The sequence below is a fragment of the Oryzias latipes genome, chromosome 1 (assembly GCF_053564925.1).
Source record: "Oryzias latipes strain Hd-rR chromosome 1, Olatipes_Hd-rR_3.1".
In the NCBI taxonomy this organism is placed as follows: domain Eukaryota; kingdom Metazoa; phylum Chordata; class Actinopteri; order Beloniformes; family Adrianichthyidae; genus Oryzias; species Oryzias latipes.
The window spans coordinates 5556537-5628625 of NC_136237.1; the positions used below are offsets into that span (position 1 = coordinate 5556537).

Genomic DNA, 72089 nt, shown 5'->3' on the forward strand with positions numbered 1-72089 from the left:
GTACATCCTCTGCTGGACCTTCTTAGTGATGGAGCTGATGTTCTGCTCCCACTTGAGGTCCTGGCTGATGATGGTTCCCAGGAAGCAGAAGGACTCCACAGAGGTCACCGGGGAGTCACAGAGGATGACAGGGGGGAGGGGGGCTGGGGCCTTCCTGAAGTCCACTGTCATCTCCACTGTCTTCAGAGCATTAAGCTCCAGGTTGTTAGCGCTGCACTATGACACCAGCCTGGCTATTTCACTCCTGTAGGCCGACTCATCTCCGTCAGAGATGAGGCCGATGAGTGTGGTGTCGTCAGCAAACTTCAGGAGTTTGACAGACAGGTGACCAGCTGTGCAGCTGTTTGTGTACAGGGAGAGTAACAGGGGTGAAAGGACACAGCCCTGGGGGGATCCGGTGCTTGTGGTCCGAGTATCTGAGACGAGCTTCCCCAGCCTCACATACTGCTGTCTGTCCGTCAGGAAGTCTGTGATCCACCTGCAGGTAGATTTAGGCACATTCATCTTGGAGAGTTTTTAATACTAAGTCTAGACAGATTTAACACAGGTTTTTGGATGAAAAAGGATTTTTTATAAATCATCTGTTACACTTTTAAGTCTGAAAAAAATATGGAAGGCAGCAAACACAGATCCCTACCGTTTTTAATTTTTTTGTGCTGATATTTGAAAGATAAGTTATGCAAAAAAATAGGTGTTTGCAGTTTTGCCTAAAAAGACGTTTTCGGACCTTTTTGGATCAAATGTTGTCTAAAAGTTCACCTGTAACTTCAATCATTCTGAATTTTTTTAGGAAAACTAAACCACTTCAACTGTGATCTGCAAGGCAATGGTAAAACTATATTTTTTATGGAACAGCCTGCAGTGTTTCTTGTGGGGATCTTTTCTGCCAGGGCTTGCCGGCTTGGTCGGTGGTTGTTGCTGTTACCAATCCAGTTGATATGGTTCTCCATCTGTGTCTAAGTGATATAATCAGAATCAGAATCGTTTATTGTCATTGTACATGGGGATACAATGAAATTGCAGCAGCCTTGGAGTGAAGGAGTTACATAAAATAAAAATAAAAATAGAATAGAAAAAGAAATACTGTATTTACAACTCTTAACAAAAAATGAACAATATGGACAGAAACTGTTAAATATTAAATATTTGTGAATAAAATAGAATGGAATTACATGAGTTGCTGTGAGCACAGCTTAATAAATATCAAGTTATTGCACAGTGACCCGGTTAGACAGTCAGGATATTGCACGCATTGTAGTAAAATTAGAGTGAGGTGTGGTTGGTGGACGTATGTGCATTCCGTATGATAATTGCCTATGGCTCAGCGCAGTGTGGAGGGTGATGGAAATGGCATCATCCGTTGATCTGTTTGCTTTGTAAGCAAACTGGTGGGGGACGAAGATTGGAGGGAGGGAGTCTTTGATGTGTCCCAGGAGCAGCCGCTCCAGACACTTTGTGATGACAGCAGTGAGTGCAACTGGGCGGAAGTCCGTGAGGAAGGCTGTGGATGAGGACTTTTTGGGTATCGGGATGATAGTGGATGACTTCAGGCAAGCAGGGATGAAAGCCTGAGCTAGCGACAGGTTGAAGATTTTTGTGAAGACCTGGGAGAGTTGATCGGCGCAGGCCCGCAGAACCTTTCCGGGAACTCCATCAGGTCCCGCCGCTTTCCTGGGGTTTACCCTGCTGAACATCCGTGCCATCCGTGCCACGTCCATAAAGGCATTGTTTTTATATTTAGAGCTCTAAGCAACCAAACAGTTGTCTATATAAAAGAGCTTTTACAATTGTGCACTTTTAGCAGGCTGAAAAAATTATCTTTTTAAAATTGCCATTTCAAATTTGGGTTTTAAATTTTGTGTTCCATTTTTCTGTGCTTGTATTGGAAGGATTTGTTATTATTTTGTTTAAAAGTGCTACATATTGTATATACACATAATTTATTTAGAGAAATTTGCTATACGTTGTGTTTTTTGGTTTTGTAGTTTAATTTCATTGGATTTATATTAAGGAAAAGAAGTTGCAGCATTGATTAAAAAAGGATAAAAGAGACATTTACTGTCTAAGTCTTATGTTACATCTGTAGAACTGTACTGAGAGTTGGGTTTTGTTTTGGAGCACATTCATATGTTTTGTTTGTAAAAAAAAAAGATAAAATATTAGGTTAATTGCATTTTACATGACTAGAAAAGCAATGATTATTCATAAAAATCTATGAAAGACATACAAAACAAATGAAAAAGCAGTCTGCCCTCCCTCTTGTGTCTAAACTCTTGTCACCTCACTGCTGGGTTAGTTAGCATATGAACTGGCAGCTGGTGTGTGTGTGTGTGGGGGGGGGGGGGGGGGGTGAAATTTGACTCCAGCAACAGGGATGATTGAGGAGCAGGCTGCAGCATGAGGAAAAGACTTAAGCATGTAAGAGGAAATGACATCCTACAGTTGACCAGTTCATTTTATATCTGTAAAGAATATTCAAGAAGCATTTAGACATGTTCAGCTATATGCGTGTGAAACTTGGTGTGGATATTTGAAGCATAAGTAATTTTAAAACACACTTGTTTGGAGTCCAGACGGAAAAAGCACAGGTTTTGGGATGAATCAGGATTTTTTTAAAATCATCTGTTTCACCTGGACTTCTGAAAAAAATATGGAAGGCAGCAAACACAGATCCCTACATTTAAAAAAATAAATGGTGTTGATATATGATGATTAAGTTATGAAAAAAAATAGGTGTTTGTAGTTTTGCCTAAAAAGACGTTTTCGGACCTTTTTGGATGTAATGCTCTCTAAGATGTCACCTGTAACTTCAATCATTCTGAATTTTTTTAGGAAGCAGTAGCACATAAATGCCTATTCTAGTGTAGTCTTTGGTGCTGATAACCTAAACAGAATTTATGCTAAAAATCTTTGTTCAGTCCAAAATTGCATAGGAAAAAAAGAGGTATGAAGTTTCTCATAGACCCTATTGTGTTACATATCAAAGCTGGAGGTTATTAAAGGCATCTAATTCTGAAATCTCAGCTTCCTGAGACAAACGGCTGATTTATAATAAATTTCTATTATTTGGGTGCACATAATCGACCACTTCCTGTTACGCAGGCACCGTCAGGTGTACACCCATGAAACTTCAGATTATGAGAGAGGACCCTTCTGAGTATCTCCAGTTTTAATTTCATGCACATCGGACAAAGCAAAGAGAAAATACAGGGCAGAATGTGCCCAATGCAATAACTAGGTGGCGCTATAGAGCTCGTCCAAGATTGTCATATCCATGGGTTCAGAATAGAAGCCTCATCATATCCATTGAATTTCAGTGAGATTGGACAAGGAATGGGCACGTGAGAGCAACTTTTGTGTGCATGGCGAGACGCCCAACTTTGCCGCTCTGTCACGACCACACCCCCGCATTGAAAGTTATGGTTTTTTGTCAGGGTAAACTTCAATGGCTTTTCAACAGGTGGACGTCATTTTCAGGTGTGTCGGCTCATCCTACTCGGAGCAGTGATGCTCCAAGTAAAACATGTCATTTCATCTTGCCAGCAGGTGGCGCTACACCTTTTCCAGATTTTTTCACTGCTGATGTGTTCAGAGTCAGACTACAATCATGCATATCAACTTTGGATCAGATTGGATTTTGCATGGCTGAGTAATGGCCATTTTTCTTTTCATGGCGTGTTTTCAAAATGACCTCCAAGTTCGACGCGCCGCCACGGTCACAAACATCCGTAATACCTTTAAAGCTTCGCAATTTAACATCGGACATGTGTCTAGTTTACAAAATTAAAGTTTGGAGTCATTATTCATAAATCTCTAGGAGGAGTTCGTTCTAGAAGGAGGCCTACAAATGTCCAAAATAGAGCAAAAATGACATATTGACACCAATATAGCAGACTTCCTGTGCGACTGACAGCTTGGTACCAAGAGACTTTTTTGTAGGTTTCTATCTGATGAACATGTCCTGAAAAGATCAAGCTTGTATGTCAAAGCATATGCGGGGGCTCGGGACAAATGTCACTTAAGGTGGCGCTGTCGAGCCGTTTTTTTGCGCCCATGCCAATCTCCTGTAAAATACGAAATTTTTCGCGACTCCTGATGTGTGTGCAAAATTTGGTGAGTTTTGGGGTATGTTAAAGGCCTCAAAAAGGCGACTCTTCCGTCGGAAGAAAAAGAATAATAATAATAACTCTTACAGATACAATAGGGTCCTTGCACTCCGTGCTCGGGCCCTAATAAACCTAACAGATACAATAGGGTCCTTGCACTCCGTGCTCGGGCCCTAATAATAAACCTAACAGATACAATAGGGTCCTTGCACTCCGTGCTCGGGCCCTAATAATAATAATTAAAGCTACAAGTAGCATTTAGCGGGCCCGAGCACGTGCGACCGCATGGCACGAGCGACCGCCCCGTGAGCAACACCCTGCTCGAGCCATTCTCGTCGTTTTTTCTTGTCCATTCTGGAGCTCCAAGCTATTTTTAATACGACAGCAGCCTGGGGGGGGGGGGGGGGGGGGGGGGGCTGTAATCTGTTGCCTTAAGGGACAAAGACTTTTGCATATAGCATGAAAAAAATTCAAGCAATGATGATAATTGCTATCACTGTCCCTAAGGATGAGAACAATAGAACTCATTCAATTTCCACTACAATGTCTAGATGAGTGTCAGCTATGTCTGATAACTTGGCCAATTAGCTGGACCGGGATCTTGCAAAGTGCAGGTGGTTAACGTCCAGTGTGATGAGTCTGTGGACGGCAACAGTACAGCATAGCTTTTGGTTTCCACAAGAGAAGAACTCCTGACACATCTGCCCTAACAGACAATTACAAGAGGAGTTGAAATGTATAACACGGTGAAGGAGTTTTTGTGCAGAAAAAGGTACAATTAGAAAAGCTGGTAGCAGTGACTGCAGATGGGACTCCTGCTATGATCAATAGACAAACAGGTTTCATCACTCACTGTAAAGCTGACCCAGACTTTCCAAAATGTCTGCATTACTGCTGCGTCATTCACCAGCAGGCCTTATGTGCAGAAGTGATTGGCTCTGGACATATAATGACTCTTATTCTGAAAATCGTAAACAACCTCAGCTGCAAAGCTAAACAGCACAGGATTTTTAAGGTGCTATTGGAGGAGATGTCTGTTGAATATGGTGAATATGAACATTGTGAATCTGAACTTGCATTCTTGACTGACATTACTGGAAAACTAAACCACTTGATCTGCGAGCTGCAAGACAATGGCAAAACTATTTTTTTTTGACCAGCCTGCCTGAGCCAGTGTTTTTCTTGTGGGGATCTTTTCTGCCAGGGCTTGTCAGCTTGGTCAGTGGATGTTGCTGCAGTTGTCTACCTTGCTGGGACAGCTGGAGTTAAACACAGCAGCTCACGGCTCTGAAGTGGACCCCGTTGCTGTCCCAGTCTGGATGGGCACTGTGGCGATGTTCCAATGGCCAGGCTGGCTCCTGGTATAAAGAGATTCCCAAATACCATTTCCTAACCGCAGAGCCAAGGATGTGTTTACATGTTTAGGTCAAAAATGTGATGGACAGCTTCATGTTGTCTAAACATGCCACCCTGTTATTAATCCAGTTGATATGGTTCTCCATCTGTGTCTAGGTGATAGAAAAGCATTTTTTTTTATATTTAGAGCTCTAAGCAAACAAACAGTTGTCTATATAAAAGAGCTTTTACAATTGTGCACTTTTAGCAGGTCTCTGAGTTCATGTGACCAATGTATGGTGGATTTTCACAGACCTTGTTTAAAACTGAAGGTGAGAGAGACTTAGAGAAATGGCTTCATTGTTCTGGAGTTCTTTGTTTCATCCACAGAAGAGTAGAATTGGTGATTGATTTTGAAAAGCTGCTGAAAAAAGTATCTTTTTCAAATTGCAATTTCTAACTTGGGTTTTACATTTTGTGTTCCATTTTTTGTGCTTTAATTGGGAAGCATTTGTTATTTGTTTTGTGTTTTTAAGGTTCTGCAAATATACACATCATTTTTTAGAGACATTTGTTATCAGTTGTGTTTGTTGATTTGTAGTTTAATTTCATTGGATGTATAGATGTCGTGTGGGGGGGAGGCTCGAGAGCAGGTAGGACCCAGGCGCAGAGACGGGAGGCAAACGGGTTCAGGGCAAGTGGGTTTATTTAACTAACAAAAAGCGCTGCAGAGCAGGATGACAAAACTAAAAACAAAAACTTACTGTGGCATGGCAAGGGACATGGACGCCAGACAAGAAGACGTGATCAACATGAGCAGAAGTTAATGGACCAGCACAGGAGGAAGGGAGAGACAAGACTTATATACAGACAGGGCAGACAAGACACAGGTGAACACGATTAGGGCAGATGGGGACCAAAGGAAGTAAAACTCAAGAAACATGACAAGACAGGAAACCTTTCAAAATAAAACAGGAAACAGAACCAAACAAGACAGAACAAGAACTAAAGCGAAAAAAAAGACAACAAACTGAAACCATGACAATAGAAAGGAAAAGAAGTTCAAACATTGATTATAAAAAAGGATATAAGAGATAAAAAAAAAAGAAAAAGGAAAAGAAAAAAGATAAAATATTGATTTAATTGCATTTTGAATGAATAAAAAACAATGATTAATAGAATCAGAATCAGAATCAGAAATCAGAAAAAGTTTTATTGCCAGGTTCAGTAGAGCGCACTTTACAAAACGAGGAATTTGACTTGGTGTATAGTGCAATTAAGAATAAGTTAAAAATTAAGTTAACAACAACAACACACTATATACAGTAGAGTAAGGTGAATTAAAGTGGGAGCACAGATGGGCTGGGATGGTGGGGCCTGTAAGTGGCACCGACAGTCCTTTGGTGGGCGGGGGGGGGAGGGGGGGTCACCTGGGGGAGTTGGGGTACTGTTCAGCAGGCTGACTGCAGTGGGGAAGAAGCTGTTCTTGTGGCGCGAGGTCCTGATGGACCGGAGCCTCTTGCCAGAAGGGAGGGGCCGAAAGAGATTATGTCCTGGATGAGAGGGGTTGGCTACAATCCTGGCTGCCCGCCTCCAGGTCCTGGAGATGTGCAGCTCCTGGAGAGACGGGAGGTGGCAGCCGATCACCTTCTCTGCTGAGTGGATGACGCGTTGCAGCTTGGGCTTGTCTCTGGCCGTGGCCGCAGCGAACCAGACTGTGATGGAGGACGTGAGGGTGGATTCGATGATGGCGGTGTAAAAGTCTACCAGCATCTTTTCAGGGAGGTGAAACTTCTTCAGCTGCCTCAGGAAGTACATCCTCTGCTGGACCTTCTTAGTGATGGAGCTGATGTTCTGCTCCCACTTGAGGTCCTGGCTGATGATGGTTCCCAGGAAGCAGAAGGACTCCACAGAGGTCACCGGGGAGTCACAGAGGATGACAGGGGGGAGGGGGGCTGGGGCCTTCCTGAAGTCCACTGTCATCTCCACTGTCTTCAGAGCATTAAGCTCCAGGTTGTTAGCGCTGCACTATGACACCAGCCTGGCTATTTCACTCCTGTAGGCCGACTCATCTCCGTCAGAGATGAGGCCGATGAGTGTGGTGTCGTCAGCAAACTTCAGGAGTTTGACAGACAGGTGACCAGCTGTGCAGCTGTTTGTGTACAGGGAGAGTAACAGGGGTGAAAGGACACAGCCCTGGGGGGATCCGGTGCTTGTGGTCCGAGTATCTGAGACGAGCTTCCCCAGCCTCACATACTGCTGTCTGTCCGTCAGGAAGTCTGTGATCCACCTGCAGGTGGAGTCAGGCACATTCATCTTGGAGAGTTTTTAATACTAAAGATGTATGAAAGACATACCGAAAAAATATGTCTTTCAGTGTTTAACTGGCTGTCTTTGGATTATGCATGCCTGAGTAATGACCATTCTTACTCCTCATCTCTCTGTTCACTGCTTGCTAATTTACATAGCAGGGGTCCCAGCAGGAGGGGGCGGGGTTGTAACACGACTCCTTCAGCAGAGCCAGGCTGAGAGAGGCTTTGACATGTAAGATGTTAGATGTTAGAATGCCAGATGTTAGAATGACCAGTTCATTTTATATCTATATAAATATTCAGGTAGCTATGGGACATGTTCAGCTTTAGGTCTGTGAAAATTGGTGTCGATTGTTGAAACATAAGTTACCATAAAAAAATGTTTGTTTGGAGTCTAGACAGATTTAACACAGGTTTTTGGATGAAAAGGATTTTTTATAAATCATCTGTTACACTTTTAAGTCTGAAAAAAATATGGAAGGCAGCAAACACAGATCCCTACCGTTTTTAATTTTTTTGTGCTGATATTTGAAAGATAAGTTATGCAAAAAAATAGGTGTTTGCAGTTTTGCCTAAAAAGACGTTTTCGGACCTTTTTGGATGTAATGCTCTCTAAGATGTCACCTGTAACTTCAATCATTCTGAATTTTTTTAGGAAGCAGTAGCACATAAATGCCTATGAAAGTTGAATTCTTGGTGCTGATAACCTAAACAGAATTTATGCTAAAAATCTTTGTTCAGTCCAAAATTTCATTAAAAAAATCAAGTGATGAAGTTTCTCGTAGACCCTATAGTGTTACATATCAAAGCTGGAGGTTATTAAAGGCATCTAATTCTGAAATCTCAGCTTCCTGAGACAAACGGCTGATTTATAATAAATTTCTATTATTTGGGTGCACATAATCGACCACTTCCTGTTACGCAGGCACCGTCAGGTGTACACCCATGAAACTTTACATGATGAGAGAGGACCCTTCTGAGTATCTCCAGTTTTAATTTCATGCACATCGGACAAAGCAAAGAGAAAATACAGGGCAGAATGTGCCCAATGCAATAACTAGGTGGCGCTATAGAGCTCGTCCAAGATTGTCATATCCATGGGTTCAGAATAGAAGCTTCATCATATCCATTGAATTTCAGTGAGATTGGACAAGGAATGTGCACGTGAGAGCAACTTTTGTGTGCATAGCGAGATGCCCAACTTTGCCGCTCTGTCACGACCACACCCCCGCATTGAAAGTTATGGTTTTTTGTCAGAGTAAACTTCAATGGCTTTTCAACAGGTGGACGTCATTTTCAGGTGTGTCGGCTCATCCTACTCGGAGCAGTGATGCTCCAAGTCAAACATGTCATTTCCTCTTGCCAGCAGGTGGCGCTACACTTTTTCCAGATTCTTTCACTGCAGATGTGTTCAGAGTCAGACTACAATCATGCATATCAATTTTTGATCAGATTGGATTATGCATGGCTGAGTAATGGCCATTTTTCTTTTCATGGCGTGTTTTCGAAACAACGTCGAATTTCTACGCGCCGCCACGGTCACAAACTTCTGTAAAAACTTAAAAGCTTTGCAATTTAACATCGGACATGTGTCTAGTTTACAAAACCAAAGTTTGGAGTCATTATTCACAAATCTCTAGGAGGAGTTCGTTCTAGAAGGAGGCCTGCAAATGTCCAAAATAGAGCAAAAATGACATATTGACATCAATATAGCAGACTTCCTGTGCGACTGACAGCTTGGTACCTACAGACTTTTTTGTAGGTTTCCATCTGATGAACATGCCCTGAAAAAATCAAGCTTGTACGTTAAAGCGTATGCGGGGCGTCGGGACAAAAGTCAGTGTAGGTGGCGCTGTCGAGCCATTTTTGCGCACCCATGCCAATTTCTCATAAAATACGAAATTTTTCGCGACCCCTGATGTGTGTGCCAAATTTGGTGAGTTTTGGGGTATGTTAAAGGCCTCAAAAATGCGATTCTTCCGGCAGAAGAAAAATAATAATAATAATTAAAGCTACAAGTAGCATTTAGCGGGCCCGAGCACGTACGACCGCCTGGCACGAGCGACCGCCCCGTGAGCAACGCCCTGCTCGAGCCATTCTCGTCGTTTTTTGTTGTCCATTCTGGAGCTCCAAGCTAATGTTAATACGACAGCAGCCTTGGGGGGGGGGGGGGGGGGGGGGGGGGCTGTAATCTGTTGCCTTAAGGGACAAAGACTTTTGCAAATAGCATGAAAAAAAATTCAAGCAATGATGATAATTGCTATCACTGTCCCTAAGGATGAGAACAATAGAAATCATTCAATTTCCACTACAATGTCTAGATGAGTGTCAGCTATGTCTGATAACTTGGCCAATTAGCTGGACCGGGATCTTGCAAAGTGCAGGTGGTTAACGTCCAGTGTGATGAGTCTGTGGACGGCAACAGTACAGCATAGCTTTTGGTTTCCACAAGAGAAGAACTCCTGACACATCTGCCCTAACAGACAACTACAAGAGGAGTTGAAATGTATAACACGGTGAAGGAGTTTTTGTGCAGAAAAAGGTACAATTAGAAAAGCTGGTAGCAGTGACTGCAGATGGGACTCCTGCTATGATCAATAGACAAACAGGTTTCATCACTCACTGTAAAGCTGACCCAGACTTCCCAAAATGTCTTCATTACTGCTGCGTCATTCACCAGTAGGCCCTATGTGCAGAAGTGATTGGCTCTGGACACATGACTCCTATTGTGAAATCAACTTCTGCTGCAAAGCAAAACGGCACAGGATTTTCAAGGTGCTATTGGAGGAGCAGTCTGCTGAATATGGTTAATATGAATATGGTAAATCTGAACTCGCAGATTTACTATATTTTTCATGGAACAGCCTGCAGTGTTACTTGTGGGGATCTTTTCTGTCAGGGCTTGGTCGGTGGTTGTTGCTGCAGTTGTCATACTTGCTGGGGCAGCTGGAGTTTAACTTTGCAGCCTCACGGCTGTGAAGTGGACCACGTTGATGTTCCAGTCAGGGTGGGCACTGTGGGGATGTTCCTATGACGAGATTTATAGAAATTTCTCTATGATTAAAAATAGACGAGAGTTATTTCATGAAGACACATATGCACTAACATTAAAAAATGTTTATGTGACCTCAGAACATGGACATTGTAGGGAATCGAACCCCATCCCAGTAACTGGGAGTACCATTACCAATGTCTTTTGCTTTTTTTGAGGTCACATGGCAAGGAAAGCAAAACCTGCATCATGAATAACTAGGCCATAGGAATGCAATAGATACATAAATTTCAATTACTTTCTAAAGTACTTTTTAAGTACTTCGAATATGTTTGTACATCAGATGGTTTGAAATTTAGAAATATTAAAAAAAAAGCATTTTGATTCTTTACTCAATTGCTAACTACAGAAAAAAATGTAAATTTGTAATGCCTAATATGTATTCAAGATGCAGGAAAAGAAACCACATTTCCATAAAGTCAGAGGATTGTGACTTAACAGAGATAAAAATGTCGCAGATGCGTCATTTCTCCCCGCCTCCTTCGCCACAATAACTGACACCAGCATGTATTTAGTTCAACATTTGACGATTTACATTAAGTCAGATTTTTGTGACTTAACAGAGATAAAAATGTCGCAGATGCGTCATTTCTCCCCGCCTCCTTCGCCACAATAACTGACACCAGCATGTATTTAGTTCAACATTTGACGTTTTACATTAAGTCAGATTTTTGTGACTTAACAGAGATAAAAATGTCACAGATGCGTCACTTCTCCCCGCCTCCTTCGCCACAATAACTGACACCAGCATGTATTTAGTTCAACATTTGACGTTTTACATTAAGTCAGATTTTTGTGACTTAACAGAGATAAAAATGTCACAGATGCGTCATTTCTCCCCGCCTCCTTCGCCACAATAACCGACACCAGCATGTATTTAGTTCAACATTTGACGTTTTACATTAAGTCAGATGTTTGTGACTTAACAGAGATAAAAATGTCGCAGATGCGTCATTTCTCCCCGCCTCCTTCGCCACAATAACTGACACCAGCATGTATTTAGTTCAACATTTGACGTTTTATATTAAGTCAGATGTTTGTGACTTAACAGAGATAAAAATGTCGCAGATGCGTCATTTCTCCCCGCCTCCTTCGCCACAATAACTGACACCAGCATGTATTTAGTTCAACATTTGACGTTTTATATTAAGTCAGACGTTTGTGACTTAAAAGAGATGAAGATGTCCCTTTCTCCTTCGCCACAATCATCAACAGTCACTTACATGTTTAAAACGACAAAGAATCCCATCATGATCACTAAAGTATGTTTGTACAACTGTACATTCGACTTTATATTTTGTTGTTTTTAAGTACACATGATCGATTATCGTATTTTTTAACGTTGTGTTTTCAGAAACCAGTTGAATAAAACCTTTATGTGCCATGAAATCAGTTATTGTCTTCGAGTTTACTAGATTGTCATTAAAATCACCCATTATAGCAATGGTATCACCCAGGGGCTCCAACAGATCGACTAATTTCTTAAGGTTCTCTCTAAATAATGAAATGGCATATGATGGTGGACGATACAGAACTGCCACGACTATGTTCGATTTAATAAATCTGTGCACTAAACATTCAATATCTACACTTTGTACCTCTACATGTTCAAACAGGATATTTTCAACGGTGTACATTCCAACACCACCATGTTTTAAGCCTTTAATGACATTCAGTCTAGGATCTACTCCACTATAAGACAGTGAGCGTGGCATACTATAAAAATTGTAGCCACTGATGTTCAATGCATCAGTTAAAGGGGCATTTGGAAGCCATGTTTCAGTTACAGCTATGCAGTTAGCATGTAACTGTTTTGTGCACAAAGCTAAGTCCTTTACATGCCACTCTAAATTTTGCACATTCATAAGGAAAATGCTAAAGTCACATGAACTAGAAGTGAGATTTTCTTTATTTATCAGATATTGAGGCATGTTTGCCACATATTCAGAAACTGTTTTGTTACAATAAATGGCCTGTTCCTTAAAATCTTGAATAATTAAACCAGACAAACTTGTTACGCGGCTTAATGCAACATAAGCCTGCCCAGGAGCAAAGGTTTTTTTCAAAGACACAACAACATTATCAATGGTAAGACCCTGAACTTTATGAACAGTACAAGCCCAAGCAAGTTTTAGAGGAAACTGACGTCTCAGACCACCTCTTCCTGTGACTCGTTCCTCTTCTGGAACAATGGCTACAGAACCTGAGACAAGCCCTGGATGATTTTCATACTGTTTCTTCCGTTGTCTTCCAATGTCTTTATTATCAAAATTCACAAAAACAATTTGTGGAAAGTCAGAGTTTCTATAGACAATATCAGTCACAATTCCACATGCACCATTGACAAGACCATCTGCCACATCAACATTTTTACAAAGCATGACACGTGCATTCTTCCCCAAAAGAAGTCTTTCTGCTAAACAAGTATTGTTAGCGTTTGAATGATTACCACTTAGTAACACTTGTCTACCTGTTTCCTTACAATTTACATAATCTTGAGCTTTAATAGTTACATACTCTGGACAGGATGAATGTAGATGGGTTAAATTATGTTGATTTACTTGACCATTAGTTGGGAAAATATGTAAAGCAGCGCTGCCTTCTCCCGTTTCACGTGACTTCAATTGTTGGATATCACTTTTTAACATTTCAGTACCTTTGCATCGTGTCCTAACTCTGCCGAGTAATTTGGCAAATTCCTGATCTTTTTGGCGTACAATGGTTTCCAGGCAAACAATTTTAAACACACCACACCAAAGATCCATACCCACATTTTCTACATACAATGGTTTTCCTCTCACTGGAGGTAATTGAAAGAAATCCCCAACTGCAATAATACAAACATTTCCAAACAATGCAGAGTTACCAGTTTGCTTTATTTGCCTCAGACGCCCATGAATATATGCTAATAAATTATGATCTACCATGGATATTTCATCAATTATCAAAATCTGTAAACTGCTGTAAATGGCACGTAAAGAATTTAATTTTTCCTCACCCAGTGGTGTGTAAGGTAAGCGGACATCTTTACCAATACAGAAAGTGTTGTGTATAGTACTTGCTTGTACATTAAACGCAGCAATTCCTGTGGGAGCTGTCAACAAAACACAGATGTCATCTACATGACGACAAAGAGGAGACAATAGTCTATTTGATTCATATTGTATTGCTTTAATTAGGTGAGTTTTACCAGTCCCTGCACCTCCTGTTATGAACAGGTGGAATGGTTCTGGCTTTTTTCCCAAAACCTTTTCCACACACCATTTTCTCACTTGGTAAAAAATATCCATCTGAATTTCATTTAAAGAGCGAATTAAAGCCAAGCCACCACTACGAGGCATTTTTGTTTTATTCAGTTGAAAGAAATGGCTATGTTGAGCTGAAACTCTTAAATCAGGAATATCAAATTCCTGTTCATCATCTACACTTTTTTGGTTCTGCAACAACTCTTGACACTCAAGTCTTTCCAATTCTTGCTCAGGGCATAATTCACACCAGCCATTTTCAACTACACCAGCATTATCTATCCTTTGCTGAGCATTAACCAATTTATCACCATCAATTTCAAATTTACTTCTGTTTAATGTTACCACGGACTTTACCAACTGCAAACCTGAATTACCAAGTCTTATCGTGCCCTTATGAAAAAAGTCTTGATACGTTTCAAAACCTTGAGGTTTCAGCTGGCTATCGCTGTAGTATGGCAAAAACAACTGCAGATTGCTTTGATAAAACAGTTCAGGCTGTTTTGTTTCAGAGAACTTAACGTAACGTACAACAGCAGGTTGTGTGCGGGTTCTTTTCACAACATATCCAGTGTTGTTGTTCAACTTTATTCGCTTAGCAGCACTTTCATTTTTTGACAACACACGAAATTCGGAAGCAAATACTGCTAAACACATTGAAGGAAAATCATCACTCTTAGGTCTGTTCTTATATCTATCCACAATGCTTGTCATCCACATATCATCTGTACTAACAGAATGCTTTGATGCTTTTTTTTTTAGTACTTTTAACGGTAAACTCATTTTAACAGTATTTTCACCAACAGGAAGAAACACAACTTTCCGAGAGCACTCTTTCAAATGTGCATTTGTCAGTCTATAAACACTTTCTTGAGCAGATACATCTCTGTTGTGCAAATATGTACTGCCTAATGTTTTTAGACTCTCTTTGGCAGAAGCATTTCCATCCCTGCTTGCTTCCTTTTGTGCACACTGCAATAATAAACCCATTTCCTTCTCTGATTTAGAGATGTAAGAAATGATGTACACAACACATGCGTATGCGTCGACAACAAACTGTATATCCATATTAGCATTCCAGCATTTTAACAGTGGCTTGCTATATTGATTAATCCAAACTTCTTTAAGTTGACGTTTAAGCACAACATGGGTTTTCCGAGCACAACAGTTATATGCAGTTTCAAATGTGCTTTGGTTTAACCCAACAGATTCAAACAAATCCTCAACATTGTCACAAGTTGGCCCATCAGTTGAGAGAGCAGCTTTAATGTGTGCAATCAATGCAGAAGCCTCTTTTTTCTTCAATTGCTGTGTCTGTGCATTTTCTTTACAGTTGCAAGACTCTTTCTGTGATAACACACATTGACAAGACTGTGTCTCTTCAGCACTTGTGCTACGTGATATGAATGTACGCGCAGAAGGTGGTCTAGGAAAATTAAAACGACACACAGTTCCTTTTTTTTTACATGTTTTCGCATGTGTTTCAGAGTGTTTTTGCACAGATGTTACAATTTCCAGTAAGTCAATATTTGATGGTAACTCACAAGTCACATAACGATCAATAAATGCAATCACTTCAGCATCTGTATTTCTGTCAATTACAGGTGCATCCTCTATCCAAAACAGGCAATGAAGATGTGGTGAGCCTCGTTGCTGAAACTCCACCCTATAAAAATAATCCTTAATTTTTCCTATAGGACATGCAGGCGACATAAGAACCTCTTTCAGAAAACAATGCCAACGAAAATCAAACATCCGAGCAGCAGTGACAGGATTCCGACGCAAAAGCTCACATCTGTCTGCCCATTCCAACTGCTCCACAGTTTCAGTTCTACCTTCGTGCTTCAGAATGCAGGAAAGTAAATTCTTCCACCGCATATCAGCTGAAGAAAATGAACAGAACCATGTGGGGATTCCAAGCTGCCTCACACAAGCCATGAGGTCTTTCTGGGCCGCCTGCCAAAAAGCTGGCGTACCTCTAATTGGTTTTAAAAATCGGTACCCATCATCAAATTCCAACATCCTTTTAATGGAATCGTCACTATTCAACAACTCTCCAGTAACTACTCGTTTATTTTTAAAATTATACTTACCTTTTCTTACTGCAATCGAAACATTTGAAACGACCTTTTCTAATTCTGTCATATATTGGGCAAAAAAAATATATTCCACATTTTGTGCAAAACGACAATCAGCATTAAGAATCCTGTTGTTAAAATATCGTGATAGAGTTAAAGGATGTTGTCTTCCATCATGATATGTTGGTCCACCCTTGGGAAACAACACAGGAAAACACTTAGCCTCATTTGTAATATCGGACAACAACTTCACCGGACTATTGCCTTCAGCGGGAGCTACATTCAAAATGTGATCAAAATATTGATCCAAAGCCTCTTGACCAATGTCTACTGGCATTAGACAAGTGTCCTGGAACATGCAATGCTGCTGTCTATCATGCAGAAGTTCATCTCCTAAAACATTTGAAACGTCAACATCTGCAGTGCATTCAACATTTTTTTCTACCACATCAGATTTTTCTTTACAAAAACCATTAATCCAATCATTATTAAATTTCACGTTGTTATAATAAGAATTATGGCTTTGTAAAAACTGTAAAGCCTGCTTAACACGTGCCGTATCAACATACTGATATTCATAATGTCCTTTATAAGTAAGCTTCCGTTTTAATTTCACAGGCACAAGAGAACCCTCAATAGACATGCGTGGTAACAAAAAACTGGTTTGTTCAGTATTTGCAGGAACACATGTAATAGGTCCATGCACACCATTCTGCCCACCTTTGGGCAATGCTAACAGTTTCATAAATGGAATATGTAACGCTATTAGATGTTGTTCTAATTGATTTAAACATGCCAATTCTGCTGGTATAGGTTCAAGTTCTAAGTTATTTTTAACACTTTCAGCTGGTACTTGACCTTTTTTTATTTTAGCATGACACGTGTAACAAATCCACAACTTGCTTCTTGGTGTTTTCATCCATTCACAATTTTTTGAGCAGTTAGCATTACAGGTATGCAAATAATCAGAAGTGATACATTGATCAGCAATAAGTTCAAGTCCTGCATTACTGTAGGACTCTTTTCTACAATGTAATACTTGATGTTCAAATAACAACCTATGACATACACAACAAACAAACCCAGGTCCATCCTTAACTTTATCCAAAAATTGTTTCATCACAACATCAAACTCTTCTAACCGTTCTTTATTCAATTGTCGCTTCAATTTATTCCCATCCAACACACTTTTCCTAAAGTGAGGATCTTGATGATATTTTCTAGAACTCAGTGCTTTAACATTTTCTCTATGAGTAACATTACTGTGATATTTTCTAGAACTCAGTGCTTTAACATTTTCTCTATGAGTAACATTACTGTGATATTTTCTAGAACTCAGTGCTTTAACATTTTCTCTATGAGTAACATTACTCTGATATTTTCTGGAACTCAGGGCTTTAACATTTTCTCTGTGAGTAACATTACTCTGATATTTTCTTTTACTCATTTCCTTAACATTACATTTGTGTAACAAATCCAATTTATACTTGTTTTTACTTCCATTTTTTTTTTTATCTCTGTGTAAAGGATCAGTTCTGTATTTTGCAGCACTACGTTCTTTAACACACGTTCTATAGATAGCATTTTTCTTATACTTATTTTTACTCAATTCCAATGCTCTGGATCTATGCAAAGAATCAGATTCATATTTCCTTTTACTCATATCTTTTTTCTTTTGTTTATGCTGTTCAATTATTTGATAATGCATTTTGTGGTAAAAGGATCTCTTTTTTTTTAGATACTTAGAAAAATAAGATTCACCAACTGAATCACAACTAACATTATGTGGTTGAAAAGAACGGCATCTTAGCAGTGGTGTGTCAGAACAAATACTATTGCTTTTACACCAATTGGCACATCCAGCTTCACCACTACAATGAACACAGACAACAACCTCATAATATTTCTTATCACATTCTCGCAAATAAATTCCTTGATTTCCAAATATTCTAATCTTTACAGGCTTATACTTTCTCCATATGCTACCATTGTGTACAAAAATTTCTACTCCCAAAACATTTGAAGTAGCTTGAATGTCAATCTCAGATACAAAACTGCCAACATATTTCATACGTGACTTCTGAATGTACTCAGACACTGTTCCATAACCTTTCTCCAGCAACTTCATATGAATGTCACTGTTCTTTAGCATAAACTTAACAACAGCCAGTCGAACTCTTCTATGACAATTTTCAGATCCACTAATGACTCGAGAAATAGCACGAAAAAAACTATTGCCATCATTTAATGTGACCTCTGTCTTACAAATAGAACCAAGCGTTACATTATTAGTTGGAATGTCTTCATACTGCTTCACAAAATCTAAATCAATATGTTTTGACAACAAAACTGCACTCTCAAACGACAATGGATAAAAACTGAAAGCATTTTCAACTAAATTGTTACTTTGATAGATTTCACTGTTTTGGTGATCATTGTTAACCAATGCACTAAACAAAACTTCATTACAATCACCAACTTCAGACCTGCCATGTTTAACACTCTTGCAATCTCCTTCTGACAGCATTTCTGAGTCTCTTTTGCGTTGCCTCATATTATGACCCAAATTTTTTTCCATAGATTTACACAACCCAAAACAACGCTGCTGCTGAAAAATTTCAACGCAAGTTACAACTTCATAATGACACTCATTTATATTTTGCAAATATATGCCTTGTTTAGATATGGCCTTACGTTGACAGGCATATTTCAACCAACGTTCATTGTGAAATGTATACACACTCACACCCAAGTAGTCAGCTGTAGCTTGAATTTCAACCTCTGTAGCCCAACTACCAGAAAATCTCATTCTAGAAACATTGAGATATTCATCCACAGACATATTTTCAGATCTCAAAAGAGAACTATAATTTCCAACATTCTTTTGTAAATGTGTGACAACTGCACGTCTTAACTTTATGTGATTTTTCTCTGTACCACTAATAACTTTGGACACAGCCCTAAAAAAACAATTGCCATCGGCTACTATATGATCAGTTTGACATGGAATTCCCAACATATCAACCTCTAGAGGGTTAGAACAAGCAGTGTTTTCACAATGCACATTCAGTTGTTTACACAATGCTTGTGTAACATCAAAATCAACAGGGTAAAACTCAAGTTTCTTTGATGAAACATCAAGAAACTCAACATCCAAACTAGCTTCATTAGCATCATACCATTTTGTCTTCTTTGATTCACGTTGCACAGTAGAAAGCTTACGCTTTCTGTTACTTTCATGCAACGGTAAGGGACCAGTTTGAACATCTAAACTGCACCCGAAACCAAACTGTGACCCAGTATTTAATCCAGTTTTACAATCCTTCTCAAGCACACTTTGTTTATTTTTCTCACTATGATCATTGTCAGTAACAGCAACGGATGCAATTTCAAAAGCCATTTCTTTCCCTGCAAGTGAAATACTCAAGCAACAAATATAATTGTATAAATCATTAAGACTAGGAAGGTACATGATAATACTTCTTCCATTTACATCTGCCATTCCAGTACCACTGCGTGCATGTGAATCCACCACAGCATAATGGCCGTTTTCTGAAATAACAGCACAAGTACTACTGCCTATGGTCAAAAAACATGTTTTATACTTTACAAGCATGTGCTCCAGTCCCTTTTTAAGAGTTATCACTTCACCACTGTCAACAAATTTACCATTACTCACATTAACAATCCCAGAAACGTATTCACCATACTCAAACTTAAATAATTTACCATCAATTTCAGAATCCATGGGCAAATCAGGTACTGACAAAAACTTCAAATTTCCAGGGATGATTTTGTTTTCACACACCGAGGAGTAAAGCTGATCACCAAGAAACACAACATGGTCCAAGTCTGTTGCCTCCCACTCAAAAACACTACGATCCGTGTGTTTAGCCATACTCACCAGGGCTATTGCCATGCACTGCACACCTCTGTTTTGAAGCTGCCGATCTCCTTGATGAAAAGATCCCCTTACACAACGTTCTGTGTCAAATCTGTTACAATTGTTTTCATTTAAAATCACTGAAGATGATTTTTTTTTTAAATTAATGCATTTTTTTCCAATTTTCAATGAATTTTTGCGTTCCATTAACACTTTACATTGTTCGCCAACCACAACTTTGTCATTTAACTCCTGAACATGTTCTTTTATAAAACCAGTCTGTCTTTTGCCCAAAACTGACTGATTCACACGTGCATCCTCTGCTCCCAAACCAAATGTATTATTACACCCATCCCAAGAAGCTTCTTTCACAAACATTGAACTGATGCCAAACCATTCTGCATTCAAAGACTTTTTCAAGTTCCAAATGTGCAACATCAAGTCATTAAAGCAACTGTTGAAAACAGCCACAGATGTTCCAATATTAGAAAACATTCCAGATGAATCTCGTGCACCACAATCGACCACAACAAAATACTCTTTGTGATGAATGACAGCACAAACGAAACCCTGCAAATCCAACAAACACAGATCTTCCTCCATCAGTCGCTCCTGCATCATTTCATACAACAGTGAAAAATCTTCACTCTTTGAATCACCAGAATACACAGGCTCATTGATAGCAACATCCCAAATTCTTCCAAACACACTGAGCTTTTCAGAAACCTTGAATAACTTTTCGGAATTGTTCACACATCCATCACTTCCATTAAATGAACAAACCAACTGCACACCTTCATTTCTAATATTGTCAACATCAGTGTCCCTCCATGTACACACTGGAGCAACAACATGGTTGATTGCAGCCACAACACAACATGTAAGAGATGTTGTACTATCACTTGAATGTGTTAATCTTACTTTCATTCCAGAAATCAAAGGCTTCTGTATTTGCTCCTGACACACACAACCAGAAGTTTTACCTTCTTCTTGAACCTTACACACTTTGGTGCGACGCATATTAAATCCCTTCTTTCGTGGCATCTATAAAAAAAAATATATAAAAATGAAACCACCAGTAAAATAAGATTATCATTTCTATTATGTATACCTAAAGCAATACATTTATACCACACAGACCAATAATCAAAAACAAACAATATTTTCAGACTATTGGAAAATAGTTCTACACAAATAAATGTAAAAATAATAATAAATGTGTCCTAAAATACAGTGTTCCCCAACCCCCGGGCCGCGGACCGGTACCGGTCTGTGGGTCATTTGGTACCGGGCCGCACAGAAATAATAACTTACTTCCGGTTTTTTTATATCTGAATCTGAAAGATGTTTTATTTAGAAAAGTTGCCCGATTCTGTGTGACTGTCACACCCGTCTGTCAACAGTAACGCAGACCAAGGTGCTCCTCTCGGCCACGTGATAAGTTACTGCTAAAATAAAACCCAGAAGCTAGCAAAATGAGCCTAGGGGAAAAGGCCCAGCCAGGAGACAGGAGGAGCCTTCCACTTCCAGAAAAGAAAGCTACACTTAACAGACAGTACTTTTTTTGCACCATGAGTATGAGAAGGGGGGAGGATGATGAGACCCATGCAATGTTCCATTCATGGGTGTCAAAATTAAAGCTCGGGATGTGTGTTGTCACGTATCTGTTACTCCTTCTGCGTGGCGTTGCTACAGTAATCCTCCACCAACATCTCAAAGACCGATCCATTAACTTAAAAAATGTGCAATAAAGTTTATTGAAAAAAGAAACCTTATCCGTGAAAACCTTGAATTACGTCATACCGGGCCGTGGCGCTAACTAGGTTGGGGAGCACTGCTATAGATTATTAAACACTGCAAATTTAACTTACCTTTACCAAACTCTTAACTGGCTTACAAAACAAAAGGCTCTCTGGAAAAACCAGCAAACAGCTCCTCTCTGTTGTCCAGAAATGGTCAGCCACTGGTGTGGAAGATCCCTCAGAGCAAAACTCTGGAGTTACAAATAAAATGTAAAAGGAATAAAAAAAATTAACATTTATTTAAAACAAATACATAAACTTTAATAGACAAAATGGTAAATGCTCTCTGGGAGGCTAATCCATAGAGGAGGTCCATTAAAACTGAATGAGGCCTTTCAGTGTGTTTTAACTTTTGGGATAACCAAAAGGCCTGTATCAGAGGACCTCAGGGTCCAGAGGGGATCATACTTTAAAATATCAGATAAATATGAAGGCCCAAGACCATACAAACATTTATAAACTAATAAAAACTTTAACATCAATCCTAAAGCGAACAGGAGGCCAAGCAGCCATTTTAAAATCTGTGTTCCTGCAAATATATTCATACTGGCTGCCACACACTTATAGATTATTTGAAGAAATTTATACACAAATTTAACATGTGTCCTATATTAGATTATTAAACACTGAAAATTGAACATAAAACCTAAAAAGTACTAAATACGTTGGAACTGATCTTCAGTGGAAATACCCACGGGTCGGCAGGCGTTTATAAACCGCGGTCAGGTGAGCCGACATCTGTGGAAGTGCGGTCTCGCTAGCCGTCACTGACTTTTTGCATGCGGGTTTACATCATAGTTTACATCATAGTTTACGGTGCACACCGCCAGCGAGCTGAAAAGACGGTATAAAGCGCTAATATCACCCATGTCAGTTACTCATCAAATAACATGTACTGTGCTCAGAAATCAATGAGAGATATTGCAGCTCTAGATTGTCTTTTGATGTACAGATTTATTCCTTTATTGCATGTCTGACCATTCTATAATCAACTACCAAGAAGAATGTGTTTGTTTGAAATATATGCAATCAGACAGATTCTAAAGGTGAGTTTGAACACTAACAAGTGTTTTGTGTGTTGTTGAGCACGGCATGGAATGAAACAGAAATAAAGATTCTCCACGTAAAATGACACATCTGATCCAGTCATGTCAATTCATTCTAAAGTGGCTTCTGTCCAAGATTACACAAAACTTTCAGTGGATTATTGTTGTTAATGATGTTCACTAATATAACAGCAAGTTTGAAGAAGATTTACTGTATAAAATTAGAGATATTGCCATTATAGTCTCACTGAGGCTGTCTCATTCAGTCAGCATATAACATGGAAACCACCCAAAATACCAATTTATTAAAAGATTACACAAACATTTCAATGGATTATTGTTAGTTATGCCTTTTCATTCATAGTATTACGTATAACCATCCAAAATAAAATTTGGTACAAAGGTGACGCCAAACATTTAACATATTATTGTTGGAAGTGTTGTTCACTAACTACACGGCAAGTTTAAACAAATTTGACTGAAGTATATAAGAAAGTCAAGTTATAGACCACTTCACAGTCATAGTGTAATATTTAAACCTTACAAAATACCCTTTTTTCAAAGGTGACGCTAAACGTTCACTGGATTATTGTTAGTAATGGTGTCCATGATCATCACAGCAAGTTTGAAGAAGAATGACTGTAGAAAAGTAAAGATATTGACATAGACCAATTCAGGCCTCCTTATTCATAGTATAAAATGTTTATAAACCGGTTAAAGTGGCATTTTGGGTGGATCAAATGTTCTTTAACTATGAAGGCAGGATGCCTAGGAGAATTAAACTTTAATATCTGTAATTTTCTCCTGTCAATATTCTTCAAAATTGCTGAGATTATCATGAACATTATTACCAACAATAATCCAGTGACTTTTTTGTGTAATCTTTTAATAAATTGGCATTTTGGGTAGTTTCCATGTTATATGCTGACTGAAGGAGACAGCCTGAATGAGACTATAATATCAATATCTCTAATTTTATACAGTAAATCTTCTTCAGGCTTGCTGTTATATTAGTGAACATCATTAACAACAATAATCCACTGAAAGTTTTGTGTAATCTTGGACAGAAGCCACTTTAGAATGAATTGACATGACTGGACCAGATGTGTCATTTTACGTGGAGAATCTTTATTTCTGTTTCATTCCATGCCGTGCTCAACAACACACAAAACACTCTTGTTAGTGTTCAAACTCACTTTTACATTCTGTCTGATTGCATACATTTCAAACACACACATTCTTGGTAGTTGATTATAGAATGGTCAGACATGCAATAAAGGAATAAATCTGTACATCAAAAGACAATCTAGAGCTGCAAAATTTTTTACGTGTGCGTTTTGTTGTTTTCTTATGTGTGGGAGAATTCAGACTGCGAGCCGTCCCGCCGCTCTGGGTTAGCGGCTGCAGGACTCAGGAGGAACCGTGTTCGAACAGAGCTCGGGCCGCTAGCTCACAGAGTGGCTTTGGGGCGGTCTGTGTGAACTTTCAGAGCAGAAATAAATGTCGCTCAGTCCTTAGACAGCTGCAGATTGCTGCGTTTCTTGCACGGTCCTGGATTTTGTGTCCATCCATCAGGCTAATGATGTTAGCCCGTGTTAGTCTGTCCTAAGCTTTCGTCCAGCTTAATTCTTCCACAAAAAAAGCACTGACCACACAGATTAAATATAACGATGAGCGAACAGGCAATTCATAATATTCATGACATTAATAAAAGCACGTTTGGAAGATCGTCTCGTATGTTACCGAGCTGCTGCATAAATGTCTGTGGAAGCGGTTTGTTTACAACGGGACCTATATCCGCATCCGGGTGATTTTCACACTACTGCGCATGCCCAAATGATTCATTCCGAACGAGAGTGTGAGCCATGGGAACGTTTGTTCTAATCGGAAAAAGGTTTTCTGTGCCCATGTGCACGGGTGAATTTTAACCCGACCATTGATCCGATCAATATATTCTGCCCATGTAACCGCGGCTTATGATGTAAACTATGATGTCAACGCGCATGCAAAAAGTCAGTGACGGCTAGCGAGACCGCACTTCCACAGATGTCGACCGCGGTGTTTAAAAAGTATTATATGTGAACTGCTATGTATTTGATCAATTAGAAAGAAGTTTCACTACTGTAAACTGTAAAAACTACGTTCGAATTCCAAGAACTATAAAGATGGCGGAATGACTACAAAAACCGATCTCTGAAACGGATAGAAAATTGTTGTTTGTCGATCAGTATTGATTCTACGTGTCATTTTGTACATTTGTGTCCGTTAAAAAGAAAATTCGTCGGTTGGTTTGCTTTAAAAAGTATTTTAAAAATTACGTTCGAATCAAATTGCCATGACCACTTCCGGTTCAACGAAGGAAAAGTTCAAATCATTTACGTTTGTCCTATCGATTTTAAACTTTTACGGTTTTTATTCAAAAAAATTGTTTATCAGAGGGTGAGTAGTGTTGTCTTAGTGTGAAAAAGGTCGTTGATTTACAGTAACGGTCCTTTTAAAGTCGCGGGAAAATTCATAATGGTCGTGACTAACCTCGAGTAAAGTTGAAGACCTCCTTCTTCTCACTGGGGGTCCGGTGGTCTTCCTTGCTGGTCAGGAGCGTCGAAGATCGAAGTGTAGTAGAAATGAGGAAAGCTCTTAAAAGAGCTGTTTTTGCTCTAGTTCGGCAACCTTGAGTGAAATTCTCCGTGGGGTGTGGTTCTCCAGTCGTCCAGCAGGGGTCGAGTAGAGGGAAGATTGATATGAAAATCCCCTGGGGTGATTGGCTTGACCAGCTGCTTGACTCAAGGTTTCCCTTTTCTCATTCGTATTTGATGAAGTAGGTTGATTACATGTTATTTTTTCATGAAATAATAGAAGTTCTACTTAGTTTAGTTCCTTATGTATGTGTAGAACATTTTATAGTAATTATTGTATTGATCATTAATCCGTTGTTGAACATTCTAGCTATTGAGTTTGTTCTCATTTGCATGAGCTCTCCCATGGACCAATCAGACAGCTCCGTTTTTAGTTTGACTCCCAAGGGTTGAAATCTAATAAAATTACATTCCAATCCCAAAGTGGTGGTGTGCTGTCTTCTTTGTGTTATGTCTGTGTGTTTTGTGGGTGATTCTGTTAGATAATTCTCACAAGAAACGTGTGCTATTCCGGGGTCGTGACGTCATACTTCCCATGATGCTTTGCTGGTGGGGGAAGTTTCAAAAGAACTCTCTTTTTAATCCCTTGGAGAGTTTGTTTCCAATAAGCAATAATTTTACAGTACTGTTGAGATGTGCTTTGTATGATGTGAAGGGTAGAGTTCCAAAATATTTTTTAACTTAAAAACCATAACTTTGGGTGGTGTTGCCAACAAAGGTGTTCCAAGATACAGGCTGCTTCAACTTAGCGTCAGTTCATTCTGAATAGAGTCAGTCTCCTGCAAAATAGTTGATCATCAAGTGATCCTCAGAAGACTCAGGCTTTGTCAGAATTCCTGTTCTCTCCTGTAACTCCTGGAAAGCCTTCAAAGATCGGCATCATGCAGTTCCCTGAATTTCATAACAATTTGGACACCCCGTGCTTTTCTATCTCAGCTGTCTACTTAAAGCGCTTGACACGAACCCAAAGTGGCGCATTACCGCCACCACCTGGTCTGGAGGGGAACTACTACTATTTAACACGGAGAATGACACCTATTTGTCATAGTACAAACATAATACATATGAACATTTTACAAAGACTATTTATGAATCTGCTATGTTTTGACCATGGAAAACGTGGCCGATTTTCTAAATAATAAAATTACAAACACTTTGGTGGCGATTTAATGTATTTGTTCAGAAATAAACCCTCAAGTCATTAGTCTATGGCAATATTTATTTTTTTTGCCGCTGAACGATTTACAGGGTCTTGCGAGGAGGCTTTTTTTCAGTAGTTTTCTCTTCCGTCTTACTGAAAATAGCTTTGAATATGAATCTGACCCTGTTCCTGTTGGCAATAATTCAACCATTTCTTGTGAGATCAAACCGAAAACGAGCAGATATGCAGCATCACAGGACAGCAAGGAGGAGAAGTTGACGTCTCAGAAGATTTCCTCTGGATGGCCTGGCCAGACATGAACAACCTGTGAGTCAAACTTAAAGTTTTTTTTTTTTTAGTTTAACTTTTTTAGTTAAAGCATTTGTCACTAATTGTTCTTAAGGTTACACAATCTGCTGGGTAAGAGTTTAACATTCTTTTTCAACATTGAGTTGTATAGTCTAACTACATGAAACACTTGTGAGTTCAAAGTTTAGTATTTTTTATTCAGAGTCAAACCATATCACTTGTTTGAAAACAAAAATACTTTCATTTATTAAATACTTTCATTTTTCACCCAGTAAAAAAAAAACACAAGATTCTTCAGCATTTAAAAATACTTCATAAACTAAAATGTAAGACATCAAAAATAAATAGAAACATTCAAAAAATGAGATTTAATTTCCTCAATGAAATACATTAATGTTCCATTTTACAGAGTCTTCCACGTCTCTACTGCTTTGCCAACAGAATAGGGTGATTAAGGTGGTTAAATGTTTCTCGTAGACCCTATAGTGCTGCTTATCAAACGTGGAGCTTTGTTAGATGCATCTAACTCTGAAATCTCAGCTTCCTGAGACAAACAGCTGAAAGGTTTTTTATCAGAGTAAACTTCAATGGCTTTTCAACAGGTGGACGTCATTTTTAGGTGTGTCTGCTCATCCTACTTGGAGAGGTGATGCTCCAAGTAGGTGGCGCTACACCTTTTCCAGATTCTTCCACTCCAGATGTGTTCAAAGTCAGACTACAATCATGCAAACCAATTTTGGATCAAATTGGATTATGCATGGCTGAGTAATGGCCATTTTTCTTTTCATGGCGTGTTTTCGAAACGACCTCCAATTTTGACGTGCCGCCACGGTCACAAACAACCGTAAAAACTTAAAAGCTTCGCAATTTAACATCGAACATGGGTCTAGTTTACAAAACCAAAGTTTGGAGTCATTATTCACAAATCTCTAGGAGGAGTTCGTTCTAGAAGGAGGCCTGCAAATGACCAAAATACAGCAAAAATGACATATTGACACCAATATAGCAGACTTCCTGTGCAACTGACAGCTTGGTACCAAGATACTTTTTTGTAGGTTTTCATCTGATGAACATGTCCTGTAAATATCAAGCTTGTATGTTAAAGAACATGGTGGGGCTCGCGAAAACAAACATTGTAGGTGGCGCTATTGAGCCGTTTTTGTGCACCCATGCGAGTGCTGTATATCTAAGTTGGAGATATGTAAGAGGCATCTCATTCTGAAATCTCAGCCTCGTCATACAAACGGCTGATTTTTTATGAATTTTTAATTATCTGACTACAACGCAATCAACCACTTCCTGTTTGGTGGTGGCTTGCGCAGGCACCGTCAGGTGTACACCCATGAAACTTTAAACGATGAGAGAATACCCTTGTGAGGATCTCCTGTTGTAATTTTGTGAACATCGGACAAAGCACAGAGAAAATACAGGGCAGAATGTGCCCCATGCAATAACTAGGTGGCGCTATAGAGCTCGTCCAAAGTTGTCATATCCATGGGTTAAGAATGGAAGCTTCATCATATCCATTGATTTTCAGTGAGATCGGACAAGGAATGTGCACGTGAGAGCAACATTTGGGCATGGCGAGACGCCCAACTTTGCCGCTCTGTCACGACCACACCCCCGCTTTGAAAGTTATGGTTTTTTATCAGAGTAAACTTCAATGGTTTTTCAACAGGTGGACGTCATTTTGAGGTGTGTTTGCTCATCCTACTTGGAGCAGTGATACTCCAAGTAAAACATGTCATTTCCTGTTGCCAACAGGTGGCGCTACACCTTTTCCGGATTCTTCCACCTCTGATGTGTTCAGAGTCAGACTACAATCATGCACATAAACTTTGGATCAGATTGGATTATGCATGGCTGAGTAATGGCCATTTTTCTTTTCATGGCGTGTTTTCGAAATGACCTCCATTTTCGACGCGCGCCACGGTTACAAACAACCGTAAAAACTTAAAAGCTTCGCAATTTAACATCGGACATGTGTTTAGTTTACAAAACCAAAGTTTGGAGTAATTATTCACAAATCTCTAGGAGGAGTTCGTTCTAGAAGGAGGCCTGCGAATGACCAAAATACACCAAAAATGACATATTGACACCAATATAGCAGACTTCCTGTGCAACTGACAGCTTGGTCCCAAGAGACTTTTTTGTAGGTTTGCATCTGATGAACATGTCCTGTAAATATCAAGCTTGTATGTTAAAGAACATGGCGGGGCTCGCGAAAACAAACATTGTAGGTGGCGCTATCGAGCCGTTTTTGTGCACTTATGCAAGTGCTGTCTATATAAGTTGGAGATATGTAAGAGGCATCTCATTCTGAAATCTCAGCCTCGTGATACAAACGGCTGATTTTTTATGAATTTTTAATTATCTGACTGCAATGCAATCAACCACTTCCTGTTTGGCGGTGGCTTGCGCAGGCACCATCAGGTGTACACCCATGAAACTTTAAACGATGAGAGAAAACCCTTGTGAGTATCTCCTGTTGTAATTTTATGAACATCGGAAAAAGCACAGAGAAAAGATAGGTCAGAATGCGACAAAAACTGTGTTTTTCAATAACTAGGTGGCGCTATAGAGCTCGTCCAAGATTGTCATATCCATTGGTTCAGAATGGAAGCCTCATCACCTCCATCGAATTTCAGTGAGATTAGACAAGGAATGTGCACGTGAGAACAACTCTTCTGTGCACGGCGAGACGCCCAATTTCGCCGCTCTGTCACGACCACACCCCTGCGTTGAAAGTTATGGTTTTTTATGAGAGTAAACTTCAATGGCTTTTCAACAGGTGGACGTCATTTTCAAGTGTGTCGGCTCATCCTACTTGGAGCAGTGATGCTCCAAGTCAAACATGTCATTTCCTTTTGCCAGCAGGTGGCGCTACACTTTTTCCAGATTCTTTCACTGCAGATGTGTTCAGAGTCAGACTACAATCATGCATATGAATTTTGGATCAGATTGGATTATGCATGGCTGAGTAATGGCCATTTGTCTTTTCATGGCGTGTTTTCGAAATGACCTTGAAATTCGACGCGCCGCCACGGTCACAAACATCCGTAAAAACTTAAAAGCTTTGCAATTTAACATCGGACATGTGTTTAGTTTACAAAACCAAAGTTTGGAGTAATTATTCACAAATCTCTAGGAGGAGTTCGTTCTAGAAGGAGGCCTACAAATGTCCAAAATAGAGCAAAAATGACATATTGACACCAATATAGCAGACTTCCTGTGCGACTGACAGCTTGGTACCAAGAGACTTTTTTGTAGGTTTCCATCTGATGAACATGTCCTGAAAAAATCAAGCTTGTATGTTAAAGCATATGCGGGGGCTCGGGACAAATGTCACTGTAGGTGGCGCTGTCGAGCCATTTTTGTGCGCCCATGCCAATCTCCTGTAAAATACGAAATTTTTCGCGACTCCTGGGGTGTGTGCCAAATTTGGTGAGTTTTGGGGTATGTTAAAGGCCTCAAAAAGGCGATTCTTCCGTCGGAAGAAAAAGAATAATAATAATAATAATTAAAGCTACAAGTAGCATTTAGCGGGCCCGAGCACGTGCGACCGCCTGGCATGGGCGACCGCCCCAAGAACAACGCCCTGCTCGAACCGTTTGGCTTCAGTCTTCCTTCTGGTTTCTGGAGCTGCAAGCTACATGTAACATGATTGACACAACTGCCCTAACAGACAACTACAAGAGGAGTTTAAATGTATAACACGGTGAAGGAGTTTTTGTGCAGAAAAAGGTACCATTAGAAAAGTTGGTAGCCATACCTGCAGACGGGGCTCCTGCTATGATCAATAGACAAACAGGTTTCATCACTCACTGTAAAGCTGACCCAGACTTTCCAAAATGTCTGCATTACTGCTGCTTCATTCACCAGCAGGCCTTATGTGCAGAAGTGATTGGCTCTGGACACATGATGACTCCTATTGTGAAAATCATAAAAAACCTCAGCTGCAAAGCAAAACAGCACAGGATTTTCAAGGTGCTATTAGAGATGTCTGCTGAATATGGTGAGTATGAATAAGAATATGGTAAATTTGAACTTGCAGTTTTGACTGACATTACTGGAAAACTAAATCACTTTTACTGTGATCTGCAAGGCAATGGCAAAACTATATTTTTTTTTGGAACAGACTGCAGTGTTTCTTGTGCGGATTTTTTATGCCAGGGCTTGTCGGCTTGGTCTGTGGTTGTTGCCCTTTCTGGGGAAGCTGGAGTTTAACTTTGCAGCCTCACGGCTGTGAAGTGGACCCCATTTATGTTCTAGTCTGGGTGGGTGCTGTGGGGATTCTTTTATGGCGAGATTTATAGAAATTTCTCTGATTAAAAAAGTTAATTCATGAAGACATATATTCACTGACATTAAAAAAATGTTTATGTGACCTCAGAACATGGACATTGTAGGGAATCGAACCCCATCCCAGTAACTGGGAGTACCATTACCAATGTCTTTTGCTTTTTTGAAGTCACATGGCAAGGAAAGCAAAACCTGCATCATGAATAACTAGGCCATAGGAATGCAATAGATACATAAATTTCAATTACTTTCTGAAGTACTTTTTGAGTACTTGGAATATGTTTGTAAATCAGATGGTTTGAAATTTAGAAATATGCAAAAAAAGGATTTTGATTCTTTACTCAATTGCTAACTACAGAAAAATATTTAAATTTGTAATGCCTTATATGTATTCATGATGCAGGAAAAGAAACCATATTTCCATAAAGTCAGAGGATTGTGACTTAACAGAGATAAAGATGTCACCATCTCTCCCCGTCTCCTTCGCCACAACAACTGACACCAGCATGTATTTAGTTAAACATTTGACGTTTTAATTTAAGTCAGACGTTGTGACTTAACAGAGATAAAGATGTCACCATCTCTCCCCGTCTCCTTCGCCACAACAACTGACACCAGCATGTATTTGGTTAAACATTTGACGTTTTATATCAAGTCAGACGTTTGTGACTTAAAAGAGATAAAGATGTCGCCATCTCTCCCCTTCTCCTTCGCCACAACAACTGACACCAGCATGTATTGAGTTCAACATTTGACGTTTTATATTAAGTCAGACGTTTGTGACTTAAAAGAGATAAAGATGTCGCCATCTCTCCCCGTCTCCTTCGCCACAACAACTGACACCAGCATGTATTTGGTTAAACATTTGACGTTTTAATTTAAGTCAGATGTTGTGACTTAACAGAGATAAAGATGTCACCATCTCTCCCCGTCTCCTTCGCCACAACAACTGACACCAGCATGTATTTGGTTAAACATTTGACGTTTTATATTAAGTCAGACGTTGTGACTTAAAAGAGATAAAGATGTCGCCATCTCTCCCTTTCTCCTTCGCCACAACAACTGACACCAGCATGTATTGAGTTCAACATTTGACGTTTTATATTAAGTCAGACATTTGTGACTTAAAAGAGATAAAGATGTCGCCATCTCTCCCTTTCTCCTTTGCCACAATCATCAACAGTCACTTACATGTGTAAAACGACAAAGAACACCATCATGATCACTAAAGTATGTTTGTACAACTGTACATTCGACTTTATAGTTTGTTGTTTTTAAGTACACATGATCGATTATCGTATTTTTTAACGTTGTGTTTTCAGAAACCAGTTGAATGAAACCTTTATGTGCCATGAAATCAGTTATTGTCTTAGAGTTTACTAAGTTTTCATTAAAATCACCCATTATAGCAATGGTATCACCCAGGGGCTCCAAAAGATCAACTAATTTCTTAAGGTTCTCTCTAAATAATGAAATGGCATATGATGGTGGACGATACAGAACTGCCACGACTATGTTCGATGTAATAAATCTGTGCACTAAACATTCAATATCTACATTTTGTATCTCTACATGTTCAAACAGGATATTTTCAACGGTGTACATTCCAACACCACCATGTTTTAAGCCTTTAATCACATTCAGTCTAGGATCTACTCCACTATAAGACAGTGAGCGTGGCATACTATAAAAATTATACCCACTGATGTTCAATGCATCAGTTAAAGGTGCATTTGGAAGCCATGTTTCAGTTACAGCTATGCAGTTAACATGTAACTGTTTTGTGCAAAAAGCTAAGTCCTTTACATGCCACTCTAAATTTTGCACATTCATGAGGAAAATGCTGAATTCACATGAACTAGAAGTGAGATTTTCTTTATTTATCAGATATTGAGGCATGTTTGCCACATATTCAGAAACTGTTTTGTTACAGTAAATGGCCTGTTCCTTAAAATCTTGAATAATTAAACCAGACAAACTTGTTACGCGGCTTAATGCAACATAAGCCTGCCCAGGAGCAAAGGTTTTTTTCAAAGACACAACAACATTATCAATGGTAAGACCCTGAACTTTATGAACAGTACAAGCCCAAGCAAGTTTTAGAGGAAACTGACGTCTCAGACCACCTCTTCCTGTGAATCGTTCCTCTTCTGGAACAATGGCTACAGAACCTGAGACAAGCCCTGGATTATTTTCATACTGTTTCTTCCGTTGTCTTCCAATGTCTTTATTATCAAAATTCACAAAAACAATTTGTGGAAAGTCAGAGTTTCTATAGACAATATCAGTCACAATTCCACATGCACCATTGACAAGACCATCTGCCACATCAACATTTTTACAGAGCATGACACGTGCATTCTTCCCCAAAAGAAGTCTTTCTGCTAAACAAGTATTGTTATGATTTGAATTATTACCACTTAGTAACACTTGTCTACCTGTTTCCTTACAATTTACATAATCTTGAGCTTTAATAGTTACATACTCTGGACAGGATGAATGTAGATGGGTTAAATTATGTTGATTTACTTGACCATTAGTTGGGAAAATATGTAAAGCAGAGCTGCCTTCTCCCGTTTCACGTGACTTCAATTGTTGGATATCACTTTTTAACATTTCAGTACCTTTGCATCGTGTCCTAACTCTGCCGAGTAATTTGGCAAATTCCTGATCTTTTTGGCGTACAATGGTTTCTAGGCAAACAATTTCAAACACACCACACCAAAGATCCATACCCACATTTTCTACATACAATGGTTTTCCTCTCACTGGAGGTAATTGAAAGAAATCCCCAACTGCAATAATACAAACATTTCCAAACAATGCAGAGTTACCAGTTTGCTTTATTTGCCTCAGACGCCCATGAATATATGCTAATAAATTATGATCTACCATGGATATTTCATCAATTATCAAAATCTGTAAACTGCTGTAAATGGCACGTAAAGAATTTAATTTTTCCTCACCCAGTGGTGTGTAAGGTAAGCGGACATCTTTACCAATACAAAAAGTGTTGTGTATAGTACTTGCTTGTACATTAAACGCAGCAATTCCTGTGGGAGCCGTCAACAAAACACAGATGTCATCTACATGACGACAAAGAGGAGACAATAGTCTATTTGATTCATATTGTATTGCTTTAATTAGGTGAGTTTTACCAGTCCCTGCACCTCCTGTTATGAACAGGTGGAATGGTTCTGGCTTTTTTCCCAAAACCTTTTCCACACACCATTTTCTCACTTGGTAAAAAATATCCATCTGAATTTCATTTAAAGAGCGAATTAAAGCCAAGCCATCACTACGAGGCATTTTTGTGTTATTCAGTTGAAAGAAATGGCTATGTTGAGCAGAAACTCTTAAATCAGGAATATCAAATTCCTGTTCATCATCGACACTTTTTTGGTTCTGCAACAACTCTTGACACTCAAGTCTTTCCAATTCTTGCTCAGGGCATAATTCACACCAGGCATCTTCAACTACACCAGCATTATCTATCACTTGCTGAGCATTAACCAATTTATCACCATCAATTTCAAATTTACTTCTGTTTAATGTTACCACGGACTTTACCAACTGCAGACCTGAATCACCAAGTCTTATCGTACCCTTATGAAAAAAGTCTTGATACGTTTCAAAACCTTGAGGTTTCAGCTGGCTATCGCTGTAGTATGGCAAGAACAACTGCAGATTGCTTTGATAAAACAATTCAGGCTGTTTTGTTTCAGAGAACTTAACGTAACGTACAACAGCAGGTTGTGTGCGGGTTCTTTTCACAACATATCCAGTGTTGTTGTTCAACTTTATTCGCTTAGCAGCACTTTCATTTTTTGACAACACACGAAATTCGGAAGCAAATACTGCTAAACACATTGAAGGAAAATCATCACTCTTAGGTCTGTTCTTATATCTATCCACAATGCTTGTCATCCACATATCATCTGTACTAACAGAATGCTTTGATGCTTTTTCTTTAAGTACTTTTAACGGTAAACTCATTTTAACAGTATTTTCACCAACAGGAAGAAACACAACTTTCCGAGAGCACTCTTTCAAATGTGCATTTGTCAGTCTATAAACACTTTCTTGAGCAGATACATCTCTGTTGTGCAAATATGTACTGCCTAATGTTTTTAGACTCTCTTTGGCAGAAGCATTTCCATCCCTGCTTGCTTCCTTTTGTGCACACTGCAATAATAAACCCATTTCCTTCTCTGATTTAGAGATGTAAGAAATGATGTACACAACACATGCGTATGCATCGACAACAAACTGTATATCCATATTAGCATTCCAGCATTTTAACAGTGGCTTGCTATATTGATTAATCCAAACTTCTTTAAGTTGACGTTTCAGCACAACATGGGTTTTCCGAGCACAACAGTTATATGCAGTTTCAAATGTGCTTTGGTTTAACCCAACAGATTCAAACAAATCCTCAACATTGTCATAAGTTGGCCCATCAGTTGAGAGAGCAGCTTTAATGTGTGCAATCAATGCAGAAGCCTCTTTTTTCTTCAATTGCGGTGTCTGTGCATTTTCTTTACAGTTGCAAGACTCTTTCTGTGATAACACACATTGACAAGACTGTGTCTCTTCAGCACTTGTGCTACGTGATATGAATGTACGCGCAGAAGGTGGTCTAGGAAAATTAAAACGACACACAGTTCCTTTTTTTTTACATGTTTTCGCATGTGTTTCAGAGTGTTTTTGCACAGATGTTACAATTTCCAGTAAGTCAATATTTGATGGTAACTCACAAGTCACATAACGATCAATAAATGCAATCACTTCAGCATCTGTATTTCTGTCAATTACAGGTGCATCCTCTATCCAAAACAGGCAATGAAGATGTGGTGAGCCTCGTTGCTGAAACTCCACCCTATAAAAATAATCCTTAATTTTTCCTATAGGACATGCAGGCGACATAAGAACCTCTTTCAGAAAACAATGCCAACGAAAATCAAACATCCGAGCAGCAGTGACAGGATTACAACGCAAAAGCTCACATCTGTCTGCCCATTCCAACTGCTCCACAGTTTCAGTTCTACCTTCATGCTTCAGAATGCAGGAAAGTAAATTCTTCCAACGCATATCAGCTGAAGAAAATGAACAGAACCATGTGGGGATTCCAAGCTGCCTCACACAAGCCATGAGGTCTTTCTGGGCCGCCTGCCAAAAAGCTGGCGTACCTCTAATTGGTTTTAAAAATCGGTACCCATCATCAAATTCCAACATCCTTTTAATAGAATCATCACTTTTCAACAACTCTCCAATAACTACTCGTTTATTTTTAAAATTATACTTACCTTTTCTTACTGCAATCGAAACATTTGAAACGACCTTTTCTAATTCTGTCATATATTGGGCAAAAAAAATATATTCCACATTTTGTGCAAAACGACAATCAGCATTAAGAATCCTGTTGTTAAAATATCGTGATAGAGTTAAAGGATGTTGTCTTCCATCATGATATGTTGGTCCACCCTTAGGAAACAACACAGGAAAACACTTAGCCTCATTTGTAATATCGGACAACAACTTCACCGGACTATTGCCTTCAGCGGGAGCTACATTCAAAATGTGATCAAAATATTGATCCAAAGCCTCTTGACCAATGTCTACTGGCATTAGACAAGTGTCCTGGAACATGCAATGCTGCTGTCTATCATGCAGAAGTTCATCTCCTAAAACATTTGAATCGTCAACATTTGCAGTGCATTCAACATCTTTTTCTACCACATCAGATGTTTCTTTACAAAAACCATTAATCCAATCATTATTAAATTTCACGTTGTTATAATAATAATTATGGGTTTGTAAAAACTGTAAAGCCTGCTTAACACGTTCCGTATCAACATACTGATATTCATAATGTCCTTTATAAGTAAGCTTCCGTTTTAATTTCACAGGCACAAGAGAACCCTCAATAGACATGCGTGGTAACAAATAAGTTGTTTGTTCAGTATTTGCAGGAACACAAGTAATAGGTCCATGCACGCCATTCTGTCCACCTTTGGGCAATGCTAACAGTTTCATAAATGGAATATGTAACGCTATTAGATGTTGTTCTAATTGATTTAAACATGCCAATTCCGCTGGTATAGGTTCAAGTTCTAAGTTATTTTTAACACTTTCAGCTGGTACTTTACCTTTTTTGATTTTAGCATGACACGTGTAACAAATCCACAATTTGCTTCTTGATGTTTTCATCCATTCACAATTTTTTGAGCAGTTTGCATTGCAGATATGCAAATAATCAGAAGTGATACATTGATCAGCGATAAGTCCAAGTCCTGCATTACTGTACGACTCTTTTTTACAATGTAATACTTGATGTTCAAATAACAACCTATGACATACACAACAAACAAACCCAGGTCCATCTTTAACTTTATCCAAAAATTGTTTCATAACAACATCAAACTCTTCCAACTGTTTTTTATTCAATTGTCGCTTCAATTTCATCCCATCCAACACACTTTTCCTAAAGTGAGGATCTTGACGATATTTTCTAGAACTCAGTGCTTTAACATTTTCTCTATGAGTAACATTACTCTGATATTTTCTAGAACTCAGTGCTTTAACATTTTCTCTATGAGTAACATTACTCTGATATTTTCTAGAACTCAGTGCTTTAACATTTTCTCTATGAGTAACATTAATCTGATATTTTCTTTTACTCATTTCCTTAACATTATGTTTGTGTAACAAATCAAATTTATACTTGCTTTTACTCCCATTTTTAACACGATGTCTGTGTAAATAATCAGTTCTGTATTTTGCAGAACTACGTTCTTTAACCCACATTTTATGCATAGCATTTTCCCTATATTTATTTTTACTCAATTCTAATGCTCTGGATCTACGCAAAGAATCAGATGCATATTTCCTTTTACTCATATCTTTTTTCTTCTGTTTATGCAGTTCACTTGTTTGATATTGCATTTTGTGGTAAAAAGATCTCCTTTTTTTTAGATACTTTGAAAAGGAAGATTCACCAACTGAATCACAACTAACATTATGTGGTTGAAAAGAACGACATCTTAGATGTGGTTTCTCAGAACAAATACTATTGCTTTTACACCAATTGGCACACCCAATTTTACCACTACAATGAACACAAACAACAACCTCGTAATATTTCTCACCACATTCTCGCAAATAAATTGCTTGATTTCCAAGTATTTTATTTACAGGGTTATACTTTCTCCATATGCTACCATTGTGTACAAAAATTTCTACTCCCAAAACATTTGAAGTAGCTTGAATGTCAATCTCACATACAAAACTGCCAACATATTTCATACGTGACTTTTGAATGTACTCAGACACTGTGGCATATCCTTTCTCCAGCAACTTCATATGAATGTCACTGTTCTTTAGCATAAACTTAACAACAGCCAGTCGAACTCTTCTATGACAATTTTCAGATCCACTAATGACTCGAGAAATAGCACGAAAAAAACTATTGCCATCATTTAATGTGACCTCTGTCTTACAAATAGAACCAAGCGTTACATTATTAGTTGGAATGTCTTCATACTGCTTCACAAAATCTAAATCAATATGTTTTGACAACAAAACTGCACTCTCAAACGACAATGGATAAAAACTGAAAGCATTTTCAACTAAATTGTTACTTTGATAAATTTCACTGTTTTGGTGATCATTGTTAACCAATGCACTAAACAAAACTTCATTACAATCACCAACTTCAGACCTGCCATGTTTAACACTCTTGCAATCTCCTTCTGACAGCATTTCTGAGTCTCTTTTGCGTTGCCTCATATTATGACCCAAATTATTTTTTTCCATAGATTTACACAACCCAAAACAACGCTGCTGCTGAAAAATTTCAACGCAAGTTACAACTTCATAATGACACTCATTTATATTTTGCAAATATATGCCTTGTTTAGATATGGCCTTACGTTGACAGGCATATTTCAACCAACGTTCATTGTGAAATGTATACACACTCACACCCAAGTAGTCAGCTGTAGCTTGAATTTCAACCTCTGTAGCCCAACTACCAGAAAATCTCATTCTAGAAACATTGAGATATTCATCCACAGACATATTTTCAGATCTCAAAAGAGAACTATAATTTCCAACATTCTTTTGTAAATGTGTGACAACTGCACGTCTTAACTTTATGTGATTTTTCTCTGTACCACTAATAACTTTGGACACAGCCCTAAAAAAACAATTGCCATCGGCTACTATATGATCAGTTTGACATGGAATTCCCAACATATCAACCTCTAGAGGGTTAGAACAAGCAGTGTTTTCACAATGCACATTCAGTTGTTTACACAATGCTTGTGTAACATCAAAATCAACAGGGTAAAACTCAAGTTTCTTTGATGAAACATCACCAAGAAACTCAACATCCAAACTAGCTTCATTAGCATCATACCATTTTGTCTTCTTTGATTCACGTTGCACAGTAGAAAGCTTACGCTTTCTGTTACTTTCATGCAACGGTAAGGGACTAGTTTGAACATCTAAACTGCACCCGAAACCAAACTGTGACCCAGTATTTAATCCAGTTTTACAATCCTTCTCAAGCACACTTTGTTTATTTTTCTCACTAGGATCATTGTCAGTAACAGCAACGGATGCAATTTCAAAAGCCATTTCTTTCCCTGCAAGTGAAATACTCAAGCAACAAATATAATTGTATAAATCATTAAGACTAGGAAGGTACATGATAATACTTCTTCCATTTACATCTGCCATTCCAGTACCACTGCGTGCATGTGAATCCACCACAGCATAATGGCCGTTTTCTGAAATAACAGCACAAGTACTACTGCCTATGGTCAAAAAACATGTTTTATACTTGACAAGCATGTGCTCCAGTCCCTTTTTAAGAGTTATCACTTCACCACTGTCAACAAATTTACCATTACTCACATTAACAATCCCAGAAACGTATTCACCATACTCAAACTTAAATAATTTACCATCAATTTCAGAATCCATGGGCAAATCAGGTACTGACAAAAACTTCAAATTTCCAGGGATGATTTTGTTTTCACACACCGAGGAGTAAAGCTGATCACCAAGAAACACAACATGGTCCAAGTCTGTTGCCTCCCACTCAAAAACACTACGATCCGTGTGTTTAGCCATACTCACCAGGGCTATTGCCATGCACTGCACACCTCTGTTTTGAAGCTGCCGATCTCCTTGATGAAAAGATCCCCTTACACAACGTTCTGTGTCAAATATGTTACAATTGTTTTCATTTAAAATCACTGAAGATGATTTTTTTTTTAAATTACTGCCCTTTTTTCCAATTTTCAATGTATTTTTGCATTCCATTAACACTTTACATTTTTCGCCAACCACAATTTTGTCATTTAACTCCTGAACATGTTCTTTTATAAAACCAGTCTGTCTTTTGCCCAAAACTGACTGATTCACACGTGCATCCTCTGCTCCCAAACCAAATGTATTATTACACCCGTCCCAAGAAGCTTCTTTCACAAACATTGAACTAATGCCAAACCATTCTGCATTCAAAGACTTTTTCAAGTTCCAAATGTGCAACATCAAGTCATTAAAGCAACTGTTGAAGACAGCCACAGATGTTCCAATATTAGAAAACATTCCAGATGAATCTCGTGCACCACAATCAACCACAACAAAATACTCTTTGTGATGAATGACAGCACAAACGAAACCCTGCAAATCCAACAAACACAGATCTTCCTCCATCAGTCGCTCCTGCATCATTTCATACAACAGTGAAAATTCTTCACTCTTTGAATCACCAGAATACACAGGCTCATTGATAGCAACATCCCAAATTCTTCCAAACACACTGAGCTTTTCAGAAACCTTGAATAACTTTTCGGAATTGTTCACACATCCATCACTTCCATTAAATGAACAAACCAACTGCACACCTTCATTTCTAATATTATCAACATCAGCGTCCCTCCATGTACACACTGGAGCAACAACATGGTTGATTGCAGCCACAACACAACATGTAAGCGATGTTGTACTATCACTTGAATTTGTCAATCTTACTTTCATTCCAGAAATCAAAGGCCTCTGTATTTGCTCCAGACAAACACAACCAGAAAATTTACCTTCTTCCTGAACCTTACACACTTTGGTGCGACGCATATTAAATCCCTTCTTTCGTGGCATCTAAAAAAAAATAAAAAAATGAAACCACCATTAAAATAAAATTCTCATTTCTATTATGTATACATAAAGCAATACATTTATACCACACAGACAAATAATCAAAAACATAAAATTAAATATTCAGACTATTGGAAAATAGTTATACACAAATAAATGTAACATGTGTCCTATAATACAGTGGTCCCCAACCCCCGGGCCGCAAATAATAAATAACTTACTTTACTTCCGGTTTATTTATATCTGAATCTGAAAGATGTTTTAGTTTGAAAAGATGCCCGATTCTCTGTGTGACTGTCACACCCGTCTATGTCACCAGTAATGTATGGAAGCGATTCTGTAGCATTAATAAAAAGCAAAGTTAAAACCAGAAATGCTTTTTCATTTTCAAAAAGAAGCTGCATTTTGTTGACTCAAAAATAAAATGAAAAAACAATCCCCCAAAATGCTTTCTTTTCCTTCCTCAAAGCTTATTCTGTCACTAAATTAAAATGAAAATGGTATTTGACATTTCATTTTCAAGTCGTTCTCTTGTAAATGTGTAGCATAATTCATTTAGAAATGTTTAATTTGACCTTTAAAATGGATTAATAGAAATGCTTTTCTGATTTTCAAAATGAAGCTGCATTTTTTGACTCAAAATTAAAAAGAAAAAGCAATACTTCAAAATGCTTTATTTCCTTCCTCAACACAGCTTATTCTGTCACTTAATCAAAATGATAAAGAAAATGGTGTTTGACATTTCATTTTAAAAAAGGTCCACGGTAAATGTCTAGCAAAATTCATTTAGAAATGTCTAATTTGACAATTAAAATGGATTAACAGAAATGCTTTTTAATTTTGAAAATGTAGCTGCATCAAATGCCTCAAAATTCAAATATAAAAGCAATATTTCAAAATGCTTTTTCATTTTATACTTCAATCCGCCTATTCTGTGTCATAATTAAAACGAAAATGCAAAGAGGGGATTGCATTTTAACATCCACCCTGCAAAACTTGGAGCAATATTCATTTCTTAAACACATTAGCAGAGGGGGGGCGGGACGATGACGTCACTGCTTTCTCCGTGTGTACGGCCGCTGTCGCTGAGAGACCTGGTGTGTCTGTGTTCGCATTAAGATCACCTAAAACTGGGTCCTGTTCACAAACCGCTGGACCTGGCCTGCTCAAACCTGGATTCCTGGATCTTAATGCGAGAAATGCAGCAGAATGTTCCTTTAGCTCCCTCGTGAATCAGAAGCTGTGAATCCCAACCCAACTTCTTCAGCGTCGTCTGACCGCACGGATTTACAAACATATGATCGAGCAGAGCAGGCCTTTAATAATAATCATAACAGTAATAAAAGCACATTATGAAGATAGTCTCCTGCAGCTTCACGCTGAGTGAGTGTTTTTGGTCCAACCAGCAACCGTTTAGCATGGAGAAATCTGTCTGTTGATGGAGCTCCAGCTGTCAAACAGCAAATTTAGCTGCAAATAAATTTGTAAATATGTGAGAATTACATCAGTTTTTATTTTGTTCTGGACAGCACTGGAAACACAAATTCATATGATGGTTTCTCGGATCATCGTAGCAGCATTTCCGCCTTCAGCGATCGGAGCTTCGCGCTCCGCTATGAAAAGGCAGCTGGCGGTCCGAAGATAAAAAGCTTGTCTGCGTGCGTCAGGAGGAGGACCGCAGAAGACGGACATGCTGCTAGTTAGTCCTGAGAAGCTGTGCAAACTCATCAGAAGTTCACAACCATCACAAAACCCTCTTCTCTGCCACTAACAGTCTGCTCCTGGTGCGTGTGTCTGTCAGCAGGCGGACACACGGAGAAAGCAGTGACGTCATCGCCCCGCCTCCCCTCTGCTAATGCTTTTAAGAAATGAATATTGCTCCAAGTTTTGCAGGGTGGATGTTAAAATGCAAATGCAATCCCCTCTTTGCATTTTCATTTTAATTATGACACAGAATAAGCGGTTTGAAGTATAAAATGAAAAAGCATTTTGAAATATTGCTTTTATATTTGAATTTTGAGGCATTTGATGCAGCTACATTTTCAAAATTAAAAAGCATTTCTGTTAAACCATTTTTATTGTCAAATTAGACATTTCTAAATGAATTATGCTACACATTTACCATGCACCTTTTTTTAAATGAAATGTCAAATACCATTTTCTTTATCAAAAAAAATGAAACCACCATTAAAATAAAATTCTCATTTCTATTATGTATACATAAAGCAATACATTTATACCACACAGACAAATAATCAAAAACATAAAATTAAATATTCAGACTATTGGAAAATAGTTATACACAAATAAATGTAACATGTGTCCTATAATACAGTGGTCCCCAACCCCCGGGCCGCAAATAATAAATAACTTACTTTACTTCCGGTTTATTTATATCTGAATCTGAAAGATGTTTTAGTTTGAAAAGATGCCCGATTCTCTGTGTGACTGTCACACCCGTCTATGTCACCAGTAATGTATGGAAGCGATTCTGTAGCATTAATAAAAAGCAAAGTTAAAACCAGAAATGCTTTTTCATTTTCAAAAAGAAGCTGCATTTTGTTGACTCAAAAATAAAATGAAAAAACAATCCCCCAAAATGCTTTCTTTTCCTTCCTCAAAGCTTATTCTGTCACTAAATTAAAATGAAAATGGTATTTGACATTTCATTTTCAAGTCGTTCTCTTGTAAATGTGTAGCATAATTTGTTTAGAAATGTTTAATTTGACCTTTAAAATGGATTAATAGAAATGCTTTTCTGATTTTCAAAATGAAGCTGCATTTTTTGACTCAAAATTAAAAAGAAAAAGCAATACTTCAAAATGCTTTATTTCCTTCCTCAACACAGCTTATTCTGTCACTTAATCAAAATGATAAAGAAAATGGTGTTTGACATTTCATTTTAAAAAAGGTCCACGGTAAATGTCTAGCAAAATTCATTTAGAAATGTCTAATTTGACAATTAAAATGGATTAACAGAAATGCTTTTTAATTTTGAAAATGTAGCTGCATCAAATGCCTCAAAATTCAAATATAAAAGCAATATTTCAAAATGCTTTTTCATTTTATACTTCAATCCGCCTATTCTGTGTCATAATTAAAACGAAAATGCAAAGAGGGGATTGCATTTTAACATCCACCCTGCAAAACTTGGAGCAATATTCATTTCTTAAACACATTAGCAGAGGGGGGGCGGGACGATGACGTCACTGCTTTCTCCGTGTGTACGGCCGCTGTCGCTGAGAGACCTGGTGTGTCTGTGTTCGCATTAAGATCACCTAAAACTGGGTCCTGTTCACAAACCGCTGGACCTGGCCTGCTCAAACCTGGATTCCTGGATCTTAATGCGAGAAATGCAGCAGAATGTTCCTTTAGCTCCCTCGTGAATCAGAAGCTGTGAATCCCAACCCAACTTCTTCAGCGTCGTCTGACCGCACGGATTTACAAACATATGATCGAGTAGAGCAGGCCTTTAATAATAATCATAACAGTAATAAAAGCACATTATGAAGATAGTCTCCTGCAGCTTCACGCTGAGTGAGTGTTTTTGGTCCAACCAGCAACCGTTTAGCATGGAGAAATCTGTCTGTTGATGGAGCTCCAGCTGTCAAACAGCAAATTTAGCTGCAAATAAATTTGTAAATATGTGAGAATTACATCAGTTTTTATTTTGTTCTGGACAGCACTGGAAACACAAATTCATATGATGGTTTCTCGGATCATCGTAGCAGCATTTCCGCCTTCAGCGATCGGAGCTTCGCGCTCCGCTATGAAAAGGCAGCTGGCGGTCCGAAGATAAAAAGCTTGTCTGCGTGCGTCAGGAGGAGGACCGCAGAAGACGGACATGCTGCTAGTTAGTCCTGAGAAGCTGTGCAAACTCATCAGAAGTTCACAACCATCACAAAACCCTCTTCTCTGCCACTAACAGTCTGCTCCTGGTGCGTGTGTCTGTCAGCAGGCGGACACACGGAGAAAGCAGTGACGTCATCGCCCCGCCTCCCCTCTGCTAATGCTTTTAAGAAATGAATATTGCTCCAAGTTTTGCAGGGTGGATGTTAAAATGCAAATGCAATCCCCTCTTTGCATTTTCATTTTAATTATGACACAGAATAAGCGGTTTGAAGTATAAAATGAAAAAGCATTTTGAAATATTGCTTTTATATTTGAATTTTGAGGCATTTGATGCAGCTACATTTTCAAAATTAAAAAGCATTTCTGTTAAACCATTTTTATTGTCAAATTAGACATTTCTAAATGAATTATGCTACACATTTACCATGCACCTTTTTTTAAATGAAATGTCAAATACCATTTTCTTTATCATTTTAATTAAGTGACAAAAAAGCTGTGTTGCAGTATAAAATGATAAAGCATTTTGAAGTATTGCTTTTTCTTTTTAATTTTGAGTCAAAAAATGCAGCTTCACTTTGAAAATAAAAAGCATTTCTATTAATCCATTTTAAATGTCAAATTAGACATTTGTAATGAATTATGCTACACATTTACCATAGAACGTCTTGAAAATGAAATGTCAAATACCATTTTAATTTTAATTAAGTGACAGAATAATCAGTGTTGAAGAAGGAAATGAAAAAGCATTTTGGTGGATGGCTTTTTCATTTTATTTTTGAGTCAAAAAATGCAGCTTCATTTTGAAAATTAAAAGGCATTTCTGGTTTTGACTTTGCTTTTTATTAATGCTACAGAATCGCTTCCATAGTAACACAGACCAAGGTGCTCCTCTCAGTCACATGATAAATTATCGCTAAAATAAAACCCAGGAGCTAGCAAAATGAGTAAAAAACAAACGTCTTTGGAAAGTTTTTTTTGCATAGGTGAAAAGGCCCAGCCAGGAGACAGAAGAGGAGCCTTCCACTTCCAGAAAAGAAAGCTACATTTTTCTTTTTTGCACCATGAGCGGCAGAAGGGGGGAGGATGATGAGAGCCATGCAATGTTCTATCCATGGGTGTCAAAATTAAAGCTGGGGTGTGTGTTGTCACACATCTGTTCCTCCTTCTGCGTGGCGTTGCTACAGTAATCCTCCACCAACATCTCAAAGACCTGTCCGTTAACTTAAAAAATGTGCAATCAAGTTTATTGAAACAAGGTTGGGGATCACTGCTATAATAGATTATTAAACACTGCAAATTTAACTTACCTTTACCAAACTCTTTAATGGCTTACAAAACACAACGTTCTCTGGAAAAACCAGCAAACAGCTCCTCTCTCTGTTGTCCAGACAAAGGTTTAGTCACTGGTGTGGAAGATCCCTCAGAGGAAAACTCTGGAGTTACAAATAAAAATGTAAAAGGAAAAACATTTAATTCAAACAAAAATAAATACATAAACAAACTTTAATAGACATGAAATGGTAGATGCTCTCTGGGAGGCTAATCCATAGAGGAGGTCCATTAAAACTGAATGAGGCCTTGCCGTGTGTTTTAACTTTTGGGATAACCAAAAGGCCTGTATCAGAGGACCTCAGGGTCCACAGGGGATCATACATTAAAATCATATCAGACAAATATGAAGGCCCAAGACCATAAAAACATTTATAAACTAATAATAACGTTATCAATCCTAAAGCGAACAGGAGGCCAAGCAGCCATTTTAATATCTGTGTGTGTTCCTGCAAATATATTCATACTGGCTGCCACACTTATAGATTATATGAAAACATTTATACACAAATAAATTTAACATGTGTCCTATGAAATTATTAAACACTGAAAATTTAACTTAAAACCTAAAAAGTACAAAATAGGTTGGAACTGATCTTCAGTGGAAATACTCACGGGTCGGCACGCGTTCAAAATGTATTATATGTGAACTGCTATGTATTTGATCAATTAGAAAGGAGTTTCACTGGTTAATGTGGTTTAAAAACCGTAAAAACTACATTCGAATATTTAATTGAGAACTACAAAGATGGTGGATAGACTACAAAAAAAAACGATCTCTGAAACTGATAGAAACTTGTTGTTTGTCGACCAGTATCGATTCTACATGTCATTTTGTACATTTGTGTCCGTTTAAAAAGAAAATTCGTCGGTTGGTTTGCTTTGAAAAGTCTTTTTAAAATTACGTTCGAAACAAAATGCCCGCCATCACTTCCGGTTCAACGAAGTAAAAGGTCAAATTATTTGCGTTCGTCTAATCAATTTTAAGCAACTTTTACGGTTTTTTATTCAATAAAATTGATAATCAGAAGGTGTGTAGTCGTTGTGGCGATTTAAAAAAGTGTCGATGGTCGATTAAAGTAATGGTTCGTTTACAAGTCGCGGGAAAATTCATAATGGTCGTGACAAACCTCGAGTCAAATTGAAGGCGTCCTCGGCGCAGTGCGTCTGGCCAGGTCGAGTTCTTCTCACTGGCGGTCCTGTAGTCTTCCTTGCTGGTCAGGAGCGTCGAAGATCGAAGTGCAGAGGAAATGAGAAAGTTCTGAAAAGAACTGATTTGCTCAAATTCGGCAAGCTTCAGCGAAATTCTCTGTGGGGTGTGATTCTCCAGTCGTCCAGCAGGGGTCGAGCAGAGGGGGGACTCAGACGAAAATGCCTTGTCTTCAATGGCTTGACCAGCTGCTTGACTTGTGGTTTTTCCCATCATGCATTTTATCGTTCGTATTTGATGAAGTAGATTGATTACATGTTATTGCTTTCATGAAATAATAGAAGTTCTACTTCGTTTAGTTCCGTATGTATGTGTAGAACATTTTATAGTAATTATTTTATTGATCATTAGTCCGTTAGGGAACATTGTAGCTGTTGGGTTTGTGCCCCATTGGCATGAGTTCTCCCATGGACCAATCAGACAGCTCCGTTTTTAGTTTGATCCCAAGGGTTAAAATCTAATAAAATTACATTCCAATCCCAAAGTGGTGGTGTGTTGTCTTCTTTGTGTTATGTCTGTGTTCAAAAAAATGTTTTGTGGGTGATTCTGTTAGATACATCTCACAAGAAACGTTTGCTATTCAGGGGTTGTGACGTCATACTTCCCATGATGCTTTGCTGGTGGGGGAAGCCTGCTGCATGTGAACTTTGTCAAAGAACAACAAAATCTTTTACAGCATAAATACTTAACGGTCACCTGCTACCTAGAGGCCGAATTGTAATCCCTTTGACTCTCTCTGGTGGACTTTTCTTAGAAGTTCAATCGGCTGCTTTATTTAAGTTGAGAAATCTTCATATCTATAAATATAAAGAAGTCTAAAAAATTTTTCAAAACACAACTGCCCTTACAGACAATTAAAAGAGGAGTTGAAATGTATAACACGGTGAAGGAGTTTTTGTGCAGAAAAAGTACCATTAGTAAAGCTGGTAGCAGTGACTGCAGACGGGGCTCCTGCTATGATCAATAGACAAACAGGTTTCATCACTCACTGTAAAGCTGACCCAGACTTTCCAAAATGTCCGCATTACTGCTGCGTCATTCACCAGCAGGCCTTATGTGCACAAGTGATTGGCTCTGGACACATGATGACTCCTATTGTGAAAATCAACACCTCAGCGGCAAACCAAAACAGCACAGGATTTTCAAGGTGCTATTGGAGGAGATGTCTGCTGAATATGGTGAATTTGAATTTGGTGAATCTGAACTTGCATTTTTGACTGAAATTACTGAAAAACTAAATCACTTGAACTTCGAGCTGCAAGGCAATGGCAAAACTATATTTTATTTATGGAACAGCCTGCAGTGTTTCTTGAGGGGATCTTTTCTGCCAGGAAACTTCAGGAGTTTGACAGACAGGTGACCAGCTGTGCAGCTGTTTGTGTACAGGGAGAGTAACAGGGGTGAAAGGACACAGCCCTGGGGGGATCCGGTGCTTGTGGTCCGAGTATCTGAGACGAGCTTCCCCAGCCTCACATACTGCTGTCTGTCCGTCAGGAAGTCTGTGATCCACCTGCAGGTGGAGTCAGGCACATTCATCTTGGAGAGTTTTTAATACTAAAGATGTATGAAAGAAATACCGAAAAAATATGTCTTTCAGTGTTTAACTGGCTGTCTTTGGATTATGCATGCCTGAATAATGGCCATTCTTACTTCTCATCTCTCTGTTCACTGCTTGCTAATTTACATAGCAGGGGTCCCAGCAGGAGGGGGCGGGGTTGTAACACGACTCCTTCAGCAGAGCCAGGCTGAGAGAGGCTTTGACATGTAAGATGTTAGATGTTAGAATGCCAGATGTTAGAATGACCAGTTCATTTTATATCTATGAAAATATTCAGGTAGCTATGGGACATGTTTAGCTATAGGTCTGTGAAAATTGGTGTCAATTGTTGAAACATAAGTTACCATAAAAAAATGTTTCTTTGGAGTCTAGACAGATTTAACACAGGTTTTTGGATGAAAAAGGATTTTTTATAAATCATCTGTTACACTTTTAAGTCTGAAAAAAATATGGAAGGCAGCAAACACAGATCCCTACCGTTTTTAATTTTTTTGTGCTGATATTTGAAAGATAAGTTATGCAAAAAAATAGGTGTTTGCAGTTTTGCCTAAAAAGACGTTTTCTGACCTTTTTGGATGAAATGATGTCTAAAAGTTCACCTGTAACTTCAATAATTCTGAATTTTTTCAGGAAGCAGTAGCACATAAATGCCTATGAAAGTTGAATTCTTGGTGCTGATAACCTAAACAGAATTTATGCTAAAAATCTTTGTTCAGTCCAAAATTTCATTAAAAAAATCAAGTGATGAAGTTTCTCGTAGACCCTATAGTGTTACATATCAAAGCTGGAGGTTATTAAAGGCATCTAATTCTGAAATCTCAGCTTCCTGAGACAAACGGCTGATTTATAATAAATTTCTATTATTTGGGTGCACATAATCGACCACTTCCTGTTACGCAGGCACCGTCAGGTGTACACCCATGAAACTTTACATGATGAGAGAGGACCCTTCTGAGTATCTCCAGTTTTAATTTCATGCACATCGGACAAAGCAAAGAGAAAATACAGGGCAGAATGTGCCCAATGCAATAACTAGGTGGCGCTATAGAGCTCGTCCAAGATTGTCATATCCATGGGTTCAGAATAGAAGCTTCATCATATCCATTGAATTTCAGTGAGATTGGACAAGGAATGTGCACGTGAGAGCAACTTTTGTGTGCATAGCGAGATGCCCAACTTTGCCGCTCTGTCACGACCACACCCCCGCATTGAAAGTTATGTTTTTTTATCAGAGTAAACTTCAATGGCTTTTCAACAGGTGGACGTCATTTTCAGGTGTGTCGGCTCATCCTACTCGGAGTAGTGATGCTCCAAGTAAAACAGTTCATTTCCTCTTGCCAGCAGGTGGCGCTACACTTTTTCCAGATTTTTTCACTGCAGATGTGTTCAGAGTCAGACTACAATCATGCATATCAATTTTGGATCAGATTGGATTATGCATGGCTGAGTAATGGCCATTTTTCTTTTCATGGCGTGTTTTCGAAACGACCTCCAATTTTGACGCGCCGCCATGGTCACAAACATCCATAAAAACTTAAAAGCTTTGCAATTTAACATCGGACATGTGTCTAGTTTACAAAACCAAAGTTTGGAGTCATTACTCTCAAATCTCTAGGAGGAGTTCGTTCTAGAGCGAGGCCTGCAAATGACCAAAATACAGCAAAAATGACATATTGTCATCAAAATATCAGACTTCCTGTGCGACTGACAGCTTGGTCCCAAGAGACTTTTTTGTAGGTTTCTATCTGATGAACATGCCCTGTTAAAATCAGGTTTGTACTATAAAGCATATGGAGGTGCTCGCGAAAACAAATTTTGCAGGTGGCGCTATCGAGCCATTTTTGTTTACCTATGCCGTTCTCCTATAAAATATGAAATTTTTCGCGACTCCTGATGTGTATACAAAATTTGGTGAGTTTTGGGGTATGTTAAAGGCCTCAAAAAGGCGACGGAAAAGTCGGAAGAATAATAATAATAATAATTAAAGCTACAAGTAGCATTTAGCGGGCCCGAGCACGTGCCACCGCCTGGCACGAGCGACCGCCCCGTGAGCAACGCCCTGCTCGAGCCATTCTCGTCGTTTTTTCTTGTCCATTCTGGAGCTCCAAGCTAATGTTAATATGACAGCAGCCTGGGGGGGGGGGGGGGGGGGGGGACTATAATCTGTTGCCTTAAAGGACAAAGACTTTTGCATATAGCATGAAAAAAATTCTTAAATCTAAGCCTCGTTTAGACCTGCTCATTTTCTCATCAAGTAGAAGAAGGTTTTTTTAGATTAAGAAACAAGCAATGATGATAATTGCTATCACTGTCCCTAAGGATGAGAACAATAGAACTCATTCAATTTTCACTACAATGTCTAGATGAGTGTCAGCTATGTCTGATAACTTGGCCAATTAGCTGGACCGGGATCTTACAAAGTGCAGGTGGTTTAACGTCCAGTGTGATGAGTCTGTGGACGGCAACAGTTCAGCATAGCTTTTGGTTTCCACAAGAGAAGAATTCCTGACACATCTGCCCTAACAGACAACTACAAGAGGAGTTGAAATGTATAACACGGTGAAGGAGTTTTTGTGCAGAAAAAGGTACCATTAGAAAAGCTGGTAGCCATACCTGCAGACGGGGCTCCTGCTATGATTGACCGACAAACAGGTTTCATCACTCACTGTAAAGCTGACCAAGACTTTCCAAAATGTCTGCATTACTGCTGCTTCTTTCACCAGTAGGCCTTATGTGCAGAAGTGATTGGCTCTGGACATATAATGACTCCTATTGTGAAAATCATAAAAAACCTCAGCTGCAAAGCAAAACAGAACAGGATTTTTAAGGTGCTATTGGTGGAGATATCTGCTGAATATGGTGAATCTGAACTTGTATTCTTGACTGACATTACTGGAAAACTAAACCACTTGATCTGCGAGCTGCAAGACATTGGTAAAACTATTTTTTTTATTGACCAGCCTGCCTGAGCCAGTGTTTTTCTTGTGGGGATCTTTTCTGCCAGGGCTTGCCAGCTTGGTCAGTGGATGTTGCTGCAGTTGTCTCCCTTGCTGGGACAGCTGGAGTTAAACACAGCAGCCTCACGGCTGTGAAGTGGACCCCGTTGCTGTCCCAGTCTGGATGGGCACTGTGGTGATGTTCCAATGTTCAGGCTGGCTCCTGGTATGAAGAGATTCCCAAGTACCATTTCCTAACCGCAGAGCCAAGGATGTGTTTACATGTTTAGGTCAAAAATGTGATGAACAGCTTCATGTTGTCTATTGTTGTAAGTTTAAACCTAAACATGTTTCCCTGTTACTAATCCAGTTGATATGGTTCTCCATCTGTGTCTAGGTGATAGAAAAGCATTTTTTTATATTTAGAGCTCCAAGCAAACAAACAGTTGTCTATATAAGAGCTTTTACAATTGTGGACTTTTAGCAGGTCTCTGAATACATGTGACCAATGTATGGTGGATTTTCACAGACTTTGTGTAAAACTGAAGGTGACAGAGACTTTGGAGAAGTGGCTACATTGCTCTGGACTTCTTTGTTTCATCCACAGAAGAGTAAAATATGTGATTGATTTTGAAAAGCTGCTGAAAAATGTATCTTTTTAAAATTGCAATTTCTAATTTGGGTTTTACATTTTGTGTTCCATTTTTTGTGATTGTATTAGAAAGATTTGTTATTTATTTGGTGTTTAAAGGTGGTACATAATGTATATACACAATCTTCTTAGAGACATTTGCTATATGTTGTGTTTGTTGTCGTTGTAGTTTAATTTCTTTGGATGTATTGAAAGGAAATGAAAAGAAGTTGCAGCATTGATTAAAAAAGCATAAAAGAGACATTTACTGTCTGATGTTACATCTGTAGGAGTGTACTGAGGCTGGGTTTTGTTTTGGAGCACATTCATATATTTTGTTTGTAAAAAAAAAAAAAAGATAAAATATAAAGTTAATTGTACTTTGGATGAATAAAAAAGCAATGATTAGTGCTAAGGATGTATAAAAGACAAACAAAACAAAGGAAATTGCTGTATTTTAGTGTTGAACTAGGCTTTCTAACTGTTCTACTTTCTCTCTGCCACTCCTGGCTAATTTACATGTGAGCACACAGCCGGGGGGGGGGGGGCTAACTCCACTCCTGCAGCAGGGGAGACTGATGAAAAGCTTGAGGATGTAAGATTGAATAAATAAAATCCTAGAGTTGACCAGTCATTTTATAAATGTAAATATTTTTTATTTTGGTGCTGATAAACTAAACAGAAGTTATGTTAAAAATATTTGCTTGAGTCAAAATGTCCAAAAATTTGCTTTCAGCACAATAGGGTGATTAAGGTGGTTAAATGTTTCTCGTACGTATAGTGCTGCTTTTCAAACGTGGAGCTTTGTAAGACGCATCTAATTCTGAAATCTCAGCTTCCTGAGACAAACGGCTGATTTCCTTTGAAGCTTGATTATATGATCATGCTTCATGATCATTTATGAACATATATAGCTCGTCCAAAATTGTCATATCCATGGGTTCAGAATGGAAGTTTCATCAAATCTATTTAATTTCAGTGAGATCAGACAAGGAATGTGAACGTGAGAGCAACATTTGTGCATGGCGAGATACCCAACTTCGCTGCTCTGTCATGACCACACCCCCGCGTTGAAAGATTTGTTTTTCATCAGAGTAAACTTCAATGGTGGACGTCATTTTGAGGTGTGTTTGCTCATCCTACTTGGAGCAGTGATGCTCCAAGTAAAACATGTCATTTCCTGTTGCCAACAGGTGGCGCTACACCTGTTTCGGATTTTTCCACTGCAGATGTGTTCAAAGTCAGACTACAATCATGCACAACAAATTTGGATCAGATTCGATTATTTATGGCTGAGTAATGGCCATTTTTCTTTTCATGGCGTGATTTCGAAACGACCTCAAATTTTGACGCGCCGCCACGGTCACAAACAACCGTAAAAACTTAAAAGCTTCGCAATTTAAGATCGGACATGTGTTTAGTGTACAAAACCAAAGTTTGGAGTCATTGTTCAAAAATCTCTAGGAGGAGTTCGTTCTAGAACGAGGCCTGCAAAGGACCAAAATAGAGCAAAACTGACATATTGACATCAATATAGCAGACTTCCTGTGCGACTGACAGCTTGGTCCCAAGAGACTTTTTTGTAGGTTTCCATCTGATGAACATGTCCTGTAAATATCAAGCTTGTATGTTAAAGAACATGGCGGGGCTCTCAAAAACAAACATGGTAGGTGGCGCTATTGAGCCGTTTTTTGTTCACCCATGCAAGTGCTGTGTATCTAAGTTGGAGATATGTAAGAGGCCTCTCATTCTGAAATCTCAGCGTCGTGATACAAACGGCTGATTTTTTATGAATTTTTAATTATCTGACTGCAACGCAATCAACCACTTCCTGTTTGGTGGTGGCTTGCGCAATCATTGTCAGGTGTAAACCCATGAAACTTTAAACGATGAGAGAAAACCCTTGTGAGTATCTCCTGTTGTAATTTTATGAACATCGGACAAAGCACTGAGAAAATACAGGGCAGAATGTGCCCCATGCAATAACTAGGTGGCGCTATAGAGCTCGTCCAAACTTGTCATATCCATGGGTTCAGAATTGAAGCTTCATCATATCCATTTATTTTCAGTGAGATCGGACAAGGAATGTGCACGTGAGAGCAACATTTGTGTGCATGGCGAGACGCCCAACTTCGCCGCTCTGTCACGACCACACCCCCGCTTTGAAAGATTTGGTTTTTTATCAGAGTAAACTTCAATGGATTTTTAACAGGTGGATGTCATTTTGAGGTGCGTTTGCTCATCCTACTTGGAGCAGTGATGCTCCAAGTAAGACATGTCATTTCCTGTTGCCAACAGGTGGCGCTACACTTATTCCATATTTTTCCACTGCAGATTTGTTCAGAGTCAGACTACAATCATGCACATAAATTTTGGATCAGATTAGATTATGCATGGCTGAGTTATGGCCATTCTTCTTTTCATGGCGTGTTTTCGAAACGACCTCCAATTTTGACGCGCAGCCACGGTCACAAACAACCGTAAAAACTTAAAAGCTTCGCAATTTAACATCGGACATGTGTTTAGTTTACAAAACCAAAGTTTGGAGTCATTATTCACAAATTTCTAGGAGGAGTTCGTTCTAGAAGGAGGCCTGCAAATGACCAAAATACACCAAAAATGACATATTGACACCAATATAGCAGACTTCCTGTGCAACTGACAGCTTGGTACCAAGAGACTTTTTTGTAGGTTTTCATCTGATGAACATGTCCTGTAAATATCAAGCTTGTATGTTAAAGAACATGGCGGGGCTCGCGAAAACAAACATTGTAGGTGGCGCTATTGAGCCGTTTTTGTGCACCCGTGCGAGTGCTGTATATCTAAGTTGGAGATATGTATGGGGGAATTTCATTCTGAAATCTCAGCCTCGTCAGAAAAACGGCTGATTTTTTATGAATTTTTAATTATCTGACTGCAACGCAATCAACCACTTCCTGTTTGGCGGTGGCTTGAGCAGGCACCGTCAGGTGTACACCCATGAAACTTTACACAATGAGAGAAAACCCTTGTGAGTATCTCCTGTTGTAATTTTATGAACATCGGACAAAGCACAGAGAAAAGACAGGTCAGAATGTGACATAAAATGTATTTGTCAATATCTAGGTGGCGCTATAGATCTCGTCCAAGATTGTCATATCCATTGGTTCAGAATGGAAGCCTCATCACCTCCATCGAATTTCAGTGAGATTGGACAAGGAATGTGCACGTGAGAGCAACTTTTGTGTGCACGGCGAGGCGCCCAACTTCGCCGCTCTGTCACGACCACACCCCCGCTTTGAAAGTTATGGCTTTTTATCAGAGTAAACTTCAATGGCTTTTCAACAGGTGGACATCATTTTGAGGTTTGTCGGCTCATCCTACTTGGAGCAGTGATGCTCCAAGTCAAACATGTCATTTCCTCTTGCCAGCAGGTGGCGCTACACTTTTTCCAGATTCTTTCACTGCAGATGTGTTCAGAGTCAGACTACAATCATGCACATAAATTTTGGATCAGATTAGATTATGCATGGCTGAGTTATGGCCATTCTTCTTTTCATGGCGTGTTTTCGAAACGACCTCCAATTTTGACGCGCAGCCACGGTCACAAACAACCGTAAAAACTTAAAAGCTTCGCAATTTAACATCGGACATGTGTTTAGTTTACAAAACCAAAGTTTGGAGTCATTATTCATAAATCTCTAGGAGGAGTTCGTTCTAGAAGGAGGCCTACAAATGTCCAAAATAGAGCAAAAATGACATATTGACACCAATATAGCAGACTTCCTGTGCGACTGACAGCTTGGTACCAAGAGACTTTTTTGTAGGTTTCCATCTGATGAACATGTCCTGAAAAAATCAAGCTTGTATGTTAAAGCATATGCGGGGGCTCGGGACAAATGTCACTGTAGGTGGCGCTGTCGAGCCGTTTTTGTGCGCCCATGCCAATCTCCTGTAAAATACGAAATTTTTCGCGACTCCTGATGTGTGTGCCAAATTTGGTGAGTTTTGGGGTATGTTAAAGGCCTCAAAAAGGCGACTCTTCCGTCGGAAGAAAAAGAATAATAATAATTAAAGCTACAAGTAGCATTTAGCGGGCCCGAGCACGTGCCACCGCCTGGCACAAGCGACCGCCCCGTGAGCAACGCCCTGCTCGAGCCATTCTCGTCGTTTTTTCTTGTCCATTCTGGAGCTCCAAGCTAATGTTAATATGACAGCAGCCTGTGGGGGGGGGGGGGGGGGGGTACTATAATCTGTTGCCTTAAAGGACAAAGACTTATGCATATAGCATGAAAAAAATTCTTAAATCTAAGCCTCGTTTAGACCTGCTCATTTTCTCATCAAGTAGATAAGGTTTTTATCAGATTAAGAAACAAGCAATGATGATAATTGCTATCACTGTCCCTAAGGATGAGAACAATAGAACTCATTCAATTTTCACTACAATGTCTAGATGAGTGTCAGCTATGTCTGATAACTTGGCCAATTAGCTGGACCGGGATCTTGCAAAGTGCAGGTGGTTAACGTCCAGTGTGATGAGTCTGTGGACGGCAACAGTACAGCATAGCTTTTGGTTTCCACAAGAGAAGAACTCCTGACACATCTGCCCTAACAGACAACTACAAGAGGAGTTGAAATGTATAACACGGTGAAGGAGTTTTTGTGCAGAAAAAGGTACCATTAGAAAAGCTGGTAGCCATACCTGCAGACGGGGCTCCTGCTATGATTGACCGACAAACAGGTTTCATCACTCACTGTAAAGCTGACCCAGACTTTCCAAAATGTCTGCATTACTGCTGCTTCTTTCACCAGTAGGCCTTATGTGCAGAAGTGATTGGCTCTGGACATATAATGACTCCTATTGTGAAAATCATAAAAAACCTCAGCTGCAAAGCAAAACAGAACAGGATTTTTAAGGTGCTATTGGTGGAGATATCTGCTGAATATGGTGAATATGAACATTGTGAATCTGAACTTGTATTCTTGACTGACATTACTGGAAAACTAAACCACTTGATCTGCGAGCTGCAAGACATTGGCAAAACTATATTTTTTTTATTGACCAGCCTGCCTGAGCCAGTGTTTTTCTTGTGGGGATCTTTTCTGCCAGGGCTTGCCAGCTTGGTCAGTGGATGTTGCTGCAGTTGTCTCCCTTGCTGGGACAGCTGGAGTTAAACACAGCAGCTCACAGCTCTGAAGTGGACCCCGTTGCTGTCCCAGTCTGGATGGGCACTGTGGTGATGTTCCAATGTTCAGGCTGGCTCCTGGTATGAAGAGATTCCCAATTACCATTTCCTAACCGCAGAGCCAAGGATGTGTTTACATGTTTAGGTCAAAAATGTGATGGACAGCTTCATGTTGTCTATTGATGTAAGTTTAAACCTAAACATGTTTCCCTGTTACTAATCCAGTTGATATGGTTCTCCATCTGTGTCTAGGTGATAGAAAAGCATTTTTTTATATTTAGAGCTCCAAGCAAACAAACAGTTGTCTATATAAGAGCTTTTACAATTGTGGACTTTTAGCAGGTCTCTGAATACATGTGACCAATGTATGGTGGATTTTCACAGACTTTGTGTAAAACTGAAGGTGACAGAGACTTTGGAGAAGTGGCTACATTGCTCTGGACTTCTTTGTTTCATCCACAGAAGAGTAAAATATGTGATTGATTTTGAAAAGCTGCTGAAAAATGTATCTTTTTAAAATTGCAATTTCTAATTTGGGTTTTACATTTTGTGTTCCATTTTTTGTGATTGTATTAGAAAGATTTGTTATTTATTTGGTGTTTAAAGGTGGTACATAATGTATATACACAATCTTCTTAGAGACATTTGCTATATGTTGTGTTTGTTGTCGTTGTAGTTTAATTTCTTTGGATGTATTGAAAGGAAATGAAAAGAAGTTGCAGCATTGATTAAAAAAAGCATAAAAGAGACATTTACTGTCTGATGTTACATCTGTAGGAGTGTACTGAGGCTGGGTTTTGTTTTGGAGCACATTCATATATTTTGTTTGTAAAAAAAAAAAAAGATAAAATATAAAGTTAATTGTATTTTGGATGAATAAAAAAGCAATGATTAGTGCTAAGGATGTATAAAAGACAAACAAAACAAAGGAAATTGCTGTATTTTAGTGTTGAACTAGGCTTTCTAACTGTTCTACTTTCTGTCTGCCACTCCTGGCTAATTTACATGTGAGCACACAGCCGGGGGGGGGGGGGGGGGCGGGGCTAACACCACTCCTGCAGCAGGGGAGAGTGATGAAAAGCTTGAGGATGTAAGATTGAATAAAATAAAATCCTAGAGTTGACCAGTTCATTTTATAAATGTAAATATTTTTTATTTTGGTGCTGATAAACTAAACAGAAGTTATGATAAAAATATTTGCTTGAGTCAAAATGTCCCAAAATTTGCTTTCAGCACAATAGGGTGATTAAGGTGGTTAAATGTTTCTCGTAAGTATAGTGCTGCTTTTCAAACGTGGAGCTTTGTAAGACGCATCTAATTCTGAAATCTCAGCTTCCTGAGACAAACGGCTGATTTCCTATGAAGCTTGATTATATGATCATGCTTCATGATCATTTATGAACATATATAGCTCGTCCAAAATTGTCATATCCATGGTTTCAGAATGGAAGTTTCATCAAATCTATTTAATTTCAGTGAGATCAGACAAGGAATGTGAACGTGAGAGCAACATTTGTGCATGGCGAGATACCCAACTTCGCCGCTCTGTCACGACCACACCCCCGCGTTGAAAGTTATGGCTTTTTATCAGAGTAAACATCAATGGCTTTTCAACAGGTGGACATCATTTTGAGGTGTGTCGGCTCATCCTACTTGGAGCAGTGATGCTCCAAGTAAAACATGTCATTTCCTGTTGCCAACAGGTGGCGCTACACCTGTTTCGGATTTTTCCACTGCAGATGTGTTCAAAGTCACACTACAATCATGCACAACAAATTTGGATCAGATTAGATTATTTATGGCTGAGTAATGGCCATTTTTCTTTTCATGGCGTGATTTCGAAACGACCTCAAATTTTGACGCGCCGCCACGGTCACAAACAACCGTAAAAACTTAAAAGCTTCGCAATTTAAGATCGGACATGTGTTTAGTTTTCAAAACCAAAGTTTGGAGTCATTGTTCAAAAATCTCTAGGAGGAGTTCGTTCTAGAACGAGGCCTGCAAAGGACCAAAATAGAGCAAAACTGACATATTGACATCAATATAGCAGACTTCCTGTGCGACTGACAGCTTGGTCCCAAGAGACTTTTTTGTAGGTTTCCATCTGATGAACATGTCCTGTAAATATCAAGCTTGTATGTTAAAGAACATGGCGGGGCTCTCAAAAACAAACATTGTAGGTGGCGCTATTGAGCCGTTTTTTGTTCACCCATGCAAGTGCTGTGTATCTAAGTTGGAGATATGTAAGAGGCCTCTCATTCTGAAATCTCAGCCTCGTGATACAAACGGCTGATTTTTTATGAATTTTTAATTATCTGACTGCAACGCAATCAACCACTTCCTGTTTGGTGGTGGCTTGCGCAGGCACCGTCAGGTGTACACCCATGAAACTTTAGACGATGAGAGAAGACCCTTGTGAGTATCTCCTGTTGTAATTTTATGAATGTCGGACAAAGCACAGAGAAAAGATAGGTCAGAATGTGACATAAAATGTATTTGTCAATATCTAGGTGGCGCTATGGAGCTCGTCCAAGATTGTCATATCCATGGGTTCAAAATGGAAGCCTCATCACCTCTATTGAATTTCAGTGAGATTGGACAAGGAATGTGCATGTGAGAGCAACTTTTGTGTGCATGGCGAGATGCCCAACTTCGCCGCTCTGTCACGACCACACCCCCGCATTGAAAGTTCTGGCTTTTTATCAGAGTAAACATCAATGGCTCTTCAACAGGTGGACATCATTTTGAGGTGTGTCGGCTCATCCTACTTGGAGCAGTGATGCTCCAAGTAAAACATGTAATTTCCTTTTACCAGCAGGTGGCGCTACACCTATTCCAGATTCTTCCACTGCAGATGTGTTCAAAGTCAGACTACAATCATGCATATCAACTTTGGATCATATTGGATTTTGCATGGCTGAGTAATGGCCATTTTTCTTTTCATGGCGTGTTTTCAAAATGACCTCCATTTTCGACGCGCCGCCACGGTCACAAACATCCGTAAAAACTTAAAAGCTTCGCAATTTAAGATCGGACATGTGTTTAGTTTTCAAAACCAAAGTTTGGAGTCATTGTTCACAAATCTCTAGGAGGAGTTCGCTCTAGAGTGAGGCCTGCAAATGTCCAAAATGAAGCAAAAATGACATATTGACCTCAATATATCAGACTTCCTGTGCGAGTGACAGGTGGGTCCTTTCAGACTTTTTTGTAGGTCTCCATCTGAAGAACATGCCCTGCAAAAATCAAGCTTGTACGTTAAAGCGTATGTGGGGCGTCGGGACAAAAGTCACTGTAGGTGGCGCTATCGAGCCGTTTTTCTGCGCCCATGCCAATCTCCTATAAAATACGAAATTTTTCGCGACTCCTGATGTGTGTGCCAAATTTGGTGAGTTTTGGGGTATGTTAAAGGCCTCAAAAAGGCGACTCTTCCGGTAGAATAATAATAATAATAATAATAAACATTCGAATTACAATAGGGTCCTTGCACTCCGTGCTCGGGCCCTAATAATAATAATTAAAGCTACAAGTAGCATTTAGCGGGCCCGAGCACGTGCGACCGCATGGCACGAGCGACCGCCCCGTGAGCAACGCCCTGCTCGAGCCATTCTCGTCGTTTTTTCTTGTCCATTCTGGAGCTCCAAGCTAATGTTAATACGACAGCAGCCTGGGGGGGGGGGGGGGGGGGGGGGGCTGTAATCTGTTGCCTTAAGGGACAAAGACTTTTGCATATAGCATGAAAAAAATTCAAGCAATGATGATAATTGCTATCACTGTCCCTAAGGATGAGAACAATAGAACTCATTCAATTTCCACTACAATGTCTAGATGAGTGTCAGCTATGTCTGATAACTTGGCCAATTAGCTGGACCGGGATCTTGCAAAGTGCAGGTGGTTAACGTCCAGTGTGATGAGTCTGTGGACGGCAACAGTACAGCATAGCTTTTGGTTTCCACAAGAGAAGAACTCCTGACACATCTGCCTTAACAGACAACTACAAGAGGAGTTGAAATGTATAACACGGTGAAGGAGTTTTTGTGCAGAAAAAGGTACAATTAGAAAAGCTGGTAGCAGTGACTGCAGATGGGACTCCTGCTATGATCAATAGACAAACAGGTTTCATCACTCACTGTAAAGCTGACCCAGACTTTCCAAAATGTCTGCATTACTGCTGCGTCATTCACCAGCAGGCCTTATGTGCAGAAGTGATTGGCTCTGGACATATAATGACTCTTATTCTGAAAATCGTAAACAACCTCAGCTGCAAAGCAAAACAGCACAGGATTTTTAAGGTGCTATTGGAGGAGATGTCTGTTGAATATGGTGAATATGAACATTGTGAATCTGAACTTGCATTCTTGACTGACATTACTGGAAAACTAAACCACTTGATCTGCGAGCTGCAAGACAATGGCAAAACTATTTTTTTTTGACCAGCCTGCCTGAGCCAGTGTTTTTCTTGTGGGGATCTTTTCTGCCAGGGCTTGTCAGCTTGGTCAGTGGATGTTGCTGCAGTTGTTTCCCTTGCTGGGACAGCTGGAGTTAAACACAGCAGCTCACGGCTCTGAAGTGGACCCCGTTGCTGTCCCAGTCTGGATGGGCACTGTGGCGATGTTCCAATGGCCAGGCTGGCTCCTGGTATAAAGAGATTCCCAAATACCATTTCCTAACCGCAGAGCCAAGGATGTGTTTACATGTTTAGGTCAAAAATGTGATGGACAGCTTCATGTTGTCTTTTGATGTAAGTTTAAACCTAAACATGCCACCCTGTTATTAATCCAGTTGATATGGTTCTCCATCTGTGTCTAGGTGATAGAAAAGCATTTTTTTTTTATATTTAGAGCTCTAAGCAAACAAACAGTTGTCTATATAAAAGAGCTTTTACAATTGTGCACTTTTAGCAGGTCTCTGAGTTCATGTGACCAATGTATGGTGGATTTTCACAGACCTTGTTTAAAACTGAAGGTGAGAGAGACTTAGAGAAATGGCTTCATTGTTCTGGAGTTCTTTGTTTCATCCACAGAAGAGTAGAATTGGTGATTGATTTTGAAAAGCTGCTGAAAAAAGTATCTTTTTCAAATTGCAATTTCTAACTTGGGTTTTACATTTTGTGTTCCATTTTTTGTGCTTTAATTGGGAAGCATTTGTTATTTGTTTGGTGTTTTTAAGGTTCTGCAAATATACACATCATTTTTTAGAGACATTTGTTATCAGTTGTGTTTGTTGATTTGTAGTTTAATTTCATTGGATGTATAGATGTCGTGTGGGGGGGAGGCTCGAGAGCAGGTAGGACCCAGGCGCAGAGACGGGAGGCAAACGGGTTCAGGGCAAGTGGGTTTATTTAACTAACAAAAAGCGCTGCAGAGCAGGATGACAAAACTAAAAACAAAAACTTACTGTGGCATGGCAAGGGACATGGACGCCAGACAAGAAGACGTGATCAACATGAGCAGAAGTTAATGGACCAGCACAGGAGGAAGGGAGAGACAAGACTTATATACAGACAGGGCAGACAAGACACAGGTGAACACGATTAGGGCAGATGGGGACCAAAGGAAGTAAAACTCAAGAAACATGACAAGACAGGAAACCTTTCAAAATAAAACAGGAAACAGAACCAAACAAGACAAAACAAGAACTAAAGCGAAAAACAAGACAACAAACTGAAACCATGACAATAGAAAGGAAAAGAAGTTCAAACATTGATTATAAAAAAGGATATAAGAGATAAAAAAAAAGAAAAAGGAAAAGAAAAAAGATAAAATATTGATTTAATTGCATTTTGAATGAATAAAAAACAATGATTAATAGAATCAGAATCAGAATCAGAAATCAGAAAAAGTTTTATTGCCAGGTTCAGTAGAGCGCACTTTACAAAACGAGGAATTTGACTTGGTGTATAGTGCAATTAAGAATAAGTTAAAAATTAAGTTAACAACAACAACACACTATATACAGTAGAGTAAGGTGACTTAAAGTGGGAGCACAGATGGGCTGGGATGGTGGGGCCTGTAAGTGGCACCGACAGTCCTTTGGTGGGCGGGGGGGGAGGGGGGGTCACCTGGGGGAGTTGGGGTACTGTTCAGCAGGCTGACTGCAGTGGGGAAGAAGCTGTTTTTGTGGCGCGAGGTCCTGGTCCTGATGGACCGGAGCCTCTTGCCAGAAGGGAGGGGCCGAAAGAGATTATGTCCTGGATGAGAGGGGTTGGCTACAATCCTGGCTGCCCGCCTCCAGGTCCTGGAGATGTGCAGCTCCTGGAGAGACGGGAGGTGGCAGCCGATCACCTTCTCTGCTGAGTGGATGACGCGTTGCAGCTTGGCCTTGTCTCTGGCCGTGGCCGCAGCGAACCAGACTGTGATGGAGGACGTGAGGGTGGATTCGATGATGGCATCGTAGAAGTCTACCAGCATCTTTTCAGGGAGGTGAAACTTCTTCAGCTGCCTCAGGAAGTACATCCTCTGCTGGACCTTCTTAGTGATGGAGCTGATGTTCTGCTCCCACTTGAGGTCCTGGCTGATGATGGTTCCCAGGAAGCAGAAGGACTCCACAGAGGTCACCGGGGAGTCACAGAGGATGACAGGGGGGAGGGGGGCTGGGGCCTTCCTGAAGTCCACTGTCATCTCCACTGTCTTCAGAGCATTAAGCTCCAGGTTGTTAGCGCTGCACTATGACACCAGCCTGGCTATTTCACTCCTGTAGGCCGACTCATCTCCGTCAGAGATGAGGCCGATGAGTGTGGTGTCGTCAGCAAACTTCAGGAGTTTGACAGACAGGTGACCAGCTGTGCAGCTGTTTGTGTACAGGGAGAGTAACAGGGGTGAAAGGACACAGCCCTGGGGGGATCCGGTGCTTGTGGTCCGAGTATCTGAGACGAGCTTCCCCAGCCTCACATACTGCTGTCTGTCCGTCAGGAAGTCTGTGATCCACCTGCAGGTGGAGTCAGGCACATTCATCTTGGAGAGTTTTTAATACTAAAGATGTATGAAAGACATACCGAAAAATATGTCTTTCAGTGTTTAACTGGCTGTCTTTGGATTATGCATGCCTGAGTAATGGCCATTCTTACTCCTCATCTCTCTGTTCACTGCTTGCTAATTTACATAGCAGGGGTCCCAGCAGGAGGGGGCGGGGTTGTAACACGACTCCTTCAGCAGAGCCAGGCTGAGAGAGGCTTTGACATGTAAGATGTTAGATGTTAGAATGCTAGATGTTAGAATGACCAGTTCATTGTATATCTATGAAAATATTCAGGGAGCTATGGGACATGTTCAGCTATAGGTGTGTGAAAATTGGTGTCGATTGTTGAAACATAAGTTACCATAAAAAAATGTTTGTTTGGAGTCTAGACAGATTTAACACAGGTTTTTGGATGAAAAAGGATTTTTTATAAATCATCTGTTACACTTTTAAGTCTGAAAAAAATATGGAAGGCAGCAAACACAGATCTCTACCGTTTTTAATTTTTTTGTGCTGATATTTGAAAGATAAGTTATGCAAAAAAATAGGTGTTTGCAGTTTTGCCTAAAAAGACGTTTTCGGACCTTTTTGGATCAAATGTTGTCTAAAAGTTCACCTGTAACTTCAATCATTCTGAATTTTTTTAGGAAAACTAAACCACTTCAACTGTGATCTGCAAGGCAATGGTAAAACTATATTTTTTATGGAACAGCCTGCAGTGTTTCTTGTGGGGATCTTTTCTGCCAGGGCTTGCCGGCTTGGTCGGTGGTTGTTGCTGTTACCAATCCAGTTGATATGGTTCTCCATCTGTGTCTAAGTGATATAATCAGAATCAGAATCGTTTATTGTCATTGTACATGGGGATACAATGAAATTGCAGCAGCCTTGGAGTGAAGGAGTTACATAAAATAAAAATAAAAATAGAATAGAAAAAGAAATACTGTATTTACAACTCTTAACAAAAAATGAACAATATGGACAGAAACTGTTAAATATTAAATATTTGTGAATAAAATAGAAAGGAATTACATGAGTTGCTGTGAGCACAGCTTAATAAATATCAAGTTATTGCACAGTGACCCGGTTAGACAGTCAGGATATTGCACGCATTGTAGTAAAATTAGAGTGAGGTGTGGTTGGTGGACGTATGTGCATTCCGTATGATAATTGCCTATGGAAAAAAGATGTTTCTTAGTCTGTTTGTCCTGGTTCTGATGGACCTGTACCTCCTTCCAGAGGGCAGCAGTTCAAACAGAGGGAAAGCAGAATGGGTGGAGTTAGTGGTGATGCTAGTCACTCTGCTGATGCAGCGAGACTGGTAAATGTCCTTCAGTGAGGGGAGGGGGCAGCCGATGATCCTCTGCGCTGTCTTTACCACTCTCTGGAGACTCTGCCGTTCTGCTTCAGTGCAGTGGGAAAACCACACTGTGATGCCATAGGACAGAATGCTCTCAATGGTTGAGCGGTAGAACGTTACCAGCAGCTCCTGGCTGACGTCGTTCCTCCTAAGTTTTCTCAGGAAGTGCAGGCGTTGCTGGGCCTTCCTGATGACAGTCATGGTGTTGTTAGACCATGTGAGGTCAGCAGAGATGGTGGTGCCCAGGAGGGTGAAGCTGTGGACCCTCTCCACACAGTTTCCATCGATGTAGAGTGGGGGTGGATCTGTTCTGTTCTGCAAACTGGTGGGGGACGAAGATTGGAGGGAGGGAGTCTTTGATGTGTCCCAGGAGCAGCCGCTCCAGACACTTTGTGATTACAGCAGTGAGTGCAACTGGGCGGAAGTCCGTGAGGAAGGCTGTGGATGAGGACTTTTTGGGTATCGGGATGATAGTGGATGACTTCAGGCAAGCAGGGATGAAAGCCTGAGCTAGCGACAGGTTGAAGATTTTTGTGAAGACCTGGGAGAGTTGATCGGCGCAGGCCCGCAGAACCTTTCCGGGAACTCCATCAGGTCCCGCCGCTTTCCTGGGGTTTACCCTGCTGAACATCCGTGCCATCCGTGCCACGTCCATAAAGGCATTGTTTTTATATTTAGAGCTCTAAGCAACCAAACAGTTGTCTATATAAAAGAGCTTTTACAATTGTGCACTTTTAGCAGGCTGAAAAAATTATCTTTTTAAAATTGCCATTTCAAATTTGGGTTTTAAATTTTGTGTTCCATTTTTCTGTGCTTGTATTGGAAGGATTTGTTATTATTTTGTTTAAAAGTGCTACATATTGTATATACACATAATTTATTTAGAGAAATTTGCTATAGGTTGTGTTTTTTGGTTTTGTAGTTTAATTTCATTGGATTTATATTAAGGAAAAGAAGTTGCAGCATTGATTAAAAAAGGATAAAAGAGACATTTACTGTCTAAGTCTTATGTTACATCTGTAGAACTGTACTGAGAGTTGGGTTTTGTTTTGGAGCACATTCATATGTTTTGTTTGTAAAAAAAAAAAGATAAAATATTAAGTTAATTGCATTTTACATGACTAGAAAAGCAATGATTATTCATAAAAATCTATGAAAGACATACAAAACAAATGAAAAAGCAGTCTGCCCTCCCTCTTGTGTCTAAACTATTGTCACCTCACTTCTGGGTTAGTTAGCATATAAACAGGCAGCTGGTGTGTGTGTGTGGGGGGGGGGGGGGGGGGGGGGTGAAATTTGACTCCAGCAACAGGAAAGATTGAGGAGCAGGCTGCAGCATGAGAAAAAGACTGAACCATGTAAGAGGAAATGACATCCTACAGTTGACCAGTTCATTTTATATCTGTAAAGAATATTCAAGAAGCATTTAGACATGTTCAACTATATGCGTGTTAAACTTGGTGTGGATATTTGAAGCATAAGTAATTTTAAAACACACTTGTTTGGAGTCCAGACGGAAAAAGCACAGGTTTTGGGATGAATCAGGATTTTTTTAAAATCATCTGTTTCACCTGGACTTCTGAAAAAAATATGGAAGGCAGCAAACACAGATCCCTACATTTAAAAAAATAAATGGTGTTGATATATGATGATTAAGTTATGAAAAAAAATAGGTGTTTGTAGTTTTGCCTAAAAAGACGTTTTCGGACCTTTTTGGATGAAATGTTCTCTAAAAGTTCACCTGTAACTTCAATCATTCTGAATTTTTTTAGGAAGCAGTAGCACATAAATGCCTATGAAAGTTGAATTCTTGGTGCTGATAACCTAAACAGAATTTATGCTAAAAATCTTTGTTCAGTCCAAGATTTCATTAAAAAAATCAAGTGATGAAGTTTCTCGTAGACCCTATAGTGTTACATATCAAAGCTGGAGGTTATTAAAGGCATCTAATTCTGAAATCTCAGCTTCCTGAGACAAACGGCTGATTTATAATAAATTTCTATTATTTGGGTGCACATAATCGACCACTTCCTGTTACGCAGGCACCGTCAGGTGTACACCCATGAAACTTTACATGATGAGAGAGGACCCTTCTGAGTATCTCCAGTTTTAATTTCATGCACATCGGACAAAGCAAAGAGAAAATACAGGGCAGAATGTGCCCAATGCAATAACTAGGTGGCGCTATAGAGCTCGTCCAAGATTGTCATATCCATGGGTTCAGAATAGAAGCTTCATCATATCCATTGAATTTCAGTGAGATTGGACAAGGAATGTGCACGTGAGAGCAACTTTTGTGTGCATAGCGAGATGCCCAACTTTGCCGCTCTGTCACGACCACACCCCCGCATTGAAAGTTATGGTTTTTTGTCAGAGTAAACTTCAATGGCTTTTCAACAGGTGGACGTCATTTTCAGGTGTGTCGGCTCATCCTACTCAGAGTAGTGATGCTCCAAGTAAAACATGTCATTTCCTCTTGCCAGCAGGTGGCGCTACACTTTTTCCAGGTTTTTTCACTGCAGATGTGTTCAGAGTCAGACTACAATCATGCACATCAATTTTGGATCAGATTGGATTATGCATGGCTGAGTAATGGCCATTTTTCTTTTCATGGCGTGTTTTCGAAACGACCTCCAATTTTGACGCGCCGCCATGGTCACAAACATCCATAAAAACTTAAAAGCTTTGCAATTTAACATCGGACATGTGTATAGTTTACAAAACCAAAGTTTGGAGTCATTACTCTCAAATCTCTAGGAGGAGTTCGTTCTAGAGCGAAGCCTGCGAATGACCAAAATACAGCAAAAATGACATATTGTCATCAAAATATCAGACTTCCTGTGCGACTGACAGCTTGGTCCCAAGAGACTTTTTTGTAGGTTTCTATCCGATGAACATGCCCTGTTAAAATCAGGTTTGTACTATAAAGCATATGGAGGTGCTCGCGAAAACAAATTTTGCAGGTGGCGCTATCGAGCCATTTTTGTTTACCTATGCCGTTCTCCTATAAAATATGAAATTTTTCGCGACTCCTGATGTGTATACAAAATTTGGTGAGTTTTGGGGTATGTTAAAGGCCTCAAAAAGGCGACGGAAAAGTCGGAAGAATAATAATAATAATAATTAAAGCTACAAGTAGCATTTAGCGGGCCCGAGCACGTGCGACCGCATGGCACGAGCGACCGCCCCGTGAGCAACGCCCTGCTCGAGCCATTCTCGTCGTTTTTTCTTGTCCATTCTGGAGCTCCAAGCTATTGTTAATACGACAGCAGCCTGGGGGGGGGGGGGGGGGGGGGGGGGCTGTAATCTGTTGCCTTAAGGGACAAAGACTTTTGCATATAGCATGAAAAAAATTCAAGCAATGATGATAATTGCTATCACTGTCCCTAAGGATGAGAACAATAGAACTCATTCAATTTCCACTACAATGTCTAGATGAGTGTCAGCTGTGTCTGATAACTTGGCCAATTAGCTGGACCGGGATCTTGCAAAGTGCAGGTGGTTAACGTCCAGTGTGATGAGTCTGTGGACGGCAACAGTACAGCATAGCTTTTGGTTTCCACAAGAGAAGAACTCCTGACACATCTGCCCTAACAGACAATTACAAGAGGAGTTGAAATGTATAACACGGTGAAGGAGTTTTTGTGCAGAAAAAGGTACAATTAGAAAAGCTGGTAGCAGTGACTGCAGATGGGACTCCTGCTATGATCAATAGACAAACAGGTTTCATCACTCACTGTAAAGCTGACCCAGACTTTCCAAAATGTCTGCATTACTGCTGCGTCATTCACCAGCAGGCCTTATGTGCAGAAGTGATTGGCTCTGGACATATAATGACTCTTATTCTGAAAATCGTAAACAACCTCAGCTGCAAAGCTAAACAGCACAGGATTTTTAAGGTGCTATTGGAGGAGATGTCTGTTGAATATGGTGAATATGAACATTGTGAATCTGAACTTGCATTCTTGACTGACATTACTGGAAAACTAAACCACTTGATCTGCGAGCTGCAAGACAATGGCAAAACTATTTTTTTTTGACCAGCCTGCCTGAGCCAGTGTTTTTCTTGTGGGGATCTTTTCTGCCAGGGCTTGTCAGCTTGGTCAGTGGATGTTGCTGCAGTTGTCTACCTTGCTGGGACAGCTGGAGTTAAACACAGCAGCTCACGGCTCTGAAGTGGACCCCGTTGCTGTCCCAGTCTGGATGGGCACTGTGGCGATGTTCCAATGGCCAGGCTGGCTCCTGGTATAAAGAGATTCCCAAATACCATTTCCTAACTGCAGAGCCAAGGATGTGTTTACATGTTTAGGTCAAAAATGTGATGGACAGCTTCATGTTGTCTAAACATGCCACCCTGTTATTAATCCAGTTGATATGGTTCTCCATCTGTGTCTAGGTGATAGAAAAGCATTTTTTTTTATATTTAGAGCTCTAAGCAAACAAACAGTTGTCTATATAAAAGAGCTTTTACAATTGTGCACTTTTAGCAGGTCTCTGAGTTCATGTGACCAATGTATGGTGGATTTTCACAGACCTTGTTTAAAACTGAAGGTGAGAGAGACTTAGAGAAATGGCTTCATTGTTCTGGAGTTCTTTGTTTCATCCACAGAAGAGTAGAATTGGTGATTGATTTTGAAAAGCTGCTGAAAAAAGTATCTTTTTCAAATTGCAATTTCTAACTTGGGTTTTACATTTTGTGTTCCATTTTTTGTGCTTTAATTGGGAAGCATTTGTTATTTGTTTGGTGTTTTTAAGGTTCTGCAAATATACACATCATTTTTTAGAGACATTTGTTATCAGTTGTGTTTGTTGATTTGTAGTTTAATTTCATTGGATGTATAGATGTCGTGTGGGGGGGAGGCTCGAGAGCAGGTAGGACCCAGGCGCAGAGACGGGAGGCAAACGGGTTCAGGGCAAGTGGGTTTATTTAACTAACAAAAAGCGCTGCAGAGCAGGATGACAAAACTAAAAACAAAAACTTACTGTGGCATGGCAAGGGACATGGACGCCAGACAAGAAGACGTGATCAACATGAGCAGAAGTTAATGGACCAGCACAGGAGGAAGGCAGAGACAAGACTTATATACAGACAGGGCAGACAAGACACAGGTGAACACGATTAGGGCAGATGGGGACCAAAGGAAGTAAAACTCAAGAAACATGACAAGACAGGAAACCTTTCAAAATAAAACAGGAAACAGAACCAAACAAGACAGAACAAGAACTAAAGCGAAAAAAAAGACAACAAACTGAAACCATGACAATAGAAAGGAAAAGAAGTTCAAACATTGATTATAAAAAAGGATATAAGAGATAAAAAAAAAAGAAAAAGGAAAAGAAAAAAGATAAAATATTGATTTAATTGCATTTTGAATGAATAAAAAACAATGATTAATAGAATCAGAATCAGAATCAGGAATCAGAAAAAGTTTTATTGCCAGGTTCAGTAGAGCGCACTTTACAAAACGAGGAATTTGACTTGGTGTATAGTGCAATTAAGAATAAGTTAAAAATTAAGTTAACAACAACAACACACTATATACAGTAGAGTAAGGTGAATTAAAGTGGGAGCACAGATGGGCTGGGATGGTGGGGCCTGTAAGTGGCACCGACAGTCCTTTGGTGGGCGGGGGGGGAGGGGGGGTCACCTGGGGGAGTTGGGGTTCTGTTCAGCAGGCTGGCTGCA

General features: G+C 39.5%; 1 long non-coding RNA gene across 1 annotated transcript; it reads right to left on the reverse strand.

Moving 5' to 3' along the window:
* Positions 1 to 19464: 19464 nt before the first annotated feature.
* On the reverse strand, positions 19465 to 25576 carry LOC144993828 (uncharacterized). The gene is made up of 2 exons (XR_013657092.1): positions 25392 to 25576; positions 19465 to 22004 (listed from the first exon to the last, which is right to left on the reverse strand). It is a non-coding gene; the product is annotated as an uncharacterized LOC144993828 (long non-coding RNA).
* Between the last annotated feature and the right edge of the window lie 46513 nt (positions 25577 to 72089).